Here is a 72,089-nt window from a genome sequence, read left to right as displayed (position 1 = left end):
GTGCAGGGACAGCCTCCAGACCTGGGGAGTGAGATCATGCTGTCTCTTCTCCATACAGCAAGAAGCATGGTGACAATCTTCTGACTTGGAGAGTGAGACCATACTGTCTATTATCCATCCATCAGGAGTCGCTGTGACAGCCTTCAGACCTGGGGAGTGAGACCAGGCATTCTCTTCCCCACCCAGCATGAGCCGCTGTGACAGCCTTCAGACCTGGGGAGCGAGAACATGCTGTCTCTTATCCATCCAGCATGAGGCGCAGGGACAGCCTTCAGACCTGGGGAGTGAGACCATGCTGTCTCGTCTCCATCCAGCATGAGGCGCTGCGACAGCCTTCAGACCTAAGGAGTGAGACCATGCTGTCTCTTCTCCATCCAGCATGAGGCGCTGGGAAAGCATTCAGACCTGGGGAGTGAGATCATACTGTCTATTATCCATCAATCAGGAGGTGCTGTGACAGCCTTCAGACCTGGGGAGTGAGACCATGCATTCTCTTCCCCACCCAGCATGAGGTGCTGGGACAGCCTTCAGACCTGGGGAGTGAGACTATGCTGTCTCTTCTCCAGCCAGCATGAGGCACTGTGACAGCCTTCAGACCTGGGGAGTGAGACCATACTGTCTCTTCTCCATCCAGCATGAGGAGCAGGGACAGCCTTCAGACCTGGGGAGTGAGACCATGCTGTCTCTTCTCCATCCAGCAAGAAGCATGGTGACAATCTTCTGACGTGGAGAGTGAGACCATACTGTCTATTATCCATCCATCAGGAGGCGCTTTGACAGCCTTCAGACCTGGGAGTGAGACCATGCATTTACTTCGCCACCCAGCATGAGCCACTGTGACAGCCTTCAGACCTGGTGAGTGAGACCATGCTGTCTCTTCTCCATCCAGCATAAGGCGCAGGGACAGCCTTCAGACCTGGGGAGTGACACCATACTGTCTCTTCTCCATCCAGCATAAAGCGCTGCGACACCCTTCACACCTAAGGAGTGAGACCATGCTGTCTCTTCTCCATCCAGCATGAGGCGCTGGGACAGCCTTCAGACCTGGGGAGTGAGATCATACTGTCTATTATACATCAATCAGCAGGCGCTGTGACAGCCTTCAGACCTGGGGAGTGAGAACATGCTGTCTCTTCTCCATCCAGCATGACGCGCAGGGACAGCCTTCAGGCCTGGGGAGTGAGACCATGCTGTCTCTTCTCCATCCAGCAAGAAGCATGGTGACAATCTTATGACGTGGAGAGTGAGACCATACTGTCTATTATCCATCCATCAGGAGGCGCTGTGACATCCTTCAGACCTGGGGAGTGAGACCATGCTGTCTCTTCTCCATCCAGCATGAGGCGCTGTGTCAGCCTTCAGACCTGGGGAGTGAGACCATACTGTCTCTTCTCCATCCAGCATGAGGCGCAGGAACAGCCTTCAGACCTGGGGAGTGAGACTATGATGTCTTTTCTCCATCCAGCAAGAAGCATGGTGACAATCTTCTGACGTGGAGAGTGAGAAAATACTGTCTATTATCCATCCATCAGGAGGCGCTGTGACATCCTTCAGACCTGGGGAGTGAGACCATTAATTCTCTTCCCCATCCAGCATGAGGCGCTGGGACAGCCTTCAGACCTAGGGAGTGGGACCATACTGTCACTTCCCCATCCAGCATGAGGCGCTGGGACAGCCTTCAGACCTAGGGGGTGAGACCATGCTGTCTCTTCTCCATCCAGCATGATGCTCTGGGACAGCCTTCAGACCTAGGGAGTGAGACCATGCTGTCTCTTCTCCATCCAGCTTAGGGCGCCGGGACAGCCGTCAGACCTGGGGAGTGAGACCATGCTGTCTCTTCTCCATCCAGCATGAGGCGCTAGGACAGCCTTCAGACCTAGGGAGTGAGACCATGCTGTCTCTTCTCCGACCAGCATGAGGCCCTTGGACAGCCTTCAGACCAGGGGAGTGAGACCATACTGTCTATTATCCATCCATCAGGAGGCGCTGTGACAGCCTTCGGACCTGGGGAGTGAGACCATGCATTCTCGTCCCCACCCTGCATGAGGCGCTGGGACATCCTTCAATCCTGGGGAGTGAGACCATGCTGTCTCTTCTCCATCCAGCCTGAGGCGCTGTGACAACCTTCAGACCTGAGGAGTGAGACCATACTGTCTCTTCTCCATCCAGCATGAGGCGCTGTGACAGCCTTTATACCTGGGGAGTGAGACCATGATGTCTCTTCTCCATCCAGCATGGGCGCAGGGACAGCCTCCAGACCTGGGGAGTGAGACCATGCTGTCTCTTCTACATCCAGCAAGAAGCATGGTGACAATCTTCTGACGTGGACAGTGAGACCATACTGTCTATTATCCATCCAGCATGAGGCGCTGTGACAGCATTCAGGCCTGAGGAGTGAGACCATGCTGTCTCTTCTCCATCCAGCATGAGGCGCAGGGACAGCCTTCAGACTTGGGGAGTTAGATCATGCTGTCTCTTCTCCATACAGCAAGAAGCATGGTGACAATCTTCTGACTTGGAGAGTGAGACCATACTGTCTATTATCCATCCATCAGGAGTCGCTGTGACAGCCTTCAGACCTGGGGAGTAAGACCATGCATTCTGTTCCCCACCCAGCATGAGCCGCTGTGACAGCCTTCAGACCTGAGGAGCGAGAACATGCTGTCTCTTATCCATCCAGCATGAGGCGCAGGGACAGCCTTCACACCTGGGGAGTGAGATCATGCTGTCTCGTCTCCATCCACCATGAGGCGCTGCGACAGCCTTCAGACCTAAGGATTGAGATCATGCTGTCTCTTCTCCATCCAGCATGAGGCGCTGGGACAGTATTCAGACCTGGGGAGTGAGATCATACTGTCTATTATACATCAATCAGGAGGCGCTGTGACAGCCTTCAGACCTGGGGAGTTAGACCATGTATTCTCTTCCCCACCCAGCATGAGGTGCTGGGACAGCCTTCAGACCTGGGGAGTGAGACTATGCTGTCTCTTCTCCGGCCAGCATGAGGCGCTGTGACAGCCTTCAGACCTGGGGAGTGAGACCATACTGTCTCTTCTCCATCCAGCATGAGGCGCAGGGACAGCCTTCAGACCTGGGGAGTGAGACCATGATGTCTCTTCTCCATCCAGCAAGAAGCATGGTGACAATCTTGTGATGTGGAGAGTGAGTCCATACTGTCTATTATCCATCCATTAGTAGGCGCTGTGACAGCCTTCAGACCAGGGGAGTGAGACCATGCTGTCTCTTCTCCATCCAGCAAGAAGCATGGTGACAATCTTCTGACGTGGAGAGTGAGACCATACTGTCTATTATCCATCCATCAGGAGGCGCTGTGACAGCCTTCAGACCTGGGAGTGAGACCATGCATTCTCTTCGCCACCCAGCATGAGCCACTGTGACAGCCTTCAGACCTGGTGAGTGAGACCATGCTGTCTCTTCTCCATCCAGCATAAGGCGCAGGGACAGCCTTCAGACCTGGGGAGTGAGACCATACTGTCTCTTCTCCATCTAGCATAAAGCGCTGCGACAGCCTTCAGACCTAAGGAGTGAGACCATGCTGTCTCTTCTCCATCCAGCATGAGGCGCTGGGACAGCCTTCAGACCTGGGGAGTGAGATCATACTGTCTATTATCCATCAATCAGGAGGCGCTGTGACAGCCTTCAGACCTGGGGAGTGAGACCATGCATTCTCTTCCCCACCCAGCATGAGGTGCTGGGACAACCTTCAGACCTGGGCAGTGAGACTATGCTGTCTCTTCTCCAGACAGCATGAGGCGCTATGAAAGTCTTCAGACCTGGGGAGTGAGACCATACTGTCTCTTCTCTATCCAGCATGAGGCGCAGGGACAGCCTTCAGACCTGGGGAGTGAGACCATGATGTCTCTTCTCCATCCAGCAAGAAGCATGGTGACAATCTTGTGATGTGGAGAGTGAGACCATACTGTCTATTATCCATCCATCAGGAGGGGCTGTGACAGCCTTCAGACCTGGGGAGTGAGACCATGCATTCTCTTCCCCACCCAGCATGAGGCGCTGGGACAGCCTTCAGACCTAGGGGGTGAGAACATGCTGTCTCTTCTCCATCCAGCATGAGGCGCTGGGACAGCCTTTAGACCTGGGGAGTGAGACCTTGCTGTCTCTTCTCCATCAGCTTAGGGCACCTGGACAGCGGTCAGACCTGGGGATAGAGACCATGCTGTCTATTCTCCATCCAGCATGAGGTGCTACAACAGCCTGCAGACCTAAGGAGTGAGACCATGCTGTCTCTTCTCCATCCAACATGAGGCCCTTGGACAGCCTTCAGACCTGGGGAGTGAGACCATACTGTCTATTATCCATCCATCAGGAGGCGCTGTGACAGCCTTCGGACCTGGGGAGTGAGACCATGCATTCTCTTCCCCACCCAGCATGAGGCGCTGGGACAGCCTTCAGGCCTGGAGAGTGAGACCATGCGGTCTCTTCTCCATCCAGCCTGAGGCTGTGTGACAACCTTCAGACCTGAGGAGTGAGACCATACTGTCTCTTCTCCATCCAGCAAGAGGCGCTGTGACAGCCTTTATACCTGGGGATTGAGACCATGCTGTATCTACTCCATCCAGCATGTGCGCAGGGACAGCCTTCAGACCTGCTGAGTGAGACCATGCTGTATCTTCTCCATTCAGCAAGAAGCATGGTGACAATCTTCTGACGTGGAGAGTGAAACCATACTGTCTTTTATCCATCCAGCATGAGGCGCTGTGACAGCATTCAGACCTGGGGAGTGAGACCATGCATTCTCTTCCCCACTCAGCATGAGCCGCTGTGACAGCCTTCAGACCTGGGGAATGAGACCATGCTGTCTCTTCTCCATCCAGCATGAGGCGCAGGGACAGCCTTCAGACCTGGGGAGTGAGACCATGCTGTCTCTTCTCCATCCAGCATGAGGCGCTGCGACAGCCTTCAGACCTAAGGACTGAGACCATGCTGTCTCTTCTACATCCAGCATGAGGCACTTGGACAGCCTTCAGACCTGGGGAGTGAGATCATACTGTCTATTATCCATCAATCAGGAGGCGCTGTGACAGCCTTCAGACCTGGGGAGTGAGACCAGATTGTCTCTTCTCCATCCAGCATGAGGCACAGGGACAGCCTTCAGACCTGGGGAGTGAGACTATGATGTCTCTTCTCCATCCAACAAGAAGCTTGGTGACAATCTTCTGCCGTGGAGAGTGAGACCATACTGTCCATTATCCATCCATCAGGAGGCTCTGTGACAGCCTTCAGACCTGGGGAGTGAGACCATGATGTCTCTTCTCCATCCAGCAAGAAGCATGGTGACAATCTTGTGATGTGGAGAGTGAGACCATACTGTCTCTTCTCCATCCAGCATGAGGCGCTGGAACAGCCTTCAGACCTGTGGAGTGAGACCATGCTGTCTCTTCCCCACTCAGCATGAGGCGCTGGGACAACCTTCAGACCTAGGGAGTGAGACCATGGGGTCTCTTCTCCACTCAGCATGAGGCGCTGGGACAGCCTTCAGACCTAGGGGGTGAGACCATGCTGACTCTTCTCGATCCAGCATGAGGCACTGGGACAGTCTTCAGACCTAGGGGGTGAGACCATGCTGTCTCTTCTCCACCAGCATGAGGCGCTCGGACAGCCTTCAGACCTGGGGAGTGAGACCATGCTGTCTCTTCTCCATCCAGCTTAGGGCGCCGGGACAGCCGCCAGACCTGGGGAGTGAGACCATGCTGTCTCTTCTCCATCCAGCAGGAGGCGCTAGGACAGCCTTAAGACCTAGGGAGTGAGACCATGCTGTCTCTTCTCCATCCAGCATGAGGCCCTTGGACAGCCTTCAGACCAGGGGAGTGAGACCATACTGTCTATTATCCATCCATCAGGAGGCGCTGTGACAGCTTTCGGACCTGGGGAGTGAGACCATGCATTCTCGTCCCCACCCTGCATGAGGCGCTGGGACATCCTTCAATCCTGAGGAGTGATACCATGCTGTCTCTTCTCCATCCAGCCTGAGGCGCTGTGACAACCTTCAGACCTGAGGAGTGAGACCATAATGTCTCTTCTTCATCCAGCATGAGGCGCTGTGACAGCCTTTATACCTGGGGAGTGAGACCATGCTGTCTCTTCTCCATCCAGCATGGGTGCAGGGACAGCCTCCAGACCTGGGGAGTGAGATCATGCTGTCTCTTCTCCATACAGCAAGAAGCATGGTGACAATCTTCTGACTTGGAGAGTGAGACCATACTGTCTATTATCCATCCATCAGGAGTCGCTGTGACAGCCTTCAGACCTGGGGAGTGAGACCAGGCATTCTCTTCCCCACCCAGCATGAGCCGCGGTGACAGCCTTCAGACCTGGGGAGCGAGAACATGCTGTCTCTTATCCATCCAGCATGAGGCGCAGGGACAGCCTTCAGACCTGGGGAGTGAGACCATGCTGTCTCGTCTCCATCCAGCATGAGGCGCTGCGACAGCCTTCAGACCTAAGGAGTGAGACCATGCTGTCTCTTCTCCATCCAGCATGAGGCGCTGGGAAAGCATTCAGACCTGGGGAGTGAGATCATACTGTCTAATATCCATCAATCAGGAGGCGCTGTGACAGCCTTCAGACCTGGGGAGTGAGACCATGCATTCTCTTCCCCACCCAGCATGAGGTGCTGGGACAGCCTTCAGACCTGGGGAGTGAGACTATGCTGTCTCTTCTCCAGCCAGCATGAGGCACTGTGACAGCCTTCAGACCTGGGGAGTGAGACCATACTGTCTCTTCTCCATCCAGCATGAGGAGCAGGGACAGCCTTCAGACCTGGGGAGTGAGACCATGCTGTCTCTTCTCCATCCAGCATGAGGCCCTTGGACAGCCTTCAGACCTGGGGAGTGAGACCATACTGTCTATTATCCATCCATCAGGAGGCGCTGTGACAGCCTTCGGACCTGGGGAGTGAGACCATGCATTCTCTTCCCCACCCAGCATGAGGCGCTGGGACAGCCTTCAGGCCTGGAGAGTGAGACCATGCGGTCTCTTCTCCATCCAGCCTGAGGCTGTGTGACAACCTTCAGACCTGAGGAGTGAGACCATACTGTCTCTTCTCCATCCAGCAAGAGGCGCTGTGACAGCCTTTATACCTGGGGATTGAGACCATGCTGTATCTACTCCATCCAGCATGTGCGCAGGGACAGCCTTCAGACCTGCTGAGTGAGACCATGCTGTATCTTCTCCATTCAGCAAGAAGCATGGTGACAATCTTCTGACGTGGAGAGTGAAACCATACTGTCTTTTATCCATCCAGCATGAGGCGCTGTGACAGCATTCAGACCTGGGGAGTGAGACCATGCATTCTCTTCCCCACTCAGCATGAGCCGCTGTGACAGCCTTCAGACCTGGGGAATGAGACCATGCTGTCTCTTCTCCATCCAGCATGAGGCGCAGGGACAGCCTTCAGACCTGGGGAGTGAGACCATGCTGTCTCTTCTCCATCCAGCATGAGGCGCTGCGACAGCCTTCAGACCTAAGGACTGAGACCATGCTGTCTCTTCTACATCCAGCATGAGGCACTTGGACAGCCTTCAGACCTGGGGAGTGAGATCATACTGTCTATTATCCATCAATCAGGAGGCGCTGTGACAGCCTTCAGACCTGGGGAGTGAGACCAGATTGTCTCTTCTCCATCCAGCATGAGGCACAGGGACAGCCTTCAGACCTGGGGAGTGAGACTATGATGTCTCTTCTCCATCCAACAAGAAGCTTGGTGACAATCTTCTGCCGTGGAGAGTGAGACCATACTGTCCATTATCCATCCATCAGGAGGCTCTGTGACAGCCTTCAGACCTGGGGAGTGAGACCATGATGTCTCTTCTCCATCCAGCAAGAAGCATGGTGACAATCTTGTGATGTGGAGAGTGAGACCATACTGTCTCTTCTCCATCCAGCATGAGGCGCTGGAACAGCCTTCAGACCTGTGGAGTGAGACCATGCTGTCTCTTCCCCACTCAGCATGAGGCGCTGGGACAACCTTCAGACCTAGGGAGTGAGACCATGGGGTCTCTTCTCCACTCAGCATGAGGCGCTGGGACAGCCTTCAGACCTAGGGGGTGAGACCATGCTGACTCTTCTCGATCCAGCATGAGGCACTGGGACAGTCTTCAGACCTAGGGGGTGAGACCATGCTGTCTCTTCTCCACCAGCATGAGGCGCTCGGACAGCCTTCAGACCTGGGGAGTGAGACCATGCTGTCTCTTCTCCATCCAGCTTAGGGCGCCGGGACAGCCGCCAGACCTGGGGAGTGAGACCATGCTGTCTCTTCTCCATCCAGCAGGAGGCGCTAGGACAGCCTTAAGACCTAGGGAGTGAGACCATGCTGTCTCTTCTCCATCCAGCATGAGGCCCTTGGACAGCCTTCAGACCAGGGGAGTGAGACCATACTGTCTATTATCCATCCATCAGGAGGCGCTGTGACAGCTTTCGGACCTGGGGAGTGAGACCATGCATTCTCGTCCCCACCCTGCATGAGGCGCTGGGACATCCTTCAATCCTGAGGAGTGATACCATGCTGTCTCTTCTCCATCCAGCCTGAGGCGCTGTGACAACCTTCAGACCTGAGGAGTGAGACCATAATGTCTCTTCTTCATCCAGCATGAGGCGCTGTGACAGCCTTTATACCTGGGGAGTGAGACCATGCTGTCTCTTCTCCATCCAGCATGGGTGCAGGGACAGCCTCCAGACCTGGGGAGTGAGATCATGCTGTCTCTTCTCCATACAGCAAGAAGCATGGTGACAATCTTCTGACTTGGAGAGTGAGACCATACTGTCTATTATCCATCCATCAGGAGTCGCTGTGACAGCCTTCAGACCTGGGGAGTGAGACCAGGCATTCTCTTCCCCACCCAGCATGAGCCGCGGTGACAGCCTTCAGACCTGGGGAGCGAGAACATGCTGTCTCTTATCCATCCAGCATGAGGCGCAGGGACAGCCTTCAGACCTGGGGAGTGAGACCATGCTGTCTCGTCTCCATCCAGCATGAGGCGCTGCGACAGCCTTCAGACCTAAGGAGTGAGACCATGCTGTCTCTTCTCCATCCAGCATGAGGCGCTGGGAAAGCATTCAGACCTGGGGAGTGAGATCATACTGTCTAATATCCATCAATCAGGAGGCGCTGTGACAGCCTTCAGACCTGGGGAGTGAGACCATGCATTCTCTTCCCCACCCAGCATGAGGTGCTGGGACAGCCTTCAGACCTGGGGAGTGAGACTATGCTGTCTCTTCTCCAGCCAGCATGAGGCACTGTGACAGCCTTCAGACCTGGGGAGTGAGACCATACTGTCTCTTCTCCATCCAGCATGAGGAGCAGGGACAGCCTTCAGACCTGGGGAGTGAGACCATGCTGTCTCTTCTCCATCCTGCAAGAAGCATGGTGACAATCTTCTGACGTGGAGAGTGAGACCATACTGTCTATTATCCATCCATCAGGAGGCGCTTTGACAGCCTTCAGACCTGGGAGTGAGACCATGCATTTACTTCGCCACCCAGCATGAGCCACTGTGACAGCCTTCAGACCTGGTGAGTGAGACCATGCTGTCTCTTCTCCATCCAGCATAAGGCGCAGGGACAGCCTTCAGACCTGGGGAGTGACACCATACTGTCTCTTCTCCATCCAGCATAAAGCGCTGCGACAGCCTTCACACCTAAGGAGTGAGACCATGCTGTCTCTTCTCCATCCAGCATGAGGCGCTGGGACAGCCTTCAGACCTGGGGAGTGAGATCATACTGTCTATTATCCATCAATCAGGAGGCGCTGTGACAGCCTTCAGACCTGGGGAGTGAGAACATGCTGTCTCTTCTCCATCCAGCATGACGCGCAGGGACAGCCTTCAGACCTGGGGAGTGAGACCATGCTGTCTCTTCTCCATCCAGCAAGAAGCATGGTGACAATCTTATGACGTGGAGAGTGAGACCATACTGTCTATTATCCATCCATCAGGAGTCGCTGTGACATCCTTCAGACCTGGGGAGTGAGACCATTAATTCTCTTCCCCATCCAGCATGAGGCGCTGGGACAGCCTTCAGACGTAGGGAGTGGGACCATACTGTCACTTCCCCATCCAGCATGAGGCGCTGGGACAGCCTTCAGACCTAGGGGGTGAGACCATGCTGTCTCTTCTCCATCCAGCATGATGCTCTGGGACAGCCTTCAGACCTAGGGAGTGAGACCATGCTGTCTCTTCTCCATCCAGCTTAGGGCGCCGGGACAGCCGTCAGACCTGGGGAGTGAGACCATGCTGTCTCTTCTCCATCCAGCATGAGGCGCTAGGACAGCCTTCAGACCTAGGGAGTGAGACCATGCTGTCTCTTCTCCGACCAGCATGAGGCCCTTTGACAGCCTTCAGACCAGGGGAGTGAGACCATACTGTCTATTATCCATCCATCAGGAGGCGCTGTGACAGCCTTTGGACCTGGGGAGTGAGACCATGCATTCTCGTCCCCACCCTGCATGAGGCGCTGGGACATCCTTCAATCCTGGGGAGTGAGACCATGCTGTCTCTTCTCCATCCAGCCTGAGGCGCTGTGACAACCTTCAGACCTGAGGAGTGAGACCATACTGTCTCTTCTCCATCCAGCATGAGGTGCTGTGACAGCCTTTATACCTGGGGAGTGAGACCATGATGTCTCTTCTCCATCCAGCATGGGCGCAGGGACAGTCTCCAGACCTGGGGAGTGAGACCATGCTGTCTCTTCTACATCCAGCAAGAAGCATGGTGACAATCTTCTGACGTGGACAGTGAGACCATACTGTCTATTATCCATCCAGCATGAGGCGCTGTGACAGCATTCAGGCCTGAGGAGTGAGACCATGCTGTCTCTTCTCCATCCAGCATGAGGCGCAGGGACAGCCTTCAGACTTGGCGAGTTAGATCATGCTGTCTCTTCTCCATACAGCAAGAAGCATGGTGACAATCTTCTGACTTGGAGAGTGAGACCATACTGTCTATTATCCATCCATCAGGAGTCGCTGTGACAGCCTTCAGACCTGGGGAGTAAGACCATGCATTCTCTTCCCCACCCAGCATGAGCCGCTGTGACAGCCTTCAGACCTGAGGAGCGAGAACATGCTGTCTCTTATCCATCCAGCATGAGGCGCAGGGACAGCCTTCACACCTGGGGAGTGAGATCATGCTGTCTCGTCTCCATCCACCATGAGGCGCTGCGACAGCCTTCAGACCTAAGGATTGAGATCATGCTGTCTCTTCTCCATCCAGCATGAGGCGCTGGGACAGTATTCAGACCTGGGGAGTGAGATCATACTGTCTATTATCCATCAATCAGGAGGCGCTGTGACAGCCTTCAGACCTGGGGAGTTAGACCATGTATTCTCTTCCCCACCCAGCATGAGGTGCTGGGACAGCCTTCAGACCTGGGGAGTAAGACTATGCTGTCTCTTCTCCAGCCAGCATGAGGCGCTGTGACAGCCTTCAGACCTGGGGAGTGAGACCATACTGTCTCTTCTCCATCCAGCATGAGGCGCAGGGACAGCCTTCAGACCTGGGGAGTGAGACCATGATGTCTCTTCTCCATCCAGCAAGAAGCATGGTGACAATCTTGTGATGTGGAGAGTGAGTCCATACTGTCTATTATCCATCCATTAGTAGGCGCTGTGACAGCCTTCAGACCTGGGGAGTGAGACCATGCTGTCTCTTCTCCATCCAGCAAGAAGCATGGTGACAATCTTCTGACGTGGAGAGTGAGACCATACTGTCTATAATCCATCCATCAGGAGGCGCTGGGACAGCCTTCAGACCTGGGGAGTGAGACTATGCTGTCTCTTCTCCATCCAGCATGAGGCGCAGGGACAGCCTTCAGACTTGGAGAGTGAGACCATGCTGTCTCTTCTCCATCCAGCATGAGGCGCTGGGACAACCTTCAGACCTAGGGGGTGAGACCATGCTTTCTCTTCTCCATCCAGCATGAGGCGCTGGGACAGCCTTCAGACCTGGGGAATGAGACCATGCTGTCTCTTCTCCATCCAGCTTGAGGCGCAGGGACAGCTTTCAGAGCTGTGGAGTGAGACGATGCTCTCTCTTCTCCATCCAGCATGAGGCGCAGGGACAGCCTTCAGACTTGGGGAGTGAGGTCATGCTGTCTCTTCTCCATACAGCAAGAAGCATGGTGACAATCTTCTGACTTGGAGAGTGAGACCATACTGTCTATTATCCATCCATCAGGAGTCGCTGTGACAGCATTCAGACCTGGGGAGTGAGATCATACTGTCTATTATCCATCAATCAGGAGGCGCTGTGACAGCCTTCAGACCTGGGGAGTGAGACGATGCATTCTCTTCCCCACCCAGCATGAGGTGCTGGGACAGCCTTCAGACCTGGGGAGGGAGACTATGCTGTCTCTTCTCCAGCCAGCATGAGGTGCTGTGACAGCCTTCAGACCTTGGGAGTGAGACCATACTGTCTCTTCTCCATCCAGCATGAGGCGCTGTGACAGCCTTCAGACCTGGGGAGTGAGACCATGATGTCTCTTCTCCATCCAGCAAGAAGCATGGTGACAATCTTCTGACGTGGAGAGTGAGACCATACTGTCTATAATCCATCCATCAGGAGGCGCTGTGACAGCCTTCAGACCTGGGAGTGAGACCATGCATTCTCTTCGCCACCCAGCATGAGCCACTGTGACAGCCTTCAGACCTGGTGAGTGAGACCATGCTGTCTCTTCTCCATCCAGCATAAGGCGCAGGGACAGCCTTCAGACCTGGGGAGTGAGACCATACTGTCTCTTCTCCATCTAGCATAAAGCGCTGCGACAGCCTTCAGACCTAAGGAGTGAGACCATGCTGTCTCTTCTCCATCCAGCATGAGGCGCTGGGACAGCCTTCAGACCTGGGGAGTGAGATCATACTGTCTATTATCCATCAATCAGGAGGCGCTGTGACAGCCTTCAGACCTGGGGAGTGAGACCATGCATTCTCTTCCCCACCCAGCATGAGGTGCTGGGACAGCCTTCAGACCTGGGGAGTGAGACTATGCTGTCTCTTCTCCAGACAGCATGAGGCGCTATGAAAGTCTTCAGACCTGGGGAGTGAGACCATACTGTCTCTTCTCTATCCAGCATGAGGCGCAGGGACAGCCTTCAGACCTGGGGAGTGAGACCATGATGTCTCTTCTCCATCCAGCAAGAAGCATGGTGACAATCTTGTGATGTGGAGAGTGAGACCATACTGTCTATTATCCATCCATCAGGAGGGGCTGTGACAGCCTTCAGACCTGGGGAGTGAGACCATGCATTCTCTTCCCCACCCAGCATGAGGCGCTGGGACAGTCTTCAGACCTAGGGAGTGGGACCATGCTGTCACTTCTCGATCCAGCATCAGGCGCTGGGACAGCTTTCAGACCTGGGGAGTGAGACTATGCTGTCTCTTCTCCATCCAGCTTGAGGCGCAGGGACAGCCTTCAGACCTGGGGAGTGAGACCATGCATTCTCTTCCCCACCCAGCATGAGGCGCTGGGACAGTCTTCAGACCTAGGGAGTGGGACCATGCTGTGTCTTCTCGATCCAGCATGAGGCGCTGGGACAGCCTTAAGACCTGGGGAGTGAGACCATGCTGTCTCTTCTCCATCCAGCTTGAGGTGCAGGGACAGCCTTCAGACTTGGAGAGTGAGACCATGCTGTCTCTTCTCCATCCAGCATGAGGCGCTGGGACAACCTTCAGACCTAGGGGGTGAGACCATGCTGTCTCTTCTCCATCCAGCTTGATGCGCAGGGACAGCTTTCAGAGCTGTGGAGAGAGACCATGCTCTCTCTTTTCCATCCAGCATTAGGCGTAGGGACAGCCTTCAGACCTGGGAAGTGAGACCATGCTGTCTCTTCTCCATCCAGCAAGAAGCATGGTGACAATCTTCTGACGTGCAGAGTGAGACAATACTGTCTATTATTCAACCATCAGGAGGTGCTGTGACATCCTTCAGACCTGGGAGTGAGACCATGCATTCTCTTCTCCATCCAGCTTAGGGCGCTGGGACAGCCGTCAGACCTGGGGAGTGAGACCATGCTGTCTCTTCTCCATCCAGCATGAGGCGCTAGGACAGCCTTCAGACCTAGGGAGTGAGACCATGCTGTCTCTTTTCCGGCCAGCATGAGGCCCTTGGACAGCCTTCAGACCAGGGGAGTGAGACCATACTGTCTATTATCCATCCATCAGGAGGCGCTGTGACAGCCTTCGGACCTGGGGAGTGAGACCATGCATTCTCGTCGCCACCCTGCATGAGGCGCTGGGACATCCTTCAACCCTGGGGAGTGAGACCATGCTGTCTCTTCTCCATCCAGCCTGAGGCGCTTTGACAACCTTCAGACCTGAGGAGTGAGACCATACTGTCTCTTCTCCATCCAGCATGAGGTGCTGTGACAGCCTTTATACCTGGGGAGTGAGACCATGATGTCTCTTCTCCATCCAGCATGGGCGCAGGGACAGCCTCCAGACCTGGGGAGTGAGACCATGCTGTCTCTTCTACATCCAGCAAGAAGCATGGCGACAATCTTCTGACGTGGACAGTGAGACCATACTGTCTATTATCCATCCAGCATGAGGCGCTGTGACAGCATTCAGGCCTGGGGAGTGAGACCATGCTGTCTCTTCTCCATCCAGCATGAGGCGCAGGGACAGCCTTCAGACTTGGGGAGTTAGATCATGCTGTCTCTTCTCCATACAGCAAGAAGCATGGTGACAATCTTCTGACTTGGAGAGTGAGACCATACTGTCTATTATCCATCCATCAGGAGTCGCTGTGACAGCCTTCAGACCTGGGGAGTAAGACCATGCATTCTCTTCCCCACCCAGCATGAGCCGCTGTGACTGCCTTCAGACCTGAGGAGCGAGAACATGCTGTCTCTTATCCATCCAGCATGAGGCGCAGGGACAGCCTTCACACCTGGGGAGTGAGATCATGCTGTCTCGTCTCCATCCACCATGAGGCGCTGCTACAGCCTTCAGACCTAAGGATTGAGATCATGCTGTCTCTTCTCCATCCAGCATGAGGCGCTGGGACAGTATTCAGACCTGGGGAGTGAGATCATACTGTCTATTATCTATCAATCAGGAGGCGCTGTGACAGCCTTCAGACCTGGGGAGTGAGACCATGTATTCTCTTCCCCACCCAGCATGAGGTGCTGGGACAGCCTTCAGACCTGGGGAGTGAGACTATGCTGTTTCTTCTCCGGCCAGCATGAGGCGCAGGGACAGCCTTCAGACCTGGGGAGTGAGACCATGATGTCTCTTCTCCATCCAGCAAGAAGCATGGTGACAATCTTGTGATGTGGAGAGTGAGTCCATACTGTCTATTATCCATCCATTAGTAGGCGCTGTGACAGCCTTCAGACCTGGGGAGTGAGACCATGCTGTCTCTTCTCCATCCAGCAAGAAGCATGGTGACAATCTTCTGACGTGGAGAGTGAGACCATACTGTCTATTATCCATCCATCAGGAGGCGCGGTGACAGCCTTCAGACCTGGGAGTGAGACCATGCATTCTCTTCGTCACCCAGCATGAGCCACTGTGACAGCCTTCAGACCTGGTGAGTGAGACCATGCTGTCTCTTCTCCATCCAGCATAAGGCGCAGGGACAGCCTTCAGACCTGGGGAGTGAGACCATACTGTCTCTTCTCCATCTAGCATAAAGCGCTGCGACAGCCTTCAGACCTAAGGAGTGAGACCATGCTGTCTCTTCTCCATCCAGCATGAGGCGCTGGGACAGCCTTCAGACCTGGGGAGTGAGATCATACTGTCTATTATCCATCAATCAGGAGGCGCTGTGACAGCCTTCAGACCTGGGGAGTGAGACCATGCATTCTCTTCCCCACCCAGCATGAGGTGCTGGGACAGCCTTCAGACCTGGGGAGTGAGACTATGCTGTCTCTTCTCCAGACAGCATGAGGCGCTATGAAAGTCTTCAGACCTGGGGAGTGAGACCATACTGTCTCTTCTCTATCCAGCATGAGGCGCAGGGACAGCCTTCAGACCTGGGGAGTGAGACCATGATGTCTCTTCTCCATCCAGCAAGAAGCATGGTGACAATCTTGTGATGTGGAGAGTGAGACCATACTGTCTATTATCCATCCATCAGGAGGGGCTGTGACAGCCTTCAGACCTGGGGAGTGAGACCATGCATTCTCTTCCCCACCCAGCATGAGGCGCTGGGACAGTCTTCAGACCTAGGGAGTGGGACCATGCTGTCACTTCTCGATCCAGCATCAGGCGCTGGGACAGCCTTCAGACCTGGGGAGTGAGACTATGCTGTCTCTTCTCCATCCAGCTTGAGGCGCAGGGACAGCCTTCAGATTTGGAGAGTGAGACCATGCTGTCTCTTCTCCATCCAGCATGAGGCGCTGGGACAACCTTCAGACCTAGGGGGTGAGACCATGTTTTCTCTTCTCCATCCAGCATGAGGCGCTGGGACAGCCTTCAGACCTGGGGAATGAGACCATGCTGTCTCTTCTCCATCAAGCTTGAGGCGCAGGGACAGCTTTCAGAGCTGTGGAGTGAGACGATGCTCTCTCTTCTCCATCCAGCATGAGGCGCAGAGACAGCCTTCAGACTTGGGGAGTGAGGTCATGCTGTCTCTTCTCCATACAGCAAGAAGCATGGTGACAATCTTCTGACTTGGAGAGTGAGACCATACTGTCTATTATCCATCCATCAGGAGTCGCTGTGACAGCATTCAGACCTGGGGAGTGAGATCATACTGTCTATTATCCATCAATCAGGAGGCGCTGTGACAGCCTTCAGACCTGGGGAGTGAGATCATGCATTCTCTTCCCCACCCAGCATGAGGTGCTGGGACAGCCTTCAGACCTGGGGAGGGAGACTATGCTGTCTCTTCTCCAGCCAGCATGAGGTGCTGTGACAGCCTTCAGACCTTGGGAGTGAGACCATACTGTCTCTTCTCCATCCAGCATGAGGCGCTGTGACAGCCTTCAGACCTGGGGAGTGAGACCATGATGTCTCTTCTCCATCCAGCAAGAAGCATGGTGACAATCTTCTGACGTGGAGAGTGAGACCATACTGTCTATTATCCATCCATCAGGAGGCGCTGTGACAGCCTTCGGACCTGGGAGTGGGACCATGCATTCTCTTCGCCACCCAGCATGAGCCACTGTGACAGCCTTCAGACCTGGTGAGTGAGACCATGCTGTCTCTTCTCCATACAGCATAAGGCGCAGGGACAGCCTTCAGACCTGGGGAGTGAGACCATACTGTCTCTTCTCCATCCAGCATAAAGCGCTGCGACAGCCTTCAGACCTAAGGAGTGAGACCATGCTGTCTCTTCTCCATCCAGCATGAGGAGCTGGGACAGCCTTCAGACCTGGGGAGTGAGATCATACTGTCTATTATCCATCAATCAGGAGCCGCTGTGACAGCCTTCAGACCTGGGGAGTGAGACGATGCATTCTCTTCCCCACCCAGCATGAGGTGCTGGGACAGCCTTCAGACCTGGGGAGTGAGACTATGCTGTCTCTTCTCCAGACAGCATGAGGCGCTGTGAAAGACTTCAGACCTGGGGAGTGAGACCATACTGTCTCTTCTCCATCCAGCATGAGGCACAGGGACAGCCTTCAGACCTGGGGAGTGAGACAATAATGTCTCTTCTCCATCCAGCAAGAAGCATGGTGACAATCTTGTGATGTGGAGAGTGAGACCATACTGTCTATTAGCCATCCATCAGGAGGCGCTGTGACAGCCTTCAGACCTGGGGAGTGAGACCATGCATTCTCTTCCCCACCCAGCATGAGGCGCTGGGACAGTCTTCAGACCTAGGGAGTAGGACCATGCTGTGTCTTCCCGATCCAGCATGAGGCGCTGGGACAGCCTTAAGACCTGGGGAGTGAGACCATGCTGTCTCTTCTCCATCCAGCTTGAGGTGCAGGGACAGCCTTCAGACTTGGAGAGTGAGACCATGCTGTCTCTTCTCCATCCAGCATGAGGCGCTGGGACAACCTTCAGACCTAGGGGGTGAGACCATGCTGTCTCTTCTCCATCCAGCTTGATGCGCAGGGACAGCTTTCAGAGCTGTGGAGAGAGACCATGCTCTCTCTTTTCCATCCAGCATTAGGCGTAGGGACAGCCTTCAGACCTGGGAAGTGAGACCATGCTGTCTCTTCTCCATCCAGCAAGAAGCATGGTGACAATCTTCTGACGTGCAGAGTGAGACAATACTGTCTATTATTCAACCATCAGGAGGTGCTGTGACATCCTTCAGACCTGGGAGTGAGACCATGCATTCTCTTCTCCATCCAGCTTAGGGCGCTGGGACAGCCGTCAGACCTGGGGAGTGAGACCATGCTGTCTCTTCTCCATCCAGCATGAGGCGCTAGGACAGCCTTCAGACCTAGGGAGTGAGACCATGCTGTCTCTTCTCCGACCAGCATGAGGCCCTTGGACAGCCTTCAGACCAGGGGAGTGAGACCATACTGTCTATTATCCATCCATCAGGAGGCGCTGTGACAGCCTTCGGACCTGGGGAGTGAGACCATGCATTCTCGTCCCCACCCTGCATGAGGCGCTGGGACATCCTTCAATCCTGGGGAGTGAGACCATGCTGTCTCTTCTCCATCCAGCCTGAGGCGCTTTGACAACCTTCAGACCTGAGGAGTGAGACCATACTGTCTCTTCTCCATCCAGCATGAGGCGCTGTGGCAGCCTTTATACCTGGGGAGTGATACCATGATGTCTCTTCTCCATCCAGCATGGGCGCAGGGACAGCCTCCAGACCTGGGGAGTGAGACCATGCTGTCTCTTCTACATCCAGCAAGAAGCATGGTGACAATCTTCTGACGTGGACAGTGAGACCATACTGTCTATTATCCATCCAGCATGAGGCGCTGTGACAGCATTCAGGCCTGGGGAGTGAGACCATGCATTCTCTTCGCCACCCAGCATGAGCCACTGTGACAGCCTTCAGACCTGGTGAGTGAGACCATGCTGTCTCTTCTCCATACAGCATAAGGCGCAGGGACAGCCTTCAGACCTGGGGAGTGAGACCATACTGTCTCTTCTCCATCCAGCATAAAGCGCTGCGACAGCCTTCAGACCTAAGGAGTGAGACCATGCTGTCTCTTCTCCATCCAGCATGAGGAGCTGGGACAGCCTTCAGACCTGGGGAGTGAGATCATACTGTCTATTATCCATCAATCAGGAGCCGCTGTGACAGCCTTCAGACCTGGGGAGTGAGACGATGCATTCTCTTCCCCACCCAGCATGAGGTGCTGGGACAGCCTTCAGACCTGGGGAGTGAGACTATGCTGTCTCTTCTCCAGACAGCATGAGGCGCTGTGAAAGACTTCAGACCTGGGGAGTGAGACCATACTGTCTCTTCTCCATCCAGCATGAGGCACAGGGACAGCCTTCAGACCTGGGGAGTGAGACAATAATGTCTCTTCTCCATCCAGCAAGAAGCATGGTGACAATCTTGTGATGTGGAGAGTGAGACCATACTGTCTATTAGCCATCCATCAGGAGGCGCTGTGACAGCCTTCAGACCTGGGGAGTGAGACCATGCATTCTCTTCCCCACCCAGCATGAGGCGCTGGGACAGTCTTCAGACCTAGGGAGTAGGACCATGCTGTGTCTTCCCGATCCAGCATGAGGCGCTGGGACAGCCTTAAGACCTGGGGAGTGAGACCATGCTGTCTCTTCTCCATCCAGCTTGAGGTGCAGGGACAGCCTTCAGACTTGGAGAGTGAGACCATGCTGTCTCTTCTCCATCCAGCATGAGGCGCTGGGACAACCTTCAGACCTAGGGGGTGAGACCATGCTGTCTCTTCTCCATCCAGCTTGATGCGCAGGGACAGCTTTCAGAGCTGTGGAGAGAGACCATGCTCTCTCTTTTCCATCCAGCATTAGGCGTAGGGACAGCCTTCAGACCTGGGAAGTGAGACCATGCTGTCTCTTCTCCATCCAGCAAGAAGCATGGTGACAATCTTCTGACGTGCAGAGTGAGACAATACTGTCTATTATTCAACCATCAGGAGGTGCTGTGACATCCTTCAGACCTGGGAGTGAGACCATGCATTCTCTTCTCCATCCAGCTTAGGGCGCTGGGACAGCCGTCAGACCTGGGGAGTGAGACCATGCTGTCTCTTCTCCATCCAGCATGAGGCGCTAGGACAGCCTTCAGACCTAGGGAGTGAGACCATGCTGTCTCTTCTCCGACCAGCATGAGGCCCTTGGACAGCCTTCAGACCAGGGGAGTGAGACCATACTGTCTATTATCCATCCATCAGGAGGCGCTGTGACAGCCTTCGGACCTGGGGAGTGAGACCATGCATTCTCGTCCCCACCCTGCATGAGGCGCTGGGACATCCTTCAATCCTGGGGAGTGAGACCATGCTGTCTCTTCTCCATCCAGCCTGAGGCGCTTTGACAACCTTCAGACCTGAGGAGTGAGACCATACTGTCTCTTCTCCATCCAGCATGAGGCGCTGTGGCAGCCTTTATACCTGGGGAGTGATACCATGATGTCTCTTCTCCATCCAGCATGGGCGCAGGGACAGCCTCCAGACCTGGGGAGTGAGACCATGCTGTCTCTTCTACATCCAGCAAGAAGCATGGTGACAATCTTCTGACGTGGACAGTGAGACCATACTGTCTATTATCCATCCAGCATGAGGCGCTGTGACAGCATTCAGGCCTGGGGAGTGAGACCATGCTGTCTCTTCTCCATCCAGCATGAGGCGCAGGGACAGCCTTCAGACTTGGGGAGTGAGATCATGCTGTCTCTTCTCCATACAGCAAGAAGCATGGTGACAATCTTCTGACTTGGAGAGTGAGACCATACTGTCTATTATCCATCCATCAGGAGTCGCTGTGACAGCCTTCAGACCTGGGGAGTAAGACCATGCATTCTCTTCCCCACCCAGCATGAGCCGCTGTGACAGCCTTCAGACCTGAGGAGCGAGAACATGCTGTCTCTTATCCATCTAGCATGAGGCCCAGGGACAGCCTTCAGACCTGGGGAGTGAGATCATGCTGTCTCGTCTCCATCCACCATGAGGCGCTGCGACAGCCTTCAGACCTAAGGATTGAGATCATGCTGTCTCTTCTCCATCCAGCATGAGGCGCTGGGACAGTATTCAGACCTGGGAAGTGAGATCATACTGTCTATTATCCATCAATCAGGAGGCGCTGTGACAGCCTTCAGGCCTGGGGAGTGAGACCATGCATTCTCTTCCCCACCCAGCATGAGGTGCTGGGACAGCCTTCAGACCTGGGGAGTGAGACTATGCTGTCTCTTCTCCGGCCAGCATGAGGCGCTGTGACAGCCTTCAGGCCTGGGGAGTGAGACCATGCATTCTCTTCCCCATCCAGCATGAGGCGCAGGGACAGCCTTCAGACCTGGGGAGTGAGACCATGATGTCTCTTCTCCATCCAGCAAGAAGCATGGTGACAATCTTGTGATGTGGAGAGTGAGTCCATACTGTCTATTATCCATCCATCAGTAGGCGCTGTGACAGCCTTCAGACCTGGGGAGTGAGACCATGCTGTCTCTTCTCCATCCAGCAAGAAGCATGGTGACAATCTTCTGACGTGGAGAGTGAGACCATACTGTCTATTATCCATCCATCAGGAGGCGCTGTGACAGCCTTCAGACCTGGGAGTGAGACCATGCATTCTCTTCGCCACCCAGCATGAGCCACTGTGACAGCCTTCAGACCTGGTGAGTGAGACCATGCTGTCTCTTTTCCATCCAGCATAAGGCGCAGGGACAGCCTTCAGACCTGGGGAGTGAGACCATACTGTCTCTTCTCCATCTAGCATAAAGCGCTGCGACAGCCTTCAGACCTAAGGAGTGAGACCATGCTGTCTCTTCTCCATCCAGCATGAGGCGCAGGGACAGCCTTCAGACCTGGGGAGTGAGATCATACTGTCTATTATCCATCAATCAGGAGGCGCTGTGACAGCCTTCAGACCTGGGGAGTGAGACCATGCATTCTCTTCCCCACCCAGCATGAGGTGCTGGGACAGCCTTCAGACCTGGGGAGTGAGACTATGCTGTCTCTTCTCCAGACAGCATGAGGCGCTATGAAAGTCTTCAGACCTGGGGAGTGAGACCATACTGTCTCTTCTCTATCCAGCATGAGGCGCAGGGACAGCCTTCAGACCTGGGGAGTGAGACCATGATGATTCTTCTCCATCCAGCAAGAAGCATGGTGACAATCTTGTGATGTGGAGAGTGAGACCATACTGTCTATTATCCATCCATCAGGAGGGGCTGTGACAGCCTTCAGAGCTGGGGAGTGAGACCATGCATTCTCTTCCCCACCCAGCATGAGGCGCTGGGACAGTCTTCAGACCTAGGGAGTGGGACCATGCTGTCACTTCTCGATCCAGCATCAGGCGCTGGGACAGCCTTCAGACCTGGGGAGTGAGACCATGCTGTCTCTTCTCCATCCAGCTTGAGGCGCAGGGACAGCCTTCAGACTTGGAGAGTGAGACCATGCTGTCTCTTCTCCATCCAGCATGAGGCGCTGGGACAACCTTCAGACCTAGGGGGTGAGACCATGCTTTCTCTTCTCCATCCAGCATGAGGCGCTGGGACAGCCTTCAGACCTGGGAAATGAGACCATGCTGTCTCTTCTCCATCCAGCTTGAGGCGCAGGGACAGCTTTCAGAGCTGTGGAGTGAGACCATGCTCTCTCTTCTCCATCCAGCAAGAGGCGCAGGGACAGCCTTCAGACTTGGGGAGTGAGGTCATGCTGTCTCTTCTCCATACAGCAAGAAGCATGGTGACAATCTTCTGACTTGGAGAGTGAGACCTTACTGTCTATTATCCATCCATCAGGAGTCGCTGTGACAGCATTCAGACCTGGGGAGTGAGATCATACTGTCTATTATCCATCAATCAGGAGGCGCTGTGACAGCCTTCAGACCTGGGGAGTGAGACCATGCATTCTCTTCCCCACCCAGCATGAGGTGCTGTGACAGCCTTCAGACCTGGGGAGGGAGACTATGCTGTCTCTTCTCCAGCCAGCATGAGGTGCTGTGACAGCCTTCAGACCTTGGGAGTGAGACCATACTGCCTCTTCTCCATCCAGCATGAGGCGCAGGGACAGCCTTCAGACCTGGGGAGTGAGACCATGATGTCTCTTCTCCATCCAGCAAGAAGCATGGTGACAATCTTGTGATGTGGAGAGTGAGTCCATACTGTCTATTATCCATCCATCAGTAGGCGCTGTGACAGCCTTCAGACCTGGGGAGTGAGACCATGCTGTCTCTTCTCCATCCAGCAAGAAGCATGGTGACAATCTTCTGACGTGGAGAGTGAGACCATACTTTCTATTATCCATCCATCAGGAGGCGCTGTGACAGCCTTCAGACCTGGGAGCGAGACCATGCATTCTCTTCGCCACCCAGCATGAGCCACTGTGACAGCCTTCAGACCTGGTGAGTGAGACCATGCTGTCTCTTCTCCATACAGCATAAGGCGCAGGGACAGCCTTCAGACCTGGGGAGTGAGACCATACTGTCTCTTCTCCATCCAGCATAAAGCGCTGCGACAGCCTTCAGACCTAAGGAGTGAGACCATGCTGTCTCTTCTCCATCCAGCATGAGGAGCTGGGACAGCCTTCAGACCTGGGGAGTGAGATCATACTGTCTATTATCCATCAATCAGGAGCCGCTGTGACAGCCTTCAGACCTGGGGAGTGAGACGATGCATTCTCTTCCCCACCCAGCATGAGGTGCTGGGACAGCCTTCAGACCTGGGGAGTGAGACTATGCTGTCTCTTCTCCAGACAGCATGAGGCGCTGTGAAAGACTTCAGACCTGGGGAGTGAGACCATACTGTCTCTTCTCCATCCAGCATGAGGCACAGGGACAGCCTTCAGACCTGGGGAGTGAGACCATGATGTCTCTTCTCCATCCAGCAAGAAGCATGGTGACAATCTTGTGATGTGGAGAGTGAGACCATACTGTCTATTATCCATCCATCAGGAGGCGCTGTGACAGCCTTCAGACCTGGGGAGTGAGACCATGCATTCTCTTCCCCACCCAGCATGAGGCGCTGGGACAGTCTTCAGACCTAGGGAGTGGGACCATGCTGTGTCTTCTCGATCCAGCATGAGGCGCTGGGACAGCCTTCAGACCTGGGGAGTGAGACCATGCTGTCTCTTCTCCATCCAGCCTGAGGTGCAGGGACAGCCTTCAGACTTGGAGAGTGAGACCATGCTGTCTCTTCTCCATCCAGCATGAGGCGCTGGGACAACCTTCAGACCTAGGGGGTGAGACCATGCTGTCTCTTCTCCATCCAGCTTGATGCGCAGGGACAACTTTCAGAGCTGTGGAGAGAGACCATGCTCTCTCTTTTCCATCCAGCATTAGGCGTAGGGACAGCCTTCAGACCTGGGAAGTGAGACCATGCTGTCTCTTCTCCATCCAGCAAGAAGCATGGTGACAATCTTCTGACGTGCAGAGTGAGACAATACTGTCTATTATTCAACCATCAGGAGGTGCTGTGACATCCTTCAGACCTGGGAGTGAGACCATGCATTCTCTTCTCCATCCAGCTTAGGGCGCTGGGACAGCCGTCAGACCTGGGGAGTGAGACCATGCTGTCTCTTCTCCATCCAGCATGAGGCGCTAGGACAGCCTTCAGACCTAGGGAGTGAGACCATGCTGTCTCTTCTCCGACCAGCATGAGGCCCTTGGACAGCCTTCAGACCAGGGGAGTGAGACCATACTGTCTATTATCCATCCATCAGGAGGCGCTGTGACAGCCTTCGGACCTGGGGAGTGAGACCATGCATTCTCGTCCCCACCCTGCATGAGGCGCTGGGACATCCTTCAATCCTGGGGAGTGAGACCATGCTGTCTCTTCTCCATCCAGCCTGAGGCGCTTTGACAACCTTCAGACCTGAGGAGTGAGACCATACTGTCTCTTCTCCATCCAGCATGAGGCGCTGTGACAGCCTTTATACCTGGGGAGTGAGACCATGATGTCTCTTCTCCATCCAGCATGGGCGCAGGGACAGCCTCCAGACCTGGGGAGTGAGACCATGCTGTCTCTTCTACATCCAGCAAGAAGCATGGTGACATCTTCTGACGTGGACAGTGAGACCATACTGTCTATTATCCATCCAGCATGAGGCGCTGTGACAGCATTCAGGCCTGGGGAGTGAGACCATGCTGTCTCTTCTCCATCCAGCATGAGGCGCAGGGACAGCCTTCAGACTTGGGGAGTGAGATCATGCTGTCTCTTCTCCATGCAGCAAGAAGCGTGGTGACAATCTTCTGACTTGGAGAGTGAGACCATACTGTCTATTATCCATCCATCAGGAGTCGCTGTGACAGCCTTCAGACCTGGGGAGTAAGACCATGCATTCTCTTCCCCACCCAGCATGAGCCGCTGTGACAGCCTTCAGACCTGAGGAGCGAGAACATGCTGTCTCTTATCCATCTAGCATGAGGCCCAGGGACAGCCTTCAGACCTGGGGAGTGAGATCATGCTGTCTCGTCTCCATCCACCATGAGGCGCTGCGACAGCCTTCAGACCTAAGGATTGAGATCATGCTGTCTCTTCTCCATCCAGCATGAGGCGCTGGGACAGTATTCAGACCTGGGAAGTGAGATCATACTGTCTATTATCCATCAATCAGGAGGCGCTGTGACAGCCTTCAGGCCTGGGGAGTGAGACCATGCATTCTCTTCCCCACCCAGCATGAGGTGCTGGGACAGCCTTCAGACCTGGGGAGTGAGACTATGCTGTCTCTTCTACGGCCAGCATGAGGCGCTGTGACAGCCTTCAGACCTGGGGAGTGAGACCATACTGTCTCTTCTCCATCCAGCATGAGGCGCAGGGACAGCCTTCAGACCTGGGGAGTGAGACCATGATGTCTCTTCTCCATCCAGCAAGAAGCATGGTGACAATCTTGTGATGTGGAGAGTGAGTCCATACTGTCTATTATCCATCCATCAGTAGGCGCTGTGACAGCCTTCAGACCTGGGGAGTGAGACCATGCTGTCTCTTCTCCATCCAGCAAGAAGCATGGTGACAATCTTCTGACATGGAGAGTGAGACCATACTGTCTATTATCCATCCATCAGGAGGCGCTGTGACAGCCTTCAGACCTGGGAGTGAGACCATGCATTCTCTTCGCCACCCAGCATGAGCCACTGTGACAGCCTTCAGACCTGGTGAGTGAGACCATGCTGTCTCTTTTCCATCCAGCATAAGGCGCAGGGACAGCCTTCAGACCTGGGGAGTGAGACCATGCTGTCTCTTCTCCATCCAGCAAGAAGCATGGTGACAATCTTATGACGTGGAGAGTGAGACCATTCTGTCTATTATGCATCCATCAGGAGGCGCTGTGACATCCTTCAGACCTGGGGAGTGAGACCATGCTGTCTCTTCTCCATCCAGCATGAGGCGCTGTGTCAGCGTTCAGACCTGGGGAGTGAGACCATACTGTCTCTTCTCCATCCAGCATGAGGCGCAGGAACAGCCTTCAGACCTGGGGAGTGAGACTATGATGTCTTTTCTCCATCCAGCAAGAAGCATGGTGACAATCTTCTGACGTGGAGAGTGAGAAAATACTGTCTATTATCCATCAATCAGGAGGCGCTGTGACATCCTTCAGACCTGGGGAGTGAGACCATTAATTCTCTTCCCCATCCAGCATGAGGCGCTGGGACAGCCTTCAGACCTAGGGAGTGGGACCATACTGTCACTTCCCCATCCAGCATGAGGCACTGGGACAGCATTCAGACCTAGGGGGTGAGACAATGCTGTCTCTTCTCCATCCAACATGATGCTCTGGGACAGCCTTCAGACCTAGGGAGTAAGACCATGCTGTCTCTTCTCCATCCAGCTTAGTGCGCCGGGACAGCCGTCAGACCTGGGGAGTGAGACCATGCTGTCTCTTCTCCATCCAGCATGAGGCGCTAGGACAGCCTTCAGACCTAGGGAGTGAGACCATGCTGTCTCTTCTCCGACCAGCATGAGGCCCTTGGACAGCCTTCAGACCAGGGGAGTGAGACCATACTGTCTATTATCCATCCATCAGGAGGCGCTGTGACAGCCTTTGGACCTGGGGAGTGAGACCATGCATTCTCGTCCCCACCCTCCATGAGGCGCTGGGACATCCTTCAATCCTGGGGAGTGAGACCATGCTGTCTCTTCTCCATCCAGCCTGACGCGCTGTGACAACCTTCAGACCTGAGGAGTGAGACCATACTGTCTCTTCTCCATCCAGCATGAGGCGCTGTGACAGCCTTTATACCTGGGGAGTGAGACCATGATGTCTCTTCTCCATCCAGCATGGGCGCAGGGACAGCCTCCAGACCTGGGGAGTGAGACCATGCTGTCTCTTCTACATCCAGCAAGAAGCATGGTGACAATCTTCTGACGTGGACAGTGAGACCATACTGTCTATTATCCATCCAGCATGAGGCGCTGTGACAGCATTCAGGCCTGAGGAGTGAGACCATGCTGTCTCTTCTCCATCCAGCATGAGGCGCAGGGACAGCCTTCAGACTTGGGGAGTTAGATCATGCTGTCTCTTCTCCATACAGCAAGAAGCATGGTGACAATCTTCTGACTTGGAGAGTGAGACCATACTGTCTATTATCGATCCATCAGGAGTCGCTGTGACAACCTTCAGACCTGGGGAGTAAGACCATGCATTCTCTTCCCCACCCAGCATGAGCCGCTGTGACAGCCTTCAGACCTGAGGAGCGAGAACATGCTGTCTCTTATCCATCCAGCATGAGGCGCAGGGACAGCCTTCACACCTGGGGAGTGAGATCATGCTGTCTCGTCTCCATCCACCATGAGGCGCTGCGACAGCCTTCAGACCTAAGGATTGAGATCATGCTGTCTCTTCTCCATCCAGCATGAGGCGCTGGGACAGTATTCAGACCAGGGGAGTGAGATCATACTGTCTATTATCCATCAATTAGGAGGCGCTGTGACAGCCTTCAGACCTGGGGAGTGAGACCATGTATTCTCTTCCCCACCCAGCATTAGGTGCTGGGACAGCCTTCAGACCTGGGGAGTGAGACTATGCTGTCTCTTCTCCGGCCAGCATGAGGAGCTGTGACAGCCTTCAGACCTGGGGAGTGAGACCATACTGTCTCTTCTCCATCCAGCATGAGGCGCAGGGACAGCCTTCAGACCTGGGGAGTGAGACCATGATGTCTCTTCTCCATCCAGCAAGAAGCATAGTGACAATCTTGTGATGTGGAGAGTGAGTCCATACTGTCTATTATCCATCCATTAGTAGGCGCTGTGACAGCCTTCAGACCTGGGGAGTGAGACCATGCTGTCTCTTCTCCATCCAGCAAGAAGCATGGTGACAATCTTCTGACGTGGAGAGTGAGACCATACTGTCTATTATCCATCCATCAGGAGGCGCTGTGACAGCCTTCAGACCTGGGAGTGAGACCATGCATTCTCTTCGCCACCCAGCATGAGCCACTGTGACAGCCTTCAGACCTGGTAAGTGAGACCATGCTGTCTCTTCTCCATCCAGCATAAGGCGCAGGGAGAGCCTTCAGACCTGGGGAGTGAGACCATACTGTCTCTTCTCCATCTAGCATAAAGCGCTGCGACAGCCTTCAGACCTAAGGAGTGAGACCATGCTGTCTCTTCTCCATCCAGCATGAGGCGCTGGGACAGCCTTCAGACCTGGGGAGTGAGATCATACTGTCTATTATCCATCAATCAGGAGGCGCTGTGACAGCCTTCAGACCTGGGGAGTGAGACCATGCATTCTCTTCCCCACCCAGCATGAGGTGCTGGGACAGCCTTCAGACCTGGGGAGTGAGACTATGCTGTCTCTTCTCCAGACAGCATGAGGCGCTATGAAAGTCTTCAGACCTGGGGAGTGAGACCATACTGTCTCTTCTCTATCCAGCATGAGGCGCAGGGACAGCCTTCAGACCTGGGGAGTGAGACCATGATGACTCTTCTCCATCCAGCAAGAAGCATGGTGACAATCTTGTGATGTGGAGAGTGAGACCATACTGTCTATTATCCATCCATCAGGAGGGGCTGTGACAGCCTTCAGACCTGGGGAGTGAGACCATGCATTCTCTTCCCCACCCAGCATGAGGCGCTGGGACAGTCTTCAGACCTAGGGAGTGGGACCATGCTGTCACTTCTCGATCCAGCATCAGGCGCTGGGACAGCCTTCAGACCTGGGGAGTGAGACTATGCTGTCTCTTCTCCATCCAGCTTGAGGCGCAGGGACAGCCTTCAGACTTGGAGAGTGAGACCATGCTGTCTCTTCTCCATCCAGCATGAGGTGCTGGGACAACCTTCAGACCTAGGGGGTGAGACCATGCTTTCTCTTCTCCATCCAGCATGAGGCGCTGGGACAGCCTTCAGACCTGGGGAATGAGACCATGCTGTCTCTTCTCCATCCAGCTTGAGGCGCAGGGACAGCTTTCAGAGCTGTGGAGTGAGACGATGCTCTCTCTTCTCCATCCAGCATGAGGCGCAGGGACAGCCTTCAGACTTGGGGAGTGAGGTCATGCTGTCTCTTCTCCATACAGCAAGAAGCATGGTGACAATCTTCTGACTTGGAGAGTGAGACCATACTGTCTATTATCCATCCATCAGGAGTCGCTGTGACAGCATTCAGACCTGGGGAGTGAGATCATACTGTCTATTATCCATCAATCAGGAGGCGCTGTGACAGCCTTCAGACCTGGGGAGTGAGACCATGCATTCTCTTCCCCACCCAGCATGAGGTGCTGGGACAGCCTTCAGACCTGGGGAGGGAGACTATGCTGTCTCTTCTCCAGCCAGCATGAGGTGCTGTGACAGCCTTCAGACCTTGGGAGTGAGACCATACTGTCTCTTCTCCATCCAGCATGAGGCGCTGTGACAGCCTTCAGACCTGGGGAGTGAGACCATGATGTCTCTTCTCCATCCAGCAAGAAGCATGGTGACAATCTTCTGACGTGGAGAGTGAGACCATACTGTCTATTATCCATCCATCAGGAGGCGCTGTGACAGCCTTCAGACCTGGGAGTGAGACCATGCATTCTCTTCGCCACCCAGCATGAGCCACTGTGACAGCCTTCAGACCTGGTGAGTGAGACCATGCTGTCTCTTCTCCATACAGCATAAGGCGCAGGGACAGCCTTCAGACCTGGGGAGTGAGACCATACTGTCTCTTCTCCATCCAGCATAAAGCACTGCGACAGCCTTCAGACCTAAGGAGTGAGACCATGCTGTCTCTTCTCCATCCAGCATGAGGAGCTGGGACAGCCTTCAGACCTGGGGAGTGAGATCATACTGTCTATTATCCATCAATCAGGAGCCGCTGTGACAGCCTTCAGACCTGGGGAGTGAGACGATGCATTCTCTTCCCCACCCAGCATGAGGTGCTGGGACAGCCTTCAGACCTGGGGAGTGAGACTATGCTGTCTCTTCTCCAGACAGCATGAGGCGCTGTGAAAGACTTCAGACCTGGGGAGTGAGACCATACTGTCTCTTCTCCATCCAGCATGAGGCACAGGGACAGCCTTCAGACCTGGGGAGTGAGACAATGATGTCTCTTCTCCATCCAGCAAGAAGCATGGTGACAATCTTGTGATGTGGAGAGTGAGACCATACTGTCTATTAGCCATCCATCAGGAGGCGCTGTGACAGCCTTCAGACCTGGGGAGTGAGACCATGCATTCTCTTCCCCACCCAGCATGAGGCGCTGGGACAGTCTTCAGACCTAGGGAGTGGGACCATGCTGTGTCTTCTCGATCCAGCATGAGGCGCTGGGACAGCCTTAAGACCTGGGGAGTGAGACCATGCTGTCTCTTCTCCATCCAGCTTGAGGTGCAGGGACAGCCTTCAGACTTGGAGAGTGAGACCATGCTGTCTCTTCTCCATGCAGCATGAGGCGCTGGGACAACCTTCAGACCTAGGGGGTGAGACCATGCTGTCTCTTCTCCATCCAGCTTGATGCGCAGGGACAGCTTTCAGAGCTGTGGAGAGAGACCATGCTCTCTCTTTTCCATCCAGCATTAGGCGTAGGGACAGCCTTCAGACCTGGGAAGTGAGACCATGCTGTCTCTTCTCCATCCAGCAAGAAGCATGGTGACAATCTTCTGACGTGCAGAGTGAGACAATACTGTCTATTATTCAACCATCAGGAGGTGCTGTGACATTCTTCAGACCTGGGAGTGAGACCATGCATTCTCTTCTCCATCCAGCTTAGGGCGCTGGGACAGCCGTCAGACCTGGGGAGTGAGACCATGCTGTCTCTTCTCCATCCAGCATGAGGCGCTAGGACAGCCTTCAGACCTAGGGAGTGAGACCATGCTGTCTCTTCTTCGACCAGCATGAGGCCCTTGGACAGCCTTCAGACCAGGGGAGTGAGACCATACTGTCTATTATCCATCCATCAGGAGGCGCTGTGACAGCCTTCGGACCTGGGGAGTGAGACCATGCATTCTCGTCCCCACCCTGCATGAGGCGCTGGGACATCCTTCAATCCTGGGGAGTGAGACCATGCTGTCTCTTCTCCATCCAGCCTGAGGCGCTTTGACAACCTTCAGACCTGAGGAGTGAGACCATACTGTCTCTTCTCCATCCAGCATGAGGCGCTGTGACAGCCTTTATACCTGGGGAGTGATACCATGATGTCTCTTCTCCATCCAGCATGGGCGCAGGGACAGCCTCCAGACCTGGGGAGTGAGACCATGCTGTCTCTTCTACATCCAGCAAGAAGCATGGTGACAATCTTCTGACGTGGACAGTGAGACCATACTGTCTATTATCCATCCAGCATGAGGCGCTGTGACAGCATTCAGGCCTGGGGAGTGAGACCATGCTGTCTCTTCTCCATCCAGCATGAGGCGCAGGGACAGCCTTCAGACTTGGGGAGTGAGATCATGCTGTCTTTTCTCCATACAGCAAGAAGCATGGTGACAATCTTCTGACTTGGAGAGTGAGACCATACTGTCTATTATCCATCCATCAGGAGTCGCTGTGACAGCCTTCAGACCTGGGGAGTAAGACCATGCATTCTCTTCCCCACCCAGCATGAGCCGCTGTGACAGCCTTCAGACCTGAGGAGTGAGAACATGCTGTCTCTTATCCATCTAGCATGAGGCCCAGGGACAGCCTTCAGACCTGGGGAGTGAGATCATGCTGTCTTGTCTCCATCCACCATGAGGCGCTGCGACAGCCTTCAGACCTAAGGATTGAGATCATGCTGTCTCTTCTCCATCCAGCATGAGGCGCTGGGACAGTTTCAGACCTGGGAAGTGAGATCATACTGTCTATTATCCATCAATCAGGAGGCGCTGTGACAGCCTTCAGGCCTGGGGAGTGAGACCATGCATTCTCTTCCCCACCCAGCATGAGGTGCTGGGACAGCCTTCAGACCTGGGGAGTGAGACTATGCTGTCTCTTCTCCGGCCAGCATGAGGCGCTGTGACAGCCTTCAGACCTGGGGAGTGAGACCATACTGTCTCTTCTCCATCCAGCATGAGGCGCAGGGACAGCCTTCAGACCTGGGGAGTGAGACCATGATGTCTCTTCTCCATCCAGCAAGAAGCATGGTGACAATCTTGTGATGTGGAGAGTGAGTCCATACTGTCTATTATCCATCCATCAGTAGGCGCTGTGACAGCCTTCAGACCTGGGGAGTGAGACCATGCTGTCTCTTCTCCATCCAGCAAGAAGCATGGTGACAATCTTCTGACGTGGAGAGTGAGACCATACTGTCTATTATCCATCCATCAGGAGGCGCTGTGACAGCCTTCAGACCTGGGAGTGAGACCATGCATTCTCTTCGCCACCCAGCATGAGCCACTGTGACAGCCTTCAGACCTGGTGAGTGAGACCATGCTGTCTCTTTTCCATCCAGCATAAGGCGCAGGGACAGCCTTCAGACCTGGGGAGTGAGACCATACTGTTTCTTCTCCATCTAGCATAAAGCGCTGCGACAGCCTTCAGACCTAAGGAGTGAGACCATGCTGTCTCTTCTCCATCCAGCATGAGGTGCTGGGACAGCCTTCAGACCTGGGGAGTGAGATCATACTGTCTATTATCCATCAATCAGGAGGCGCTGTGACAGCCTTCAGACCTGGGGAGTGAGACCATGCATTCTCTTCCCCACCCAGCATGAGGTGCTGGGACAGCCTTCAGACCTGGGGAGTGAGACTATGCTGTCTCTTCTCCAGACAGCATGAGGCGCTATGAAAGTCTTCAGACCTGGGGAGTGAGACCATACTGTCTCTTCTCTATCCATCATGAGGCGCAGGGACAGCCTTCAGACCTGGGGAGTGAGACCATGATGTCTCTTCTCCATCCAGCAAGAAGCATGGTGACAATCTTGTGATGTGGAGAGTGAGACCATACTGTCTATTATCCATCCATCAGGAGGGGCTGTGACAGCCTTCAGAGCTGGGGAGTGAGACCATGCATTCTCTTCCCCACCCAGCATGAGGCGCTGGGACAGTCTTCAGGCCTAGGGAGTGGGACCATGCTGTCACTTCTCGATCCAGCATCAGGCGCTGGGACAGCCTTCAGACCTGGGGAGTGAGACCATGCTGTCTCTTCTCCATCCAGCTTGAGGCGCAGGGACAGCCTTCAGACTTGGAGAGTGAGACCATGCTGTCTCTTCTCCATCCAGCATGAGGCGCTGGGACAACCTTCAGACCTAGGGGGTGAGACCATGCTTTCTCTTCTCCATCCAGCATGAGGCGCTGGGACAGCCTTCAGACCTGGGGAATGAGACCATGCTGTCTCTTCTCCATCCAGCTTGAGGCGCAGGGACAGCTTTCAGAGCTGTGGAGTGAGACCATGCTCTCTCTTCTCCATCCAGCATGAGGCGCAGGGACAGCCTTCAGACTTGGGGAGTGAGGTCATGCTGTCTCTTCTCCATACAGCAAGAAGCATGGTGACAATCTTCTGACTTGGAGAGTGAGACCTTACTGTCTATTATCCATCCATCAGGAGTCGCTGTGACAGCATTCAGACCTGGGGAGTGAGATCATACTGTCTATTATACATCAATCAGGAGGCGCTGTGACAGCCTTCAGACCTGGGGAGTGAGACCATGCATTCTCTTCCCCACCCAGCATGAGGTGCTGGGACAGCCTTCAGACCTGGGGAGGGAGACTATGCTGTCTCTTCTCCAGCCAGCATGAGGTGCTGTGACAGCCTTCAGACCTTGGGAGTGAGACCATACTGCCTCTTCTCCATCCAGCATGAGGCGCAGGGACAGCCTTCAGACCTGGGGAGTGAGACCATGATGTCTCTTCTCCATCCAGCAAGAAGCATGGTGACAATCTTGTGATGTGGAGAGTGAGTCCATACTGTCTATTATCCATCCATCAGTAGGCGCTGTGACAGCCTTCAGACCTGGGGAGTGAGACCATGCTGTCTCTTCTCCATCCAGCAAGAAGCATGGTGACAATCTTCTGACGTGGAGAGTGAGACCATACTTTCTATTATCCATCCATCAGGAGGCGCTGTGACAGCCTTCAGACCTGGGAGTGAGACCATGCATTCTCTTCGCCACCCAGCATGAGCCACTGTGACAGCCTTCAGACCTGGTGAGTGAGACCATGCTGTCTCTTCTCCATACAGCATAAGGCGCAGGGACAGCCTTCAGACCTGGGGAGTGAGACCATACTGTCTCTTCTCCATCCAGCATAAAGCGCTGCGACAGCCTTCAGACCTAAGGAGTGAGACCATGCTGTCTCTTCTCCATCCAGCATGAGGAGCTGGGACAGCCTTCAGACCTGGGGAGTGAGATCATACTGTCTATTATCCATCAATCAGGAGCCGCTGTGACAGCCTTCAGACCTGGGGAGTGAGACGATGCATTCTCTTCCCCACCCAGCATGAGGTGCTGGGACAGCCTTCAGACCTGGGGAGTGAGACTATGCTGTCTCTTCTCCAGACAGCATGAGGCGCTGTGAAAGACTTCAGACCTGGGGAGTGAGACCATACTGTCTCTTCTCCATCCAGCATGAGGCACAGGGACAGCCTTCAGACCTGGGGAGTGAGACCATGATGTCTCTTCTCCATCCAGCAAGAAGCATGGTGACAATCTTGTGATGTGGAGAGTGAGACCATACTGTCTATTATCCATCCATCAGGAGGCGCTGTGACAGCCTTCAGACCTGGGGAGTGAGACCATGCATTCTCTTCCCCACCCAGCATGAGGCGCTGGGACAGTCTTCAGACCTAGGGAGTGGGACCATGCTGTGTCTTCTCGATCCAGCATGAGGCGCTGGGACAGCCTTCAGACCTGGGGAGTGAGACCATGCTGTCTCTTCTCCATCCAGCCTGAGGTGCAGGGACAGCCTTCAGACTTGGAGAGTGAGACCATGCTGTCTCTTCTCCATCCAGCATGAGGCGCTGGGACTACCTTCAGACCTAGGGGGTGAGACCATGCTGTCTCTTCTCCATCCAGCTTGATGCGCAGGGACAACTTTCAGAGCTGTGGAGAGAGACCATGCTCTCTCTTTTCCATCCAGCATTAGGCGTAGGGACAGCCTTCAGACCTGGGAAGTGAGACCATGCTGTCTCTTCTCCATCCAGCAAGAAGCATGGTGACAATCTTCTGACGTGCAGAGTGAGACAATACTGTCTATTATTCAACCATCAGGAGGTGCTGTGACATCCTTCAGACCTGGGGAGTGAGACCATGCTGTCTCTTCTCCATCCAGCATGAGGTGCTGGGACAGCCTTCAGACCTGGCGAGCGAGATCATACTGTCTATTATCCATCAATCAGAAGGCGCTGTGACAGCCTTCAGACCTGTGGAGTGACACCATACTGTCTCTTCTCCATCCAGCATGAGGCACAGGGACAGCCTTCAGACCTGGGGAGTGAGACCATGCTGTCTCTTCCCCATCCAGCATGAGGCGCTGGGACAGCCTTCAGACCTGGGGATTGAGACCATGCTGTCTCTTCTCCACCCAGCATGAGACGCTGGGACAGCCTTCAGACCTGGGGAGTGAGACCATGCAGTCTCTTCTCAATCCAGTTTAAGGTGCTGGGACAGCCTTCAGACCTAGGAAGTGAGACCATGCTGTCTCTTCTTGATCCAGCATGAGGCGCTGGGACAGCCTTCAGACCTGGGGAGTGAGACCATTCTGTCTCTTCCCCATCCAGCATGAGGCGCTGGGACAGCCTTCAGACCTAGGGGGTGAGACCATGCTGTCTCTTCTAGATCCAGCATGAGGCGCTGGGAAAGCCTTCAGACCTGGGGAGTGAGAACATGCAGTCTCTTCTCAATCCAGCTTGAGGCGCTGGGACAGCCTTCAGACCTAGGGAGTGAGACCATGCTGTCTCTTCTCCATCCAGCATGAGGCGCTGGGACAGCCTTCAGACCTGGGGAGTGAGATCATACTGTCTACTATCCATCAATCAGGAGGTGCTTTGACAGCCTTCAGACCTGGGGAGTGAGACCAGACTGTCTCTTCTCCATCCAGCATGAGGCACAGGGATAGCCTTCAGACCTGGGGAATGAGACTATGATGTCTCTTCTCCATCCAACAAGAAGCTTGGTGACAATCTTCTGACGTGGAGAGTGAGACCATACTGTCTATTATCCATCCATCAGGAGGCTCTGTGACAGCCTTCAGACCTAAGGAGTGAGACCATGCTGTCTCTTCTCCATCCAGCATGAGATGCTGGGACAGCCTTCAGACCTGGGGAGTGGGACCATGCTGTCTCTTCTCCATCCAGGATGAGGCGCAGGGACAGCCTTCAGACCTAGGGAGTGGGACCATGCTGTCTCTTCTCCATCCAGCATGAGGCGCTGGGACAGCCTTCATACCTGGGGAGTGAGACCATGCTGTCTCTTCTCCACCCAGCATGAGGCGGTGGGACAGCCTTCAGACCTAGGGGGGTGAGACCATGCTGCCTCTTCTCGATCCAGCATGAGGCGCTGGGACAGCCTTCAGACCTGGGGAGTGAGACCATGCAGTCTCTTCTCAATCCAGGTTGAGGCGCTGGGACAGTCTTCAGATCTAGGGAGTGAGACCATGCTGTCTCTTCTCCATCCAGCATGAGGCACTGGGACAGCCTGCAGACCTGGGGAGTGAGATCATACTGTCAACTGTCCATCAATCAGGAGGCGCTGTGACAGCCTTCAGACCTGGGGAGTGAGATCATACTGTCAACTATCCATCAATCAGGAGGCGCTGTGACAGCCTTCAGACCTGGGGAGTGAGACTATGATGTCTCTTCTCCATCCAACAAGAAGCTTGGTGACAATCTTCTGACGTGGAGAGTGAGACCATACTGTCTATTATCCATCCATCAGGAGGCTCTGTGACAGCCTTCAGACCTGGGGAGTGAGACCATGAATTCTCTTCCCCACCCAGCATGAGGCGCTGGGACAGCCTTCAGACCTAGGGGGTGAGAACATGCTGTCTCTTCTCCATCCAGCATGAGGCGCTGGGACAGCCTTTAGACCTGGGGAGTGAGACCTTGCTGTCTCTTCTCCATCCAGCTTAGGGCGCCTGGACAGCGGTCAGACCTGGGGATAGAGACCATGCTGTCTATTCTCCATCCAGCATGAGGTGCTACAACAGCCTGCAGACCTAAGGAGTGAGACCATGCTGTCTCTTCTCCATCCAGCATGAGGCCCTTGGACAGCCTTCAGACCTGGGGAGTGAGACCATACTGTCTATTATCCATCCATCAGGAGGCGCTGTGACAGCCTTCGGACCTGGGGAGTGAGACCATGCATTCTCTTCCCCACCCAGCATGAGGCGCTGGGACAGCCTTCAGGCCTGGAGAGTGAGACCATGCGGTCTCTTCTCCATCCAGCCTGAGGCTGTGTGACAACCTTCAGACCTGAGGAGTGAGACCATACTGTCTCTTCTCCATCCAGCATGAGGCGCTGTGACAGCCTTTATACCTGGGGATTGAGACCATGCTGTATCTACTCCATCCAGCATGTGCGCAGGGACAGCCTTCAGACCTGGGGAGTGAGACCATGCTGTCTCTTCTCCATTCAGCAAGAAGCATGGTGACAATCTTCTGACGTGGAGAGTGAAACCATACTGTCTTTTATCCATCCAGCATGAGGCGCTGTGACAGCATTCAGACCTGGGGAGTGAGACCATGCATTCTCTTCCCCACCCAGCATGAGCCGCTGTGACAGCCTTCAGACCTGGGGAATGAGACCATGCTGTCTCTTCTCCATCCAGCATGAGGCGCAGGGACAGCCTTCAGACCTGGGGAGTGAGACCATGCTGTCTCTTCTCCATCCAGCATGAGGCGCTGCGACAGCCTTCAGACCTAAGGAGTGAGACCATGGGGTCTCTTCTCCACCCAGCATGAGGCGCTGGGACAGCCTTCAGACCTAGGGGGTGAGACCATGCTGACTCTTTTCGATCCAGCATGAGGCACTGGGACAGCCTTCAGACCTGGGGAGTGAGACCATGCTGTCTCTTCTCCATCCAGCTTGAGGCGCAGTGACAGCCTTCAGACCTGGGGAGTGAGACCAGATTGTCTCTTCTCCATCCAGCATGAGGCACAGGGACAGCCTTCAGACCTGGGGAGTGAGACTATGATGTCTCTTCTCCATCCAACAAGAAGCTTGGTGACAATCTTCTGCCGTGGAGAGTGAGACCATACTGTCCATTATCCATCCATCAGGAGGCTCTGTGACAGCCTTCATACCTGGGGAGTGAGACCATGATGTCTCTTCTCCATCCAGCAAGAAGCATGGTGACAATCTTGTGATGTGGAGAGTGAGACCATACTGTCTCTTCTCCATCCAGCATGAGGCGCTGGAACAGCCTTCAGACCTGTGGAGTGAGACCATGCTGTCTCTTCCCCATTCAGCATGAGGCGCTGGGACAACCTTCAGACCTAGGGAGTGAGACCATGGGGTCTCTTCTCCACCCAGCATGAGGCGCTGGGACAGCCTTCAGACCTAGGGGGTGAGACCATGCTGACTCTTCTCGATCCAGCATGAGGCACTGGGACAGCCTTCAGACCTGGGGAGTGAGACCATGCTGTCTCTTCTCCATCCAGCTTGAGGCGCAGTGACAGCCTTCAGACTTGGTGAGTGAGACCATGCTGTCTCTTCTCCATCCAGCATGAGGCACTGGGACAACCTTCAGACCTATGTGGTGAGACCATGCTGTCTCTTCTCCATCCAGCATGAGGCGCTGGGACAGCCTTCACACCTGGGGAGTGAGACCATGCTGTCTCTTCTCCATCCAGCTTGAGGCGCAGGGACAGCCTTCAGACCTGTGGAGTGAGACCATGCTGTCTCTTCTCCATCCAGCATGGGCGCAGGGACAGCCTTCATACCTAGGGAGTGAGACCATGCTGTCTCTTCTCCATCCAGCAAAAAGCATGGTGACAATCTTCTGATGTGGAGAGTGAGACCATACTGTCTATTATCCATCCAGCATGAGGCGCTGTGACAGCCTTCAGGCCTGGGGAGTGAGACCATACTATCTCTTCTCCATCCAGCATTAGGCATAGGGACAGCCTTCAGACCTGGAGAGTGAGGCCATGCATTCTCTTCCCCACCCAGCTTGAGCCGCTGTGACAGCCTTCAGGCCTGGGGAGTGAGACCTTGAATTCTCTTCTCCATCCAGCATGAGGCGCAAGGACAGCCTTCAGACCTGGGGAGTGAGACCATGCTGTCTCTTCTCCATCCAGCAAGAAGCATGGTGACAATCTTATGACGTGGAGAGTGAGACCATACTGTCTATTATCCATCCACCAGGAGGCGCTGTGACATCCTTCAGACCTGGGGAGTGAGACCATGCTGTTTCTTCTCCATCCAGCATGAGGCGCTGGGACAGCCTTCAGACCTAGGGAGTCAGACCATGCTGTCTCTTCTCCATCCAGCATGAGGCGCTGGGACAGCCTTCAGACATGGGGAATGAGATCATACTGTCTATTATCCATCAATCCGGAGGTGCTGTGACAGCCTTCAGACCTGGGGAGTGAGACCATGCATTCTCTTCCCCACCCAGCATGAGGTGCTGGGACAGCCTTCAGACCTGGGGAGTGAGACCATGCTGTCTCTTCTCTATCCAGCATGAGGCGCTGTGTAAACCTTCAGACCTGGGGAGTGAGACCATGCTGTCTCTTCTCCATCCAGCATGATGCTCTGGGACAGCCTTCAGACCTAGGGAGTGAGACCATGCTGTCTCTTCTCCATCCAGCTTAGGGCGCCGGGACAGCCGTCAGACCTGGGGAGTGAGACCATGCTGTCTCTTCTCCATCCAGCATGAGGCGCTAGGACAGCCTTCAGACCTAGGGAGTGAGACCATGCTGTCTCTTCTCCGACCAGCATGAGGCCCTTGGACAGCCTTCAGACCAGGGGAGTGAGACCATACTGTCTATTATCCATCCATCAGGAGGCGCTGTGACAGCCTTCGGACCTGGGGAGTGAGACCATGCATTCTCGTCCCCACCCTGCATGAGGCGCTGGGACATCCTTCAATCCTGGGGAGTGAGACCATGCTGTCTCTTCTCCATCCAGCCTGAGGCGCTGTGACAACCTTCAGACCTGAGGAGTGAGACCATACTGTCTCTTCTCCATCCAGCATGAGGCGCTGTGACAGCCTTTATACCTGGGGAGTGAGACCATGATGTCTCTTCTCCATCCAGCATGGGCGCAGGGACAGCCTCCAGACCTGGGGAGTGAGACCATGCTGTCTCTTCTACATCCAGCAAGAAGCATGGTGACAATCTTCTGACGTGGACAGTGAGACCATACTGTCTATTATCCATCCAGCATGAGGCGCTGTGACAGCATTCAGGCCTGAGGAGTGAGACCATGCTGTCTCTTCTCCATCCAGCATGAGGCGCAGGGACAGCCTTCAGACTTGGGGAGTTAGATCATGCTGTCTCTTCTCCATACAGCAAGAAGCATGGTGACAATCTTCTGACTTGGAGAGTGAGACCATACTGTCTATTATCCATCCATCAGGAGTCGCTGTGACAGCCTTCAGACCTGGGGAGTAAGACCATGCATTCTCTTCCCCACCCAGCATGAGCCGCTGTGACAGCCTTCAGACCTGAGGAGCGAGAACATGCTTTCTCTTATCCATGCAGCATGAGGCGCAGGGACAGCCTTCACACCTGGGGAGTGAGATCATGCTGTCTCGTCTCCATCCACCATGAGACGCTGCGACAGCCTTCAGACCTAAGGATTAAGATCATGCTGTCTCTTCTCCATCCAGCATGAGGCGCTGGGACAGTATTCAGACCTGGGGAGTGAGATCATACTGTCTATTATCCATCAATCAGGAGGCGCTGTGACAGCCTTCAGACCTGGGGAGTGAGACCATGTATTCTCTTCCCCACCCAGCATGAGGTGCTGGGACAGCCTTCAGACCTGGGGAGTGAGACTATGCTGTCTCTTCTCCGGCCAGCATGAGGCGCTGTGACAGCCTTCAGACCTGGGGAGTGAGACCATACTGTCTCTTCTCCATCCAGCATGAGGCGCAGGGACAGCCTTCAGACCTGGGGAGTGAGACCATGATGTCTCTTCTCCATCCAGCAAGAAGCATGGTGACAATCTTGTGATGTGGAGAGTGAGTCCATACTGTCTATTATCCATCCATTAGTAGGCGCTGTGACAGCCTTCAGACCTGGGGAGTGAGACCATGCTGTCTCTTCTCCATCCAGCAAGAAGCATGGTGACAATCTTCTGACGTGGAGAGTGAGACCATACTGTCTATTATCCATCCATCAGGAGGCGCTGTGACAGCCTTCAGACCTGGGAGTGAGACCATGCATTCTCTTCGCCACCCAGCATGAGCCACTGTGACAGCCTTCAGACCTGGTGAGTGAGACCATGCTGTCTCTTCTCCATCCAGCATAAGGCGCAGGGACAGCCTTCAGACCTGGGGAGTGAGACCATACTGTCTCTTCTCCATCTAGCATAAAGCGCTGCGACAGCCTTCAGACCTAAGGAGTGAGACCATGCTGTCTCTTCTCCATCCAGCATGAGGCGCTGGGACAGCCTTCAGACCTGGGGAGTGAGATCATACTGTCTATTATCCATCAATCAGGAGGCGCTGTGACAGCCTTCAGACCTGGGGAGTGAGACCATGCATTCTCTTCCCCACCCAGCATGAGGCGCTGGGACAGTCTTCAGACCTAGGGAGTGGGACCATGCTGTCACTTCTCGATCCAGCATCAGGCGCTGGGACAGCCTTCAGACCTGGGGAGTGAGACTATGCTGTCTCTTCTCCATCCAGCTTGAGGCGCAGGGACAGCCTTCAGACTTGGAGAGTGAGACCATGCTGTCTCTTCTCCATCCAGCATGAGGCGCTGGGACAACCTTCAGACCTAGGGGGTGAGACCATGCTTTCTCTTCTCCATCCAGCATGAGGCGCTGGGACAGCCTTCAGACCTGGGGAATGAGACCATGCTGTCTCTTGTCCATCCAGCTTGAGGCGCAGGGACAGCTTTCAGAGCTGTGGAGTGAGACGATGCTCTCTCTTCTCCATCCAGCATGAGGCGCAGGGACAGCCTTCAGACTTGGAGAGTGAGGTCATGCTGTCTCTTCTCCATACAGCAAGAAGCATGGTGACAATCTTCTGACTTGGAGAGTGAGACCATACTGTCTATTATCCATCCATCAGGAGTCGCTGTGACAGCATTCAGACCTGGGGAGTGAGATCATACTGTCTATTATCCATCAATCAGGAGGCGCTGTGACAGCCTTCAGACCTGGGGAGTGAGACCATGCATTCTCTTCCCCACCCAGCATGAGGTGCTGGGACAGCCTTCAGACCTGGGGAGGGAGACTATGCTGTCTCTTCTCCAGCCAGCATGAGGTGCTGTGACAGCCTTCAGACCTTGGGAGTGAGACCATACTGTCTCTTCTCCATCCAGCATGAGGCGCTGTGACAGCCTTCAGACCTGGGGAGTGAGACCATGATGTCTCTTCTCCATCCAGCAAGAAGCATGGTGACAATCTTCTGACGTGGAGAGTGAGACCATACTGTCTATTATCCATCCATCAGGAGGCGCTGTGACAGCCTTCAGACCTGGGAGTGAGACCATGCATTCTCTTCGCCACCCAGCATGAGCCACTGTGACAGCCTTCAGACCTGGTGAGTGAGACCATGCTGTCTCTTCTCCATACAGCATAAGGCGCAGGGACAGCCTTCAGACCTGGGGAGTGAGACCATACTGTCTCTTCTCCATCCAGCATAAAGCGCTGCGACAGCCTTCAGACCTAAGGAGTGAGACCATGCTGTCTCTTCTCCATCCAGCATGAGGAGCTGGGACAGCCTTCAGACCTGGGGAGTGAGATCATACTGTCTATTATCCATCAATCAGGAGCCGCTGTGACAGCCTTCAGACCTGGGGAGTGAGACCATGCATTCTCTTCCCCACCCAGCATGAGGTGCTGGGACAGCCTTCAGACCTGGGGAGTGAGACTATGCTGTCTCTTCTCCAGACAGCATGAGGCGCTGTGAAAGACTTCAGACCTGGGGAGTGAGACCATAATGTCTCTTTTCCATCCAGCATTAGGCGTAGGGACAGCCTTCAGACCTGGAAAGTGAGACCATGCTGTCTCTTCTCCATCCAGCAAGAAGCATGGTGACAATCTTCTGACGTGCAGAGTGAGACAATACTGTCTATTATTCAACCATCAGGAGGTGCTGTGACATCCTTCAGACCTGGGAGTGAGACCATGCATTCTCTTCTCCATCCAGCTTAGGGCGCTGGGACAGCCGTCAGACCTGGGGAGTGAGACCATGCTGTCTCTTCTCCATCCAGCATGAGGCGCTAGGACAGCCTTCAGACCTAGGGAGTGAGACCATGCTGTCTCTTCTCCGACCAGCATGAGGCCCTTGGACAGCCTTCAGACCAGGGGAGTGAGACCATACTGTCTATTATCCATCCATCAGGAGGCGCTGTGACAGCCTTCGGACCTGGGGAGTGAGACCATGCATTCTCGTCCCCACCCTGCATGAGGCGCTGGGACATCCTTCAATCCTGGGGAGTGAGACCATGCTGTCTCTTCTCCATCCAGCCTGAGGCGCTTTGACAACCTTCAGACCTGAGGAGTGAGACCATACTGTCTCTTCTCCATCCAGCATGAGGCGCTGTGACAGCCTTTATACCTGGGGAGTGATACCATGATGTCTCTTCTCCATCCAGCATGGGCGCAGGGACAGCCTCCAGACCTGGGGAGTGAGACCATGCTGTCTCTTCTACATCCAGCAAGAAGCATGGTGACAATCTTCTGACGTGGACAGTGAGACCATACTGTCTATTATCAATCCAGCATGAGGCGCTGTGACAGCATTCAGGCCTGGGGAGTGAGACCATGCTGTCTCTTCTCCATCCAGCATGAGGCGCAGGGACAGCCTTCAGACTTGGGGAGTGAGATCATGCTGTCTCTTCTCCATACAGCAAGAAGCATGGTGACAATCTTCTGACTTGGAGAGTGAGACCATACTGTCTATTATCCATCCATCAGGAGTCGCTGTGACAGCCTTCAGACCTGGGGAGTAAGACCATGCATTCTCTTCCCCACCCAGCATGAGCCGCTGTGACAGCCTTCAGACCTAAGGAGCGAGAACATGCTGTCTCTTATCCATCTAGCATGAGGCCCAGGGACAGCCTTCAGACCTGGGGAGTGAGATCATGCTGTCTCGTCTCCATCCACCATGAGGCGCTGCGGCAGCCTTCAGACCTAAGGATTGAGATCATGCTGTCTCTTCTCCATCCAGCATGAGGCGCTGGGACAGTATTCAGACCTGGGAAGTGAGATCATACTGTCTATTATCCATCAATCAGGAGGCGCTGTGACAGCCTTCAGGCCTGGGGAGTGAGACCATGCATTCTCTTCCCCACCCAGCATGAGGTGCTGGGACAGCCTTCAGACCTGGGGAGTGAGACTATGCTGTCTCTTCTCCGGCCAGCATGAGGCGCTGTGACAGCCTTCAGACCTGGGGAGTGAGACCATACTGTCTCTTCTCCATCCAGCATGAGGCGCAGGGACAGCCTTCAGACCTGGGGAGTGAGACCATGATGTCTCTTCTCCATCCAGCAAGAAGCATGGTGACAATCTTGTGATGTGGAGAGTGAGTCCATACTGTCTATTTTCCATCCATCAGTAGGCGCGGTGACAGCCTTCAGACCTGGGGAGTGAGACCATGCTGTCTCTTCTCCATCCAGCAAGAAGCATGGTGACAATCTTCTGACGTGGAGAGTGAGACCATACTGTCTATTATCCATCCATCAGGAGGCGCTGTGACAGCCTTCAGACCTGGGAGTGAGACCATGCATTCTCTTCGCCACCCAGCATGAGCCACTGTGACAGCCTTCAGACCTGGTGAGTGAGACCATGCTGTCTCTTTTCCATCCAGCATAAGGCGCAGGGACAGCCTTCAGACCTGGGGAGTGAGACCATACTGTCTCTTCTCCATCTAGCATAAAGCGCTGCGACAGCCTTCAGACCTAAGGAGTGAGACCATGCTGTCTCTTCTCCATCCAGCATGAGGCGCTGGGACAGCCTTCAGACCTGGGGAGTGAGATCATGCTGTCTATTATCCATCAATCAGGAGGCGCTGTGACAGCCTTCAGACCTGGGGAGTGAGACCATGCATTCTCTTCCCCACCCAGCATGAGGTGCTGGGACAGCCTTCAGACCTGGGGAGTGAGACTATGCTGTCTCTTCTCCAGACAGCATGAGGCGCTATGAAAGTCTTCAGACCTGGGGAGTGAGACCATACTGTCTCTTCTCTATCCAGCATGAGGCGCAGGGACAGCCTTCAGACCTGGGGAGTGAGACCATGATGTCTCTTCTCCATCCAGCAAGAAGCATGGTGACAATCTTGTGATGTGGAGAGTGAGACCATACTGTCTATTATCCATCCATCAGGAGGGGCTGTGACAACCTTCAGAGCTGGGGAGTGAGACCATGCATTCTCTTCCCCACCCAGCATGAGGCGCTGGGACAGTCTTCAGACCTAGGGAGTGGGACCATGCTGTCACTTCTCGATCCAGCATCAGGCGCTGGGACAGCCTTCAGACCTGGGGAGTGAGACCATGCTGTCTCTTCTCCATCCAGCTTGAGGCGCAGGGACAGCCTTCAGACTTGGAGAGTGAGACCATGCTGTCTCTTCTCCATCCAGCATGAGGCGCTGGGACAACCTTCAGACCTAGGGGGTGAGACCATGCTTTCTCTTCTCCATCCAGCATGAGGCACTGGGACAGCCTTCAGACCTGGGGAATGAGACCATGCTGTCTCTTCTCCATCCAGCTTGAGGCGCAGGGACAGCTTTCAGAGCTGTGGAGTGAGACCATGCTCTCTCTTCTCCATCCAGCATGAGGCGCAGGGACAGCCTTCAGACTTGGGGAGTGAGGTCATGCTGTCTCTTTTCCATACAGCAAGAAGCATGGTGACAATCTTCTGACTTGGAGAGTGAGACCTTACTGTCTATTATCCATCCATCAGGAGTCGCTGTGACAGCATTCAGACCTGGGGAGTGAGATCATACTGTCTATTATCCATCAATCAGGAGGCGCTGTGACAGCCTTCAGACCTGGGGAGTGAGACCATGCATTCTCTTCCCCACCCAGCATGAGGTGCTGGGACAGCCTTCAGACCTGGGGAGGGAGACTATGCTGTCTCTTCTCCAGCCAGCATGAGGTGCTGTGACAGCCTTCAGACCTTGGGAGTGAGACCATACTGCCTCTTCTCCATCCAGCATGAGGCGCAGGGACAGCCTTCAGACCTGGGGAGTGAGACCATGATGTCTCTTCTCCATCCAGCAAGAAGCATGGTGACAATCTTGTGATGTGGAGAGTGAGTCCATACTGTCTATTATCCATCCATCAGTAGGCGCTGTGACAGCCTTCAGACCTGGGGAGTGAGACCATGCTGTCTCTTCTCCATCCAGCAAGAAGCATGGTGACAATCTTCTGACGTGGAGAGTGAGACCATACTTTCTATTATCCATCCATCAGGAGGCGCTGTGACAGCCTTCAGACCTGGGAGTGAGACCATGCATTCTCTTCGCCACCCAGCATGAGCCACTGTGACAGCCTTCAGACCTGGTGAGTGAGACCATGCTGTCTCTTCTCCATACAGCATAAGGCGCAGGGACAGCCTTCAGACCTGGGGAGTGAGACCATACTGTCTCTTCTCCATCCAGCATAAAGCGCTGCGACAGCCTTCAGACCTAAGGAGTGAGACCATGCTGTCTCTTCTCCATCCAGCATGAGGCGCTGTGACAGCCTTCAGACCTGGGGAGTGAGACCATACTGTCTCTTCTCCATCCAGCATGAGGCGCAGGGACAGCCTTCAGACCTGGGGAGTGAGACCATGATGTCTCTTCTCCATCCAGCAAGAAGCATGGTGACAATCTTGTGATGTGGAGAGTGAGTCCATACTGTCTATTATCCATCCATCAGTAGGCGCTGTGACAGCCTTCAGACCTGGGGAGTGAGACTATGCTGTCTCTTCTCCGGCCAGCATGAGGCGCTGTGACAGCCTTCAGACCTGGGGAGTGAGACCATACTGTCTCTTCTCCATCCAGCATGAGGCGCAGGGACAGCCTTCAGACCTGGGGAGTGAGACCATGATGTCTCTTCTCCATCCAGCAAGAAGCATGGTGACAATCTTGTGATGTGGAGAGTGAGTCCATACTGTCTATTATCCATCCATCAGTAGGCGCTGTGACAGCCTTCAGACCTGGGGAGTGAGACCATGCTGTCTCTTCTCCATCCAGCAAGAAGCATGGTGACAATCTTCTGACGTGGAGAGTGAGACCATACTGTCTATTATCCATCCATCAGGAGGCGCTGTGACAGCCTTCAGACCTGGGAGTGAGACCATGCATTCTCTTCGCCACCCAGCATGAGCCACTGTGACAGCCTTCAGACCTGGTGAGTGAGACCATGCTGTCTCTTTTCCATCCAGCATAAGGCGCAGGGACAGCCTTCAGACCTGGGGAGTGAGACCATACTGTCTCTTCTCCATCTAGCATAAAGCGCTGCGACAGCCTTCAGACCTAAGGAGTGAGACCATGCTGTCTCTTCTCCATCCAGCATGAGGCGCTGGGACAGCCTTCAGACCTGGGGAGTGAGATCATACTGTCTATTATCCATCAATCAGGAGGCGCTGTGACAGCCTTCAGACCTGGGGAGTGAGACCCTGCATTCTCTTCCCCACCCAGCATGAGGTGCTGGGACAGCCTTCAGACCTGGGGAGTGAGACTATGCTGTCTCTTCTCCAGACAGCATGAGGCGCTATGAAAGTCTTCAGACCTGGGGAGTGAGACCATACTGTCTCTTCTCTATCCAGCATGAGGCGCAGGGACAGCCTTCAGACCTGGGGAGTGAGACCATGATGTCTCTTCTCCATCCAGCAAGAAGCATGGTGACAATCTTGTGATGTGGAGAGTGAGACCATACTGTCTATTATCCATCCATCAGGAGGGGCTGTGACAGCCTTCAGAGCTGGGGAGAGAGACCATGCATTCTCTTCCCCACCCAGCATGAGGCGCTGGGACAGTCTTCAGACCTAGGGAGTGGGACCATGCTGTCACTTCTCGATCCAGCATCAGGCGCTGGGACAGCCTTCAGACCTGGGGAGTGAGACCATGCTGTCTCTTCTCCATCCAGCTTGAGGCGCAGGGACAGCCTTCAGACTTGGAGAGTGAGACCATGCTGTCTCTTCTCCATCCAGCATGAGGCGCTGGGACAACCTTCAGACCTAGGGGGTGAGACCATGCTTTCTCTTCTCCATCCAGCATGAGGCGCTGGGACAGCCTTCAGACCTGGGGAATGAGACCATGCTGTCTCTTCTCCATCCAGCTTGAGGCGCAGGGACAGCTTTCAGAGCTGTGGAGTGAGACCATGCTGTCTCTTCTCCATCCAGCATGAGGCGCTGGGACAGCCTTCAGACCTGGGGAGTGAGATCATACTGTCTATTATCCATCAATCAGGAGGCGCTGTGACAGCCTTCAGACCTGGGGAGTGAGACCATGCATTCTCTTCCCCACCCAGCATGAGGTGCTGGGACAGCCTTCAGACCTGGGGAGGGAGACTATGCTGTCTCTTCTCCAGCCAGCATGAGGTGCTGTGACAGCCTTCAGACCTTGGGAGTGAGACCATACTGTCTCTTCTCCATCCAGCATGAGGCGCTGTGACAGCCTTCAGACCTGGGGAGTGAGACCAAGATGTCTCTTCTCCATCCAGCAAGAAGCATGGTGACAATCTTCTGACGTGGAGAGTGAGACCATACTGTCTATTATCCATCCATCAGGAGGCGCTGTGACAGCCTTCAGACCTGGGAGTGAGACCATGCATTCTCTTCGCCACCCAGCATGAGCCACTGTGACAGCCTTCAGACCTGGTGAGTGAGACCATGCTGTCTCTTCTCCATACAGTATAAGGCGCAGGGACAGCCTTCAGACCTGGGGAGTGAGACCATACTGTCTCTTCTCCATCCAGCATAAAGCGAGTGAGACCATGCTGTCTCTTCTCCATCCAGCATGAGGAGCTGGGACAGCCTTCAGACCTGGGGAGTGAGATCATACTGTCTATTATCCATCAATCAGGAGCCGCTGTGACAGCCTTCAGACCTGGGGAGTGAGACGATGCATTCTCTTCCCCACCCAGCATGAGGTGCTGGGACAGCCTTCAGACCTGGGGAGTGAGACTATGCTGTCTCTTCTCCAGACAGCATGAGGCGCTGTGAAAGACTTCAGACCTGGGGAGTGAGACCATACTGTCTCTTCTCCATCCAGCATGAGGCACAGGGACAGCCTTCAGACCTGGGGAGTGAGACAATGATGTCTCTTCTCCATCCAGCAAGAAGCATGGTGACAATCTTGTGATGTGGAGAGTGAGACCATACTGTCTATTAGCCATCCATCAGGAGGCGCTGTGACAGCCTTCAGACCTGGGGAGTGAGACCATGCATTCTCTTCCCCACCCAGCATGAGGCGCTGGGACAGTCTTCAGACCTAGGGAGTGGGACCATGCTGTGTCTTCTCGATCCAGCATGAGGCGCTGGGACAGCCTTAAGACCTGGGGAGTGAGACCATGCTGTCTCTTCTCCATCCAGCTTGAGGTGCAGGGACAGCCTTCAGACTTGGAGAGTGAGACCATGCTGTCTCTTCTCCATCCAGCATGAGGCGCTGGGACAACCTTCAGACCTAGGGGGTGAGACCATGCTGTCTCTTCTCCATCCAGCTTGATGCGCAGGGACAGCTTTCAGAGTGTGGAGAGAGACCATGCTCTCTCTTTTCCATCCAGCATTAGGCGTAGGGACAGCCTTCAGACCTGGGAAGTGAGACCATGCTGTCTCTTCTCCATCCAGCAAGAAGCATGGTGACAATCTTCTGACGTGCAGAGTGAGACAATACTGTCTATTATTCAACCATCAGGAGGTGCTGTGACATCCTTCAGACCTGGGAGTGAGACCATGCATTCTCTTCTCCATCCAGCTTAGGGCGCTGGGACAGCCGTCAGACCTGGGGAGTGAGACCATGCTGTCTCTTCTCCATCCAGCATGAGGCGCTAGGACAGCCTTCAGACCTAGGGAGTGAGACCATGCTGTCTCTTCTCCGACCAGCATGAGGCCCTTGGACAGCCTTCAGACCAGGGGAGTGAGACCATACTGTCTATTATCCATCCATCAGGAGGCGCTGTGACAGCCTTCGGACCTGGGGAGTGAGACCATGCATTCTCGTCCCCACCCTGCATGAGGCGCTGGGACATCCTTCAATCCTGGGGAGTGAGACCATGCTGTCTCTTCTCCATCCAGCCTGAGGCGCTTTGACAACCTTCAGACCTGAGGAGTGAGACCATACTGTCTCTTCTCCATCCAGCATGAGGCGCTGTGACAGCCTTTATACCTGGGGAGTGATACCATGATGTCTCTTCTCCATCCAGCATGGGCGCAGGGACAGCCTCCAGACCTGGGGAGTGAGACCATGCTGTCTCTTCTACATCCAGCAAGAAGCATGGTGACAATCTTCTGACGTGGACAGTGAGACCATACTGTCTATTATCCATCCAGCATGAGGCGCTGTGACAGCATTCAGGCCTGGGGAGTGAGACCATGCTGTCTCTTCTCCATCCAGCATGAGGCGCAGGGACAGCCTTCAGACTTGGGGAGTGAGATCATGCTGTCTCTTCTCCATACAGCAAGAAGCATGGTGAAAATCTTCTGACTTGGAGAGTGAGACCATACTGTCTATTATCCATCCATCAGGAGTCGCTGTGACAGCCTTCAGACCTGGGGAGTAAGACCATGCATTCTCTTCCCCACCCAGCATGAGCCGCTGTGACAGCCTTCAGACCTGAGGAGCGAGAACATGCTGTCTCTTATCCATCTAGCATGAGGCCCAGGGACAGCCTTCAGACCTGGGGAGTGAGATCATGCTGTCTCGTCTCCATCCACCATGAGGCGCTGCGACAGCCTTCAGACCTAAGGATTGAGATCATGCTGTCTCTTCTCCATCCAGCATGAGGCGCTGGGACAGTATTCAGACCTGGGAAGTGAGATCATACTGTCTATTATCCATCAATCAGGAGGCGCTGTGACAGCCTTCAGGCCTGGGGAGTGAGACCATGCATTCTCTTCCCCACCCAGCATGAGGTGCTGGGACAGCCTTCAGACCTGGGGAGTGAGACTATGCTGTCTCTTCTCCGGCCAGCATGAGGCGCTGTGACAGCCTTCAGACCTGGTGAGTGAGACCATACTGTCTCTTCTCCATCCAGCATGAGGCGCAGGGACAGCCTTCAGACCTGGGGAGTGAGACCATGATGTCTCTTCTCCATCCAGCAAGAAGCATGGTGACAATCTTGTGATGTGGAGAGTGAGTCCATACTGTCTATTATCCATCCATCAGTAGGCGCTGTGACAGCCTTCAGACCTGGGGAGTGAGACCATGCTGTCTCTTCTCCATCCAGCAAGAAGCATGGTGACAATCTTCTGACGTGGAGAGTGAGACCATACTGTCTATTATCCATCCATCAGGAGGCGCTGTGACAGCCTTCAGACCTGGGAGTGAGACCATGCATTCTCTTCGCCACCCAGCATGAGCCACTGTGACAGCCTTCAGACCTGGTGAGTGAGACCATGCTGTCTCTTTTCAATCCAGCATAAGGCGCAGGGACAGCCTTCAGACCTGGGGAGTGAGACCATACTGTCTCTTCTCCATCTAGCATAAAGCGCTGCGACAGCCTTCAGACCTAAGGAGTGAGACCATGCTGTCTCTTCTCCATCCAGCATGAGGCGCTGGGACAGCCTTCAGACCTGGGGAGTGAGATCATACTGTCTATTATCCATCAATCAGGAGGCGCTGTGACAGCCTTCAGACCTGGGGAGTGAGACCATGCATTCTCTTCCCCACCCAGCATGAGGTGCTGGGACAGCCTTCAGACCTGGGGAGTGAGACTATGCTGTCTCTTCTCCAGACAGCATGAGGCGCTATGAAAGTCTTCAGACCTGGAGAGTGAGACCATACTGTCTCTTCTCTATCCAGCATGAGGCGCAGGGACAGCCTTCAGACCTGGGGAGTGAGACCATGATGTCTCTTCTCCATCCAGCAAGAAGCATGGTGACAATCTTGTGATGTGGAGAGTGAGACCATACTGTCTATTATCCATCCATCAGGAGGGGCTGTAACAGCCTTCAGAGCTGGGGAGTGAGACCATGCATTCTCTTCCCCACCCAGCATGAGGCGCTGGGACAGTCTTCAGACCTAGGGAGTGGGACCATGCTGTCACTTCTCGATCCAGCATCAGGCGCTGGGACAGCCTTCAGACCTGGGGAGTGAGACCATGCTGTCTCTTCTCCATCCAGCTTGAGGCGCAGGGACAGCCTTCAGACTTGGAGAGTGAGACCATGCTGTCTCTTCTCCATCCAGCATGAGGCGCTGGGACAACCTTCAGACCTAGGGGGTGAGACCATGCTTTCTCTTCTCCATCCAGCATGAGGCGCTGGGACAGCCTTCAGACCTGGGGAATGAGACCATGCTGTCTCTTCTCCATCCAGCTTGAGGCGCAGGGACAGCTTTCAGAGCTGTGGAGTGAGACCATGCTCTCTCTACTCCATCCAGCATGAGGCGCAGGGACAGCCTTCAGACTTGGGGAGTGAGGTCATGCTGTCTCTTCTCCATACAGCAAGAAGCATGGTGACAATCTTCTGACTTGGAGAGTGAGACCTTACTGTCTATTATCCATCCACCAGGAGTCGCTGTGACAGCATTCAGACCTGGGGAGTGAGATCATACTGTCTATTATCCATCAATCAGGAGGCGCTGTGACAGCCTTCAGACCTGGGGAGTGAGACCATGCATTCTCTTCCCCACCCAGCATGAGGTGCTGGGACAGCCTTCAGACCTGGGGAGGGAGACTATGCTGTCTCTTCTCCAGCCAGCATGAGGTGCTGTGACAGCCTTCAGACCTTGGGAGTGAGACCATACTGCCTCTTCTCCATCCAGCATGAGGCGCAGGGACAGCCTTCAGACCTGGGGAGTGAGACCATGATGTCTCTTCTCCATCCAGCAAGAAGCATGGTGACAATCTTGTGATGTGGAGAGTGAGTCCATACTGTCTATTATCCATCCATCAGTAGGCGCTGTGACAGCCTTCAGACCTGGGGAGTGAGACCATGCTGTCTCTTCTCCATCCAGCAAGAAGCATGGTGACAATCTTCTGACGTGGAGAGTGAGACCATACTTTCTATTATCCATCCATCAGGAGGCGCTGTGACAGCCTTCAGACCTGGGAGTGAGACCATGCATTTTCTTCGCCACCCAGCATGAGCCACTGTGACAGCCTTCAGACCTGGGGAGTGAGACCATGCTGTCTCTTCTCCATACAGCATAAGGCGCAGGGACAGCCTTCAGACCTGGGGAGTGAGACCATACTGTCTCTTCTCCATCCAGCATAAAGCGCTGCGACAGCCTTCAGACCTAAGGAGTGAGACCATGCTGTCTCTTCTCCATCCAGCATGAGGCGCTGTGACAGCCTTCAGACCTGGGGAGTGAGACCATACTGTCTCTTCTCCATCCAGCATGAGGCGCAGGGACAGCCTTCAGACCTGGGGAGTGAGACCATGATGTCTCTTCTCCATCCAGCAAGAAGCATGGTGACAATCTTGTGATGTGGAGAGTGAGTCCATACTGTCTATTATCCATCCATCAGTAGGCGCTGTGACAGCCTTCAGACCTGGGGAGTGAGACTATGCTGTCTCTTCTCCGGCCAGCATGAGGCGCTGTGACAGCCTTCAGACCTGGGGAGTGAGACCATACTGTCTCTTCTCCATCCAGCATGAGGCGCAGGGACAGCCTTCAGACCTGGGGAGTGAGACCATGATGTCTCTTCTCCATCCAGCAAGAAGCATGGTGACAATCTTGTGATGTGGAGAGTGAGTCCATACTGTCTATTATCCATCCATCAGTAGGCGCTGTGACAGCCTTCAGACCTGGGGAGTGAGACCATGCTGTCTCTTCTCCATCCAGCAAGAAGCATGGTGACAATCTTCTGACGTGGAGAGTGAGACCATACTGTCTATTATCCATCCATCAGGAGGCGCTGTGACAGCCTTCAGACCTGGGAGTGAGACCATGCATTCTCTTCGCCACCCAGCATGAGCCACTGTGACAGCCTTCAGACCTGGTGAGTGAGACCATGCTGTCTCTTTTCCATCCAGCATAAGGCGCAGGGACAGCCTTCAGACCTGGGGAGTGAGACCATACTGTCTCTTCTCCATCTAGCATAAAGCGCTGCGACAGCCTTCAGACCTAAGGAGTGAGACCATGCTGTCTCTTCTCCATCCAGCATGAGGCGCTGGGACAGCCTTCAGACCTGGGGAGTGAGATCATACTGTCTATTATCCATCAATCAGGAGGCGCTGTGACAGCCTTCAGACCTGGGGAGTGAGACCATGCATTCTCTTCCCCACCCAGCATGAGGTGCTGGGACAGCCTTCAGACCTGGGGAGTGAGACTATGCTGTCTCTTCTCCAGACAGCATGAGGCGCTATGAAAGTCTTCAGACCTGGGGAGTGAGACCATACTGTCTCTTCTCTATCCAGCATGAGGCGCAGGGACAGCCTTCAGACCTGGGGAGTGAGACCATGATGTCTCTTCTCCATCCAGCAAGAAGCATGGTGACAATCTTGTGATGTGGAGAGTGAGACCATACTGTCTATTATCCATCCATCAGGAGGGGCTGTGACAGCCTTCAGAGCTGGGGAGTGAGACCATGCATTCACTTCCCCACCCAGCATGAGGCGCTGGGACAGTCTTCAGACCTAGGGAGTGGGACCATGCTGTCACTTCTCGATCCAGCATCAGGCGCTGGGACAGCCTTCAGACCTGGGGAGTGAGACCATGCTGTCTCTTCTCCATCCAGCTTGAGGCGCAGGGACAGCCTTCAGACTTGGAGAGTGAGACCATGCTGTCTCTTCTCCATCCAGCATGAGGCGCTGGGACAACCTTCAGACCTAGGGGGTGAGACCATGCTTTCTCTTCTCCATCCAGCATGAGGCGCTGGGACAGCCTTCAGACCTGGGGAATGAGACCATGCTGTCTCTTCTCCATCCAGCTTGAGGCGCAGGGACAGCTTTCAGAGCTGTGGAGTGAGACCATGCTCTCTCTTCTCCATCCAGCATGAGGCGCAGGGACAGCCTTCAGACTTGGGGAGTGAGGTCATGCTGTCTCTTCTCCATACAGCAAGAAGCATGGTGACAATCTTCTGACTTGGAGAGTGAGACCTTACTGTCTATTATCCATCCATCAGGAGTCGCTGTGACAGCATTCAGACCTGGGGAGTGAGATCATACTGTCTATTATCCATCAATCAGGAGGCGCTGTGACAGCCTTCAGACCTGGGGAGTGAGACCATGCATTCTCTTCCCCACCCAGCATGAGGTGCTGGGACAGCCTTCAGACCTGGGGAGGGAGACTATGCTGTCTCTTCTCCAGCCAGCATGAGGTGCTGTGACAGCCTTCAGACCTTGGGAGTGAGACCATACTGCCTCTTCTCCATCCAGCATGAGGCGCAGGGACAGCCTTCAGACCTGGGGAGTGAGACCATGATGTCTCTTCTCCATCCAGCAAGAAGCATGGTGACAATCTTGTGATGTGGAGAGTGAGTCCATACTGTCTATTATCCATCCATCAGTAGGCGCTGTGACAGCCTTCAGACCTGGGGAGTGAGACCATGCTGTCTCTTCCCCATCCAGCAAGAAGCATGGTGACAATCTTCTGACGTGGAGAGTGAGACCATACTTTCTATTATCCATCCATCAGGAGGCGCTGTGACAGCCTTCAGACCTGGGAGTGAGACCATGCATTCTCTTCGCCACCCAGCATGAGCCACTGTGACAGCCTTCAGACCTGGTGAGTGAGACCATGCTGTCTCTTCTCCATACAGCATAAGGCGCAGGGACAGCCTTCAGACCTGGGGAGTGAGACCATGCTGTCTCTTCTCCATCCAGCATGAGGAGCTGGGACAGCCTTCAGACCTGGGGAGTGAGATCATACTGTCTATTATCCATCAATCAGGAGCCGCTGTGACAGCCTTCAGACCTGGGGAGTGAGATGATGCATTCTCTTCCCCACCCAGCATGAGGTGCTGGGACAGCCTTCAGACCTGGGGAGTGAGACTATGCTGTCTCTTCTCCAGACAGCATGAGGCGCTGTGAAAGACTTCAGACCTGGGGAGTGAGACCATACTGTCTCTTCTCCATCCAGCATGAGGCACAGGGACAGCCTTCAGACCTGGGGAGTGAGACCATGATGTCTCTTCTCCATCCAGCAAGAAGCATGGTGACAATCTTGTGATGTGGAGAGTGAGACCATACTGTCTATTATCCATCCATCAGGAGGCGCTGTGACAGCCTTCAGACCTGGGGAGTGAGACCATGCATTCTCTTCCCCACCCAGCATGAGGCGCTGGGACAGTCTTCAGACCTAGGGAGTGGGACCATGCTGTGTCGGCTCGATCCAGCATGAGGCGCTGGGACAGCCTTCAGACCTGGGGAGTGAGACCATGCTGTCTCTTCTCCATCCAGCCTGAGGTGCAGGGACAGCCTTCAGACTTGGAGAGTGAGACCATGCTGTCTCTTCTCCATCCAGCATGAGGCGCTGGGACAACCTTCAGACCTAGGGGGTGAGACCATGCTGTCTCTTCTCCATCCAGCTTGATGCGCAGGGACAACTTTCAGAGCTGTGGAGAGAGACCATGCTCTCTCTTTTCCATCCAGCATTAGGCGTAGGGACAGCCTTCAGACCTGGGAAGTGAGACCATGCTGTCTCTTCTCCATCCAGCAAGAAGCATGGTGACAATCTTCTGACGTGCAGAGTGAGACAATACTGTCTATTATTCAACCATCAGGAGGTGCTGTGACATCCTTCAGACCTGGGGAGTGAGACCATGCTGTCTCTTCTCCATCCAGCATGAGGCGCTGCAACAGCCTTCAGACCTAAGGAGTGAGACCATGCTGTCTCTTCTCCATCCAGCATGAGGTGCTGGGACAGCCTTCAGACCTGGTGAGCGAGATCATACTGTCTATTATCCATCAATCAGAAGGCGCTGTGACAGCCTTCAGACCTGGGGAGTGACACCATACTGTCTCTTCTCCATCCAGCATGAGGCACAGGGACAGCCTTCAGACCTATGGAGTGGGACCATGCTGTCTCTTCTCCATCCAGCATGAGGTGCTGGGACAGCCTTCAGACCTGGGGAGTGAGACCATGCTGTCTCTTCCCCATCCAGCATGAGGCGCTGGGACAGCCTTCAGACCTGGGGATTGAGACCATGCTGTCTCTTCTCCACCCAGCATGAGACGCTGGGACAGCCTTCAGACCTGGGGAGTGAGACCATGCAGTCAATTCCCAATCCAGTTTAAGGTGCTGGGACAGCCTTCAGACCTAGGGAGTGAGACCATGCTGTCTCTTCTCCATCCAGCATAAAGCGCTGCGACAGCCTTCAGACCTAAGGAGTGAGACCATGCTGTCTCTTCTCCATCCAGCATGAGGCGCTGTGACAGCCTTCAGACCTGGGGAGTGAGACCATACTGTCTCTTCTCCATCCAGCAAGAGGCGCAGGGACAGCCTTCAGGCCTGGGGAGTGAGACCATGATGTCTCTTCTCCATCCAGCAAGAAGCATGGTGACAATCTTGTGATGTGGAGAGTGAGTCCATACTGTCTATTATCCATCCATCAGTAGGCGCTGTGACAGCCTTCAGACCTGGGGAGTGAGACTATGCTGTCTCTTCTCCGGCCAGCATGAGGCGCTGTGACAGCCTTCAGACCTGGGGAGTGAGACCATACTGTCTCTTCTCCATCCAGCATGAGGCGCAGGGACAGCCTTCAGACCTGGGGAGTGAGACCATGATGTCTCTTCTCCATCCAGCAAGAAGCATGGTGACAATCTTGTGATGTGGAGAGTGAGTCCATACTGTCTATTATCCATCCATCAGTAGGCGCTGTGACAGCCTTCAGACCTGGGGAGTGAGACTATGCTGTCTCTTCTCCGGCCAGCATGAGGCGCTGTGACAGCCTTCAGACCTGGGGAGTGAGACCATACTGTCTCTTCTCCATCCAGCATGAGGCGCAGGGACAGCCTTCAGACCTGGGGAGTGAGACCATGATGTCTCTTCTCCATCCAGCAAGAAGCATGGTGACAATCTTGTGATGTGGAGAGTGAGTCCATACTGTCTATTATCCATCCATCAGTAGGCGCTGTGACAGCCTTCAGACCTGGGGAGTGAGACCATGCTGTCTCTTCTCCATCCAGCAAGAAGCATGGTGACAATCTTCTGACGTGGAGAGTGAGACCATACTGTCTATTATCCATCCATCAGGAGGCGCTGTGACAGCCTTCAGACCTGGGAGTGAGACCATGCATTCTCTTCGCCACCCAGCATGAGCCACTGTGACAGCCTTCAGACCTGGTGAGTGAGACCATGCTGTCTCTTCTCCATCCAGCATAAGGCGCAGGGACAGCCTTCAGACCTGGGGAGTGAGACCATACTGTCTCTTCTCCATCTAGCATAAAGCGCTGCGACAGCCTTCAGACCTAAGGAGTGAGACCATGCTGTCTCTTCTCCATCCAGCATGAGGCGCTGGGACAGCCTTCAGACCTGGGGAGTGAGATCATACTGTCTATTATCCATCAATCAGGAGGCGCTGTGACAGCCTTCAGACCTGGGGAGTGAGACCATGCATTCTCTTCCCCACCCAGCATGAGGTGCTGGGACAGCCTTCAGACCTGGGGAGTGAGACTATGCTGTCTCTTCTCCAGACAGCATGAGGCGCTATGAAAGTCTTCAGACCTGGGGAGTGAGACCATACTGTCTCTTCTCTATCCAGCATGAGGCGCAGGGACAGCCTTCAGACCTGGGGAGTGAGACCATGATGTCTCTTCTCCATCCAGCAAGAAGCATGGTGACAATCTTGTGATGTGGAGAGTGAGACCATACTGTCTATTATCCATCCATTAGGAGGGGCTGTGACAGCCTTCAGAGCTGGGGAGTGAGACCATGCATTCACTTCCCCACCCAGCATGAGGCGCTGGGACAGTCTTCAGACCTAGGGAGTGGGACCATGCTGTCACTTCTCGATCCAGCATCAGGCGCTGGGACAGCCTTCAGACCTGGGGAGTGAGACCATGCTGTCTCTTCTCCATCCAGCTTGAGGCGCAGGGACAGCCTTCAGACTTGGAGAGTGAGACCATGCTGTCTCTTCTCCATCCAGCATGAGGCGCTGGGACAACCTTCAGACCTAGGGGGTGAGACCATGCTTTCTCTTCTCCATCCAGCATGAGGCGCTGGGACAGCCTTCAGACCTGGGGAATGAGACCATGCTGTCTCTTCTCCATCCAGCTTGAGGCGCAGGGACAGCTTTCAGAGCTGTGGAGTGAGACCATGCTCTCTCTTCTCCATCCAGCATGAGGCGCAGGGACAGCCTTCAGACTTGGGGAGTGAGGTCATGCTGTCTCTTCTCCATACAGCAAGAAGCATGGTGACAATCTTCTGACTTGGAGAGTGAGACCTTACTGTCTATTATCCATCCATCAGGAGTCGCTGTGACAGCATTCAGACCTGGGGAGTGAGATCATACTGTCTATTATCCATCAATCAGGAGGCGCTGTGACAGCCTTCAGACCTGGGGAGTGAGACCATGCATTCTCTTCCCCACCCAGCATGAGGTGCTGGGACAGCCTTCAGACCTGGGGAGGGAGACTATGCTGTCTCTTCTCCAGCCAGCATGAGGTGCTGTGACAGCCTTCAGACCTTGGGAGTGAGACCATACTGCCTCTTCTCCATCCAGCATGAGGCGCAGGGACAGCCTTCAGACCTGGGGAGTGAGACCATGATGTCTCTTCTCCATCCAGCAAGAAGCATGGTGACAATCTTGTGATGTGGAGAGTGAGTCCATACTGTCTATTATCCATCCATCAGTAGGCGCTGTGACAGCCTTCAGACCTGGGGAGTGAGACCATGCTGTCTCTTCTCCATCCAGCAAGAAGCATGGTGACAATCTTCTGACGTGGAGAGTGAGACCATACTTTCTATTATCCATCCATCAGGAGGCGCTGTGACAGCCTTCAGACCTGGGAGTGAGACCATGCATTCTCTTCGCCACCCAGCATGAGCCACTGTGACAGCCTTCAGACCTGGTGAGTGAGACCATGCTGTCTCTTCTCCATACAGCATAAGGCGCAGGGACAGCCTTCAGACCTGGGGAGTAAGACCATGCTGTCTCTTCTCCATCCAGCATGAGGAGCTGGGACAGCCTTCAGACCTGGGGAGTGAGATCATACTGTCTATTATCCATCAATCAGGAGCCGCTGTGACAGCCTTCAGACCTGGGGAGTGAGATGATGCATTCTCTTCCCCACCCAGCATGAGGTGCTGGGACAGCCTTCAGACCTGGGGAGTGAGACTATGCTGTCTCTTCTCCAGACAGCATGAGGCGCTGTGAAAGACTTCAGACCTGGGGAGTGAGACCATACTGTCTCTTCTCCATCCAGCATGAGGCACAGGGACAGCCTTCAGACCTGGGGAGTGAGACCATGATGTCTCTTCTCCATCCAGCAAGAAGCATGGTGACAATCTTGTGATGTGGAGAGTGAGACCATACTGTCTATTATCCATCCATCAGGAGGCGCTGTGACAGCCTTCAGACCTGGGGAGTGAGACCATGCATTCTCTTCCCCACCCAGCATGAGGCGCTGAGACAGTCTTCAGACCTAGGGAGTGGGACCATGCTGTGTCAGCTCGATCCAGCATGAGGCGCTGGGACAGCCTTCAGACCTGGGGAGTGAGACCATGCTGTCTCTTCTCCATCCAGCCTGAGGTGCAGGGACAGCCTTCAGACTTGGAGAGTGAGACCATGCTGTCTCTTCTCCATCCAGCATGAGGCGCTGGGACAACCTTCAGACCTAGGGGGTGAGACCATGCTGTCTCTTCTCCATCCAGCTTGATGCGCAGGGACAACTTTCAGAGCTGTGGAGAGAGACCATGCTCTCTCTTTTCCATCCAGCATTAGGCGTAGGGACAGCCTTCAGACCTGGGAAGTGAGACCATGCTGTCTCTTCTCCATCCAGCAAGAAGCATGGTGACAATCTTCTGACGTGCAGAGTGAGACAATACTGTCTATTATTCAACCATCAGGAGGTGCTGTGACATCCTTCAGACCTGGGGAGTGAGACCATGCTGTCTCTTCTCCATCCAGCATGAGGCGCTGCAACAGCCTTCAGACCTAAGGAGTGAGACCATGCTGTCTCTTCTCCATCCAGCATGAGGTGCTGGGACAGCCTTCAGACCTGGTGAGCGAGATCATACTGTCTATTATCCATCAATCAGAAGGCGCTGTGACAGCCTTCAGACCTGGGGAGTGACACCATACTGTCTCTTCTCCATCCAGCATGAGGCACAGGGACAGCCTTCAGACCTATGGAGTGGGACCATGCTGTCTCTTCTCCATCCAGCATGAGGTGCTGGGACAGCCTTCAGACCTGGGGAGTGAGACCATGCTGTCTCTTCCCCATCCAGCATGAGGCGCTGGGACAGCCTTCAGACCTGGGGATTGAGACCATGCTGTCTCTTCTCCACCCAGCATGAGACGCTGGGACAGCCTTCAGACCTGGGGAGTGAGACCATGCAGTCAATTCCCAATCCAGTTTAAGGTGCTGGGACAGCCTTCAGACCTAGGGAGTGAGACCATGCTGTCTCTTCTCCATCCAGCATAAAGCGCTGCGACAGCCTTCAGACCTAAGGAGTGAGACCATGCTGTCTCTTCTCCATCCAGCATGAGGCGCTGTGACAGCCTTCAGACCTGGGGAGTGAGACCATACTGTCTCTTCTCCATCCAGCATGAGGCGCAGGGACAGCCTTCAGACCTGGGGAGTGAGACCATGATGTCTCTTCTCCATCCAGCAAGAAGCATGGTGACAATCTTGTGATGTGGAGAGTGAGTCCATACTGTCTATTATCCATCCATCAGTAGGCGCTGTGACAGCCTTCAGACCTGGGGAGTGAGACTATGCTGTCTCTTCTCCGGCCAGCATGAGGCGCTGTGACAGCCTTCAGACCTGGGGAGTGAGACCATACTGTCTCTTCTCCATCCAGCATGAGGCGCAGGGACAGCCTTCAGACCTGGGGAGTGAGACCATGATGTCTCTTCTCCATCCAGCAAGAAGCATTGTGACAATCTTGTGATGTGGAGAGTGAGTCCATACTGTCTATTATCCATCCATCAGTAGGCGCTGTGACAGCCTTCAGACCTGGGGAGTGAGACCATGCTGTCTCTTCTCCATCCAGCAAGAAGCATGGTGACAATCTTCTGACATGGAGAGTGAGACCATACTGTCTATTATCCATCCATCAGGAGGCGCTGTGACAGCCTTCAGACCTGGGAGTGAGACCATGCATTCTCTTCGCCACCCAGCATGAGCCACTGTGACAGCCTTCAGACCTGGTGAGTGAGACCATGCTGTCTCTTTTCCATCCAGCATAAGGCGCAGGGACAGCCTTCAGACCTGGGGAGTGAGACCATACTGTCTCTTCTCCATCTAGCATAAAGCGCTGCGACAGCCTTCAGACCTAAGGAGTGAGACCATGCTGTCTCTTCTCCATCCAGCATGAGGCGCTGGGACAGCCTTCAGACCTGGGGAGTGAGATCATACTGTCTATTATCCATCAATCAGGAGGCGCTGTGACAGCCTTCAGACCTGGGGAGTGAGACCATGCATTCTCTTCCCCACCCAGCATGAGGTGCTGGGACAGCCTTCAGACCTGGGGAGTGAGACTATGCTGTCTCTTCTCCAGACAGCATGAGGCGCTATGAAAGTCTTCAGACCTGGGGAGTGAGACCATACTGTCTCTTCTCTATCCAGCATGAGGCGCAGGGACAGCCTTCAGACCTGGGGAGTGAGACCATGATGTCTCTTCTCCATCCAGCAAGAAGCATGGTGACAATCTTGTGATGTGGAGAGTGAGACCATACTGTCTATTATCCAACCATCAGGAGGGGCTGTGACAGCCTTCAGAGCTGGGGAGTGAGACCATGCATTCACTTCCCCACCCAGCATGAGGCGCTGGGACAGTCTTCAGACCTAGGGAGTGGGACCATGCTGTCACTTCTCGATCCAGCATCAGGCGCTGGGACAGCCTTCAGACCTGGGGAGTGAGACCATGCTGTCTCTTCTCCATCCAGCTTGAGGCGCAGGGACAGCCTTCAGACTTGGAGAGTGAGACCATGCTGTCTCTTCTCCATCCAGCATGAGGCGCTGGGACAACCTTCAGACCTAGGGGGTGAGACCATGCTTTCTCTTCTCCATCCAGCATGAGGCGCTGGGACAGCCTTCAGACCTGGGGAATGAGACCATGCTGTCTCTTCTCCATCCAGCTTGAGGTGCAGGGACAGCTTTCAGAGCTGTGGAGTGAGACCATGCTCTCTCTTCTCCATCCAGCATGAGGCGCAGGGACAGCCTTCAGACTTGGGGAGTGAGGTCATGCTGTCTCTTCTCCATACAGCAAGAAGCATGGTGACAATCTTCTGACTTGGAGAGTGAGACCTTACTGTCTATTATCCATCCATCAGGAGTCGCTGTGACAGCATTCAGACCTGGGGAGTGAGATCATACTGTCTATTATCCATCAATCAGGAGGCGCTGTGACAGCCTTCAGACCTGGGGAGTGAGACCATGCATTCTCTTCCCCACCCAGCATGAGGTGCTGGGACAGCCTTCAGACCTGGGGAGGGAGACTATGCTGTCTCTTCTCCAGCCAGCATGAGGTGCTGTGACAGCCTTCAGACCTTGGGAGTGAGACCATACTGCCTCTTCTCCATCCAGCAAGAAGCATGGTGACAATCTTGTGATGTGGAGAGTGAGTCCATACTGTCTATTATCCATCCATCAGTAGGCGCTGTGACAGCCTTCAGACCTGGGGAGTGAGACCATGCTGTCTCTTCTCCATCCAGCAAGAAGCATGGTGACAATCTTCTGACGTGGAGAGTGAGACCATACTTTCTATTATCCATCCATCAGGAGGCGCTGTGACAGCCTTCAGACCTGGGAGTGAGACCATGCATTCTCTTCGCCACCCAGCATGAGCCACTGTGACAGCCTTCAGACCTGGTGAGTGAGACCATGCTGTCTCTTCTCCATACAGCATAAGGCGCAGGGACAGCCTTCAGACCTGGGGAGTGAGACCATACTGTCTCTTCTCCATCCAGCATAAAGCGCTGCGACAGCCTTCAGACCTAAGGAGTGAGACCATGCTGTCTCTTCTCCATCCAGCATGAGGAGCTGGGACAGCCTTCAGACCTGGGGAGTGAGATCATACTGTCTATTATCCATCAATCAGGAGCCGCTGTGACAGCCTTCAGACCTGGGGAGTGAGATGATGCATTCTCTTCCCCACCCAGCATGAGGTGCTGGGACAACCTTCAGACCTGGGGAGTGAGACTATGCTGTCTCTTCTCCAGACAGCATGAGGCGCTGTGAAAGACTTCAGACCTGGGGAGTGAGACCATACTGTCTCTTCTCCATCCAGCATGAGGCACAGGGACAGCCTTCAGACCTGGGGAGTGAGACCATGATGTCTCTTCTCCATCCAGCAAGAAGCATGGTGAAAATCTTGTGATGTGGAGAGTGAGACCATACTGTCTATTATCCATCCATCAGGAGGCGCTGTGACAGCCTTCAGACCTGGGGAGTGAGACCATGCATTCTCTTCCCCACCCAGCATGAGGCGCTGGGACAGTCTTCAGACCTAGGGAGTGGGACCATGCTGTGTCTTCTCGATCCAGCATGAGGCGCTGGGACGGCCTTCAGACCTGGGGAGTGAGACCATGCTGTCTCTTCTCCATCCAGCCTGAGGTGCAGGGACAGCCTTCAGACTTGGAGAGTGAGACCATGCTGTCTCTTCTCCATCCAGCATGAGGCGCTGGGACAACCTTCAGACCTAGGGGGTGAGACCATGCTGTCTCTTCTCCATCCAGCTTGATGCGCAGGGACAACTTTCAGAGCTGTGGAGAGAGACCATGCTCTCTCTTTTCCATCCAGCATTAGGCGTAGGGACAGCCTTCAGACCTGGGAAGTGAGACCATGCTGTCTCTTCTCCATCCAGCAAGAAGCATGGTGACAATCTTCTGACGTGCAGAGTGAGACAATACTGTCTATTATTCAACCATCAGGAGGTGCTGTGACATCCTTCAGACCTGGGGAGTGAGACCATGCTGTCTCTTCTCCATCCAGCATGAGGCGCTGCAACAGCCTTCAGACCTAAGGAGTGAGACCATGCTGTCTCTTCTCCATCCAGCATGAGGTGCTGGGACAGCCTTCAGACCTGGCGAGCGAGATCATACTGTCTATTATCCATCAATCAGAAGGCGCTGTGACAGCCTTCAGACCTGGGGAGTGACACCATACTGTCTCTTCTCCATCCAGCATGAGGCACAGGGACAGCCTTCAGACCTATGGAGTGGGACCATGCTGTCTCTTCTCCATCCAGCATGAGGTGCTGGGACAGCCTTCAGACCTGGGGAGTGAGACCATGCTGTCTCTTCCCCATCCAGCATGAGGCGCTGGGACAGCCTTCAGACCTGGAGATTGAGACCATGCTGTCTCTTCTCCACCCAGCATGAGACGCTGGGACAGCCTTCAGACCTGGGGAGTGAGACCATGCAGTCTCTTCTCAATCCAGTTTAAGGTGCTGGGACAGCCTTCAGACCTAGGGAGTGAGACCATGCTGTCTCTTCTTGATCCAGCATGAGGCGCTGGGACAGCCTTCAGACCTGGGGAGTGAGACCATGCTGTCTCTTCCCCATCCAGCATGAGGCGCTGGGACAGCCTTCAGACCTAGGGGGTGAGACCATGCTGTCTCTTCTAGATCCAGCATGAGGCGCTGGGACAGCCTTCAGACCTGGGGAGTGAGAACATGCAGTCTCTTCTCAATCCAGCTTGAGGCGCTGGGACAGCCTTCAGACCTAGGGAGTGAGACCATGCTGTCTCTTCTCCATCCAGCATGAGGCGCTGGGACAGCCTTCAGACCTGGGGAGTGAGATCATACTGTCTACTATCCATCAATCAGGAGGTGCTTTGACAGCCTTCAGACCTGGGGAGTGAGACCAGACTGTCTCTTCTCCATCCAGCATGAGGCACAGGGATAGCCTTCAGACCTGGGGAATGAGACTATGATGTCTCTTCTCCATCCAACAAGAAGCTTGGTGACAATCTTCTGACGTGGAGAGTGAGACCATACTGTCTATTATCCATCCATCAGGAGGCTCTGTGACAGCCTTCAGACCTAAGGAGTGAGACCATGCTGTCTCTTCTCCATCCAGCATGAGATGCTGGGACAGCCTTCAGACCTGGGGAGTGGGACCATGCTGTCTCTTCTCCATCCAGGATGAGGCGCAGGGACAGCCTTCAGACCTAGGGAGTGGGACCATGCTGTCTCTTCTCCATCCAGGATGAGGCGCAGGGACAGCCTTCAGACCTAGGGAGTGGGACCATGCTGTCTCTTCTCCATCCAGCATGAGGCGCTGGGACAGCCTCCATACCTGGGGAGTGAGACCATGCTGTCTCTTCTCCACCCAGCATGAGGCGCTGGGACAGCCTGCAGACCTAGGGGGGTGAGACCATGCTGTCTCTTCTCGATCCAGCATGAGGCGCAGGGACAGCCTTCAGACCTGGGGAGTGAGACCATGCTGTCTCTTCTCCATCCAGCATGAGGCGCTGCGACAGCCTTCAGACCTAAGGAGTGAGACCATGCTGTCTCTTCTCCATCCAGCATGAGGCACTTGGACAGCCTTCAGACCTGGGGAGTGAGATCATACTGTCTATTATCCATCAATCAGGAGGCGCTGTGACAGCCTTCAGACCTGGGGAGTGAGACCAGATTGTCTCTTCTCCATCCAGCATGAAGCTTGGTGACAATCTTCTGCCGTGGAGAGTGAGACCATACTGTCCATTATCCATCCATCAGGAGGCTCTGTGACAGCCTTCAGACCTGGGGAGTGAGACCATGATGTCTCTTCTCCATCCAGCAAGAAGCATGGTGACAATCTTGTGATGTGGAGAGTGAGACCATACTGTCTCTTCTCCATCCAGCATGAGGCGCTGGAACAGCCTTCAGACCTGTGGAGTGAGACCATGCTGTCTCTTCCCCATTCAGCATGAGGCGCTGGGACAACCTTCAGACCTAGGGAGTGAGACCATGGGGTCTCTTCTCCACCCAGCATGAGGCGCTGGGACAGCCTTCAGACCTAGGGGGTGAGACCATGCTGACTCTTCTCGATCCAGCATGAGGCACTGGGACAGCCTTCAGACCTGGGGAGTGAGACCATGCTGTCTCTTCTCCATCCAGCTTGAGGCGCAGTGACAGCCTTCAGACTTGGTGAGTGAGACCATGCTGTCTCTTCTCCATCCAGCATGAGGCACTGGGACAACCTTCAGACCTATGTGGTGAGACCATGCTGTCTCTTCTCCATCCAGCATGAGGCGCTGGGACAGCCTTCACACCTGGGGAGTGAGACCATGCTGTCTCTTCTCCATCCAGCTTGAGGCGCAGGGACAGCCTTCAGACCTGTGGAGTGAGACCATGCCGTCTCTTCTCCATCCAGCCTGGGCGCAGGGACAGCCTTCATACCTAGGGAGTGAGACCATGCTGTCTCTTCTCCATCCAGCAAAAAGCATGGTGACAATCTTCTGATGTGGAGAGTGAGACCATACTGTCTATTATCCATCCAGCATGAGGCGCTGTGACAGCCTTCAGGCCTGGGGAGTTAGACCATACTATCTCTTCTCCATCCAGCATTAGGCGTAGGGACAGCCTTCAGACCTGGGGAGTGAGACCACGCTGTCTCTTCTCCATCCAGCAAGAAGCATGGTGACAATCTTCTGACTTGGAGAGTGAGACCATACTGTCTATTATCCATCCATCAGGAGGCGCTGTAACAGCCTTCAGACCTGGGGAGTGAGGCCATGCATTCTCTTCCCCACCCAGCTTGAGCCGCTGTGACAGCCTTCAGGCCTGGGGAGTGAGACCTTGAATTCTCTTCTCCATCCAGCATGAGGCGCAAGGACAGCCTTCAGACCTGGGGAGTGAGACCATGCTGTCTCTTCTCCATCCAGCAAGAAGCATGGTGACAATCTTATGACGTGGAGAGTGAGACCATACTGTCTATTATCCATCCACCAGGAGGCGCTGTGACATCCTTCAGACCTGGGGAGTGAGACCATGCTGTTTCTTCTCCATCCAGCATGAGGCGCTGGGACAGCCTTCAGACCTAGGGAGTCAGACCATGCTGTCTCTTCTCCATCCAGCACGAGGCGCTGGGACAGCCTTCAGACATGGGGAATGAGATCATACTGTCTATTATCCATCAATCCGGAGGTGCTGTGACAGCCTTCAGACCTGGGGAGTGAGACCATGCATTCTCTTCCCCACCCAGCATGAGGTGCTGGGACAGCCTTCAGACCTGGGGAGTGAGACCATGCTGTCTCTTCTCTATCCAGCATGAGGCGCTGTGTAAGCCTTCAGACCTGGGGAGTGAGACCATACTGTCTCTTCTCCATCCAGCATGAGGCTCAGGGACAGCCTTCAGACCTGGGGAGTGAGACTATGATGTCTGTTCTCCATCCAGCAAGAAGCATGGTGACAATCGTCTGCCGTGGAGAGTGAGACCATACTGTCTATTATCCATCCATCAGGAGGAACTGTGACAGCCTTCAGGCCTGGGGAGTTAGACCTTGAATTCTCTTCCCCATCCAGCATGAGGCGCTGGGACAGCCTTCAGACGTAGGGAGTGGGACCATGCTGTCTCTTCCCCATCCAGTATGAGGCGGTGGGACAGCCTTCAGGCCTAGGGGGTGAGACCATGCTGTCTCTTCTCCATCCAGCTTAGGGCGACGGGACAGCCATCAGACCTAGGGAGTTGAGGTTCCGTGGAAACTGAGCCCATGTTTCTGAGCTAATGGTACCGTGACTATCCTGGCATTAGCGAATTGCAAATAATGAGTCTAATATAAAGCAAGCGTTTTCGCAACGCTGCACTGAAGGATTCGTCATGTATTACTGATTCTTGTGCTCGAACCTATGGGTTCCATTTCGTGCACGATGTCCATTTTGTATCATTGCCCTCACATAGTCAGTGAATGAGCGATGTCCGAACAATGACCCTGATTAGGTAGCCTCGAGGGCACGTAGTCCCTAGTGCGCGTTCTGTCGACTTCTGCATGACTTGGCGAAAGTGGTGACCAATTTTATTATGGGGCGGTCCGGCCTTTCAATAGAGGGATGTCAGAAAAGTGATTGAAGGCCAGACACCTGGAGATGGGAATGTGATATTGTGTGATCTTATTGTTTGGAATACAGAAACGGGAATGATTGTAAACTTGCAGGAATGTTTGCCCGAAGCAGAATATTTAGTATATAAGGAGCGACCTGCTGTGTACAATTCGAGCAGTCTCCTTAGAATCTATATTGCATGATACTTCTGTGACTTCTGTTCCTGACTGCAGTCATTAAAGACGATCTTTTGACGCCAGAGGAAGAACCCCGTGTCTCTGTTTGTTAAGTACGCCAAAACAGGTGAACCCAGAAGGTTTCAGGTGTTGTCCCCTGGCACCGCTGGGTCTTAGAAATTGCCCAGTCCTTCAGTTGGCGCCCTAGCGTGGTGCGACATCGAGCGGTTCCGGTCCTAGCCTGAAGATTGTGAGGAGCTTCGTGTGAAATTTCCGAGGGAGGTGCACCCCACTTCATCGATCCATGTATGTCGCATAAGTGGCCCGAAGGTCTTTTTCCGCGAAGGTTCCCACTTCCAGACGGCTGCAAAGGACTGGCGCCCTGACTGTCGACCTGTTTTGGAGCCTGGCGTAGTCCTTAGTACGGCGAGACGATAGACGGGTCTTCCTGGTGACGTCATTGATCTTTCAGTTAAGTATACGTGGGTCGCTCCCAGTCCTTAGGTTTAACTCGAGTTCTTTGGTCCTTAGTTTTGGTTTGCATGGTTCCATTGCATTTGGTTTAGTTTGGTCCTTAGGATTATTTGGTAGCTGCAGTTCCCAAAAACCGAGGGTCTCGTACATTTACGAGTGTATCGATAGAGATAGCCCCTTGAAGTTTGAAACTCGGTTAGTGAGCGAATATGCCTAACCGTAGTCTTGGTTTCTTGTCTTGTCTTGGATGTTGCAACAAGGATTCCCGATTGGAGGACTCTTGTCCGATACCTCCGGTTGGAACTCCGACTTATGAGCTCTATTCGAAGCATGGTGTTGGCCCTATCACGTATAACGAGGTATGGGTCCGCTATACGAGGAAAGATGGTGTTCTCAGATGGCCATTACATGGTAGTTTTGAAACTACAATTTTAGATAATTTGTAGGCGAAGTTATTTAAGAAGAAAGCCCGGCCGGCGATGTTTGACTCCTTTCGTCTATGGCGCAAAGAAGCCAAGCAGAAAGAAATCAAACAGGCTAAAAAGGATAAGCGAGAAAAAGGTGTCTCGATTATGCAAGCTGCTAGGCAGTTTAAGGAAGATGAAGAAGAGAAAGCGACAGAGATTTTCACTAGACAACATAGCATGGCAATTGATAAGTGCTACCCTGTTTTGCCATCATGTCCCGATAAGCCGAAAGAGGACCCCGAAAAGGATCCTCTGATGTCTTATTTACTGAAGTCACCACCTCCTTATGTACACAGCGCTACAGCCCTTTTTGTTCCCCCTGCTGTACAACCGGCTGCTGGTCAGCCCGTGGTAGTTCCTCCCCCACCTCCTCTTCCTCAGCAAGGTTATGTTCCTCCGGCACCCCCTCTTCCTGGGTTGCCTTTTTCGTCTTTAACTGCTACACCTCACCTTACTACGCCTGTCACTCCTGTTTCTGTTACCCCTTTTGCTCCTTCGCTTTCGCTGAATGCTGTTTCTCCCACCCTTATGTCTACTTCACCTTCCGCTCGTCGGCGAATAACCGACACTGTCCCTAGTTTTCTGTCTCCTCTTTTTGGGTCGCTAATTGCGCCCGTCGTTTCTGACTCCATGCAGAGACGTAGCCAGCTCCCTGAGTCTAGGGAACGAGCATTATTAGATTCGATGGCTCATAGATGGATTTTGAAACCCGATAGGTATAGTTGTCGTATAGTTTACGATACATTTTCCCAGTGGAATGAACCGACTCAGAGATATGTGTTTGAGGAGATGTGTAAGTTGTTGCGAGACGAATGGTACAACGACGAATGAGACTCAGCCCCTGCTGAAATGCTCGAACTCCAGAGTCAATTTGCGAAAGGTATGATTGTGGGCTCTGATGCTAGACATGCGTTGGAACGGTTTCTTGCCTATAGGTCTGTATTACCGTCTAGAGTTTTGTTTGCGAATGATTCCTCGGCAAAGAAGACGTTAGGACAGTATCCTATGAGAGAGGTTCCGCCAGTATGGCGTGATGCAGTACAGGCTGATGCAGGGAGAGGTATTGCGGCCGCTCCGGCACATTTTCAGAGAGTTTGGATACATGTCCCATGGAAAAGGTCTGAAGTACTAGCATTAAAACAGACTTTGCCAGACCCACGTAAGAATCCCGCTGGTTACTATAAAGAATTGTCCCAGACAGTAGACGCCTGTATTATGAACATTGCAGAT

The sequence above is a fragment of the Triturus cristatus genome, chromosome 1_1, assembly GCF_964204655.1.
Source record: "Triturus cristatus chromosome 1_1, aTriCri1.1, whole genome shotgun sequence".
NCBI lineage: Eukaryota > Metazoa > Chordata > Amphibia > Caudata > Salamandridae > Triturus > Triturus cristatus.
This window is presented reverse-complemented; position numbering follows the sequence as displayed.